This window comes from Phyllobates terribilis, unplaced genomic scaffold, assembly GCF_046119375.1.
Source record: "Phyllobates terribilis strain yellow unplaced genomic scaffold, ASM4611937v1 Scaffold_3__8_contigs__length_932513732, whole genome shotgun sequence".
Lineage (NCBI taxonomy): Eukaryota > Metazoa > Chordata > Amphibia > Anura > Dendrobatidae > Phyllobates > Phyllobates terribilis.
The window spans coordinates 10,235,985-10,308,073 of record NW_027362763.1 but is presented as its reverse complement, the minus strand read 5'-3'; the positions used below and the strand labels follow the sequence as shown (position 1 = coordinate 10,308,073).

Sequence of the window (72,089 nt, the reverse complement as noted above, 5' to 3'; positions counted from 1 at the left end):
TAGTTATATTCTTGTACATAGGGAGCAGTATTATAGTGTAGCTAGTTGTACATAGGGGCAGTATTATAGTAGTTATATTCTTGTACATAGGAGCAGTATTATAGTAGTTATATTCTTGTACATAGGAACAGTATTATAGTAGTTATATTCTTGTACATAGGGGCAGTATTATAGTAGTTATATTCTTGTACATAGGGGCAGTATTATAGTAGTTATATTCTTGTACATAGGAGCAGTATTATAGTAGTTATATTCTTGTACATAGAGGGCAGTATTATAGTAGTTATATTCTTGTACATAGGAGCAGTATTATAGTAGCTATATTCTTGTACATAGGGAGCAGTATTATAGTAGTTATATTATTGTACATAGGGGCAGTATTATAGTAGTTATATTCTTGTACATAGAGGGCAGTATTATAGTAGTTATATTCTTGTACATAGGAGCAGTATTATAGTAGTTATATTCTTGTACATAGAGGGCAGTATTATAGTAGTTATATTCTTGTACATAGGAGCAGTATTATAGTAGTTATATTCTTGTACATAGGAACAGTATTATAGTAGTTATATTCTTGTACATAGGGAGCAGTATTATAGTAGTTATATTCTTGTACATAGGGGCAGTATTATAGTAGTTATATTCTTGTACATAGTGAGCAGTATTATAGTGTAGCTAGTTGTACATAGGGGCAGTATTATAGTAGTTATATTCTTGTACATAGGAGCAGTATTATAGTAGTTATATTCTTGTACATAGGAACAGTATTATAGTAGTTATATTCTTGTACATAGGGAGCAGTATTATAGTAGTTATATTCTTGTACATAGGAACAGTATTATAGTAGTTATATTCTTGTACATAGGGAGCAGTATTATAGTGTAGCTAGTTGTACATAGGGGCAGTATTATAGTAGTTATATTCTTGTACATAGGAGCAGTATTATAGTAGTTATATTCTTGTACATAGGAACAGTATTATAGTAGTTATATTCTTGTACATAGGGGCAGTATTATAGTAGTTATATTCTTGTACATAGGGGCAGTATTATAGTAGTTATATTCTTGTACATAGGAGCAGTATTACAGTAGTTATATTCTTGTACATAGAGGGCAGTATTATAGTAGTTATATTCTTGTACATAGGAGCAGTATTATAGTAGCTATATTCTTGTACATAGGGAGCAGTATTATAGTAGTTATATTATTCTACATAGAGGGCAGTATTATAGTAGTTATATTCTTGTACATAGGGAGCAGTATTATAGTAGTTATATTCTTGTACATAGGAACAGTATTATAGTAGTTATATTCTTGTACATAGGGAGCAGTATTATAGTGTAGCTAGTTGTACATAGGGGCAGTATTATAGTAGTTATATTCTTGTACATAGGAGCAGTATTATAGTAGTTATATTCTTGTACATAGGAACAGTATTATAGTAGTTATATTCTTGTACATAGGGAGCAGTATTATAGTAGTTATATTCTTGTACATAGGAACAGTATTATAGTAGTTATATTCTTGTACATAGGGAGCAGTATTATAGTGTAGCTAGTTGTACATAGGGGCAGTATTATAGTAGTTATATTCTTGTACATAGGAGCAGTATTATAGTAGTTATATTCTTGTACATAGGAACAGTATTATAGTAGTTATATTCTTGTACATAGGGGCAGTATTATAGTAGTTATATTCTTGTACATAGGGGCAGTATTATAGTAGTTATATTCTTGTACATAGGAGCAGTATTATAGTAGTTATATTCTTGTACATAGAGGGCAGTATTATAGTAGTTATATTCTTGTACATAGGAGCAGTTTTATAGTAGCTATATCTTGTACATAGGGAGCAGTATTATAGTAGTTATATTATTGTACATAGGGGCAGTATTATAGTAGTTATATTCTTGTACATAGAGGGCAGTATTATAGTAGTTATATTCTTGTACATAGGAGCAGTATTATAGTAGTTATATTCTTGTACATAGAGGGCAGTATTATAGTAGTTATATTCTTGTACATAGGGAGCAGTATTATAGTAGTTATATTCTTGTACATAAGGAGCAGTATTATAGTAGTTATATTCTTGTACATAGAAACAGTATTATAGTAGTTATATTCTTGTACATAGGGAGCAGTATTATAGTGTAGCTAGTTGTACATAGGGGCAGTATTATAGTAGTTATATTCTTGTACATAGGAGCAGTATTATAGTAGTTATATTCTTGTACATAGGAACAGTATTATAGTAGTTATATTCTTGTACATAGGGAGCAGTATTATAGTAGTTATATTCTTGTACATAGGAACAGTATTATAGTAGTTATATTCTTGTACATAGGGAGCAGTATTATAGTAGTTATATTATTGTACATAGGGGCAGTATTATAGTAGTTATATTCTTGTACATAGAGGGCAGTATTATAGTAGTTATATTCTTGTACATAGGAGCAGTATTATAGTAGTTATATTCTTGTACATAGAGGGCAGTATTATAGTAGTTATATTCTTGTACATAGGGAGCAGTATTATAGTAGTTATATTCTTGTACATAGGGAGCAGTATTATAGTAGTTATATTCTTGTACATAGGAACAGTATTATAGTAGTTATATTCTTGTACATAGGGAGCAGTATTATAGTGTAGCTAGTTGTACATAGGGGCAGTATTATAGTAGTTATATTCTTGTACATAGGGGCAGTATTATAGTAGTTATATTCTTGTACATAGGAGCAGTATTATAGTAGTTATATTCTTGTACATAGAGGGCAGTATTATATTAGTTATATTCTTGTACATAGGGAGCAGTATTATAGTAGTTATATTCTTGTACATAGGAACAGTATTATAGTAGTTATATTCTTGTACATAGGGAGCAGTATTATAGTGTAGCTAGTTGTACATAGGGGCAGTATTATAGTAGTTATATTCTTGTATATAGGGGTAGTATTATAGTAGTTATATTCTTGTACATAGGGAGCAGTATTATAGTAGTTATATTCTTGTACATAGGAACAGTATTATAGTAGTTATATTCTTGTACATAGGGAGCAGTATTATAGTGTAGCTAGTTGTACATAGGGGCAGTATTATAGTAGTTATATTCTTGTACATAGGAGCAGTATTATAGTAGTTATATTCTTGTACATAGGAACAGTATTATAGTAGTTATATTCTTGTACATAGGGAGCAGTATTATAGTAGTTATATTCTTGTACATAGGGAGCAGTATTATAGTGTAGCTAGTTGTACATAGGGGCAGTATTATAGTAGTTATATTCTTGTACATAGGAGCAGTATTATAGTAGTTATATTCTTGTACATAGGAACAGTATTATAGTAGTTATATTCTTGTACATAGGGGCAGTATTATAGTAGTTATATTCTTGTACATAGGAGCAGTATTATAGTAGTTATATTCTTGTACATAGGGGCAGCATTATAGTAGTTATATTCTTGTACATAGGGGCAGTATTATAGTAGTTATATTCTTGTACATAGGAGCAGTATTATAGTAGTTATATTCTTGTACATAGAGGGCAGTATTATAGTAGTTATATTCTTGTACATAGGAGCAGTATTATAGTAGCTATATTCTTGTACATAGGGAGCAGTATTATAGTAGTTATATTATTGTACATAGGGAGCAGTATTATAGTAGTTATATTATTGTACATAGGGGCAGTATTATAGTAGTTATATTCTTGTACATAGAGGGCAGTATTATAGTAGTTATATTCTTGTACATAGGAGCAGTATTATAGTAGTTATATTCTTGTACATAGAGGGCAGTATTATAGTAGTTATATTCTTGTACATAGGGAGCAGTATTATAGTAGTTATATTCTTGTACATAGGAACAGTATTATAGTAGTTATATTCTTGTACATAGGGAGCAGTATTATAGTGTAGCTAGTTGTACATAGGCGCAGTATTATAGTAGTTATATTCTTGTACATAGGAGCAGTATTATAGTAGTTATATTCTTGTACATAGGAACAGTATTATAGTAGTTATATTCTTGTACATAGGGAGCAGTATTATAGTAGTTATATTCCTGTACATAGGGGCAGTATTATAGTAGTTATATTCTTGTACATAGGAGCAGTATTATAGTAGTTATATTCTTGTACATAGGAGCAGTATTATAGTAGTTATATTCTTGCACATAGGGGGCAGTATTATAGTAGTTATATTCTTGCACATAGGGGGCAGTATTATAGTAGTGATATTCTTGTACATAGGGGGCAGTATTATAGTAGTTATATTCTTGTACATAGGGAGCAGTATTATAGTAGTTATATTATTGTACATAGGGGCAGTATTATAGTAGTTATATTCTTGTACATAGAGGGCAGTATTATAGTAGTTATATTCTTGTACATAGGAGCAGTATTATAGTAGTTATATTCTTGTACATAGAGGGCAGTATTATAGTAGTTATATTCTTGTACATAGAGGGCAGTATTATAGTAGTTATATTCTTGTACATAGGGAGCAGTATTATAGTAGTTATATTCTTGTACATAGGAACAGTATTATAGTAGTTATATTCTTGTACATAGGGAGCAGTATTATAGTGTAGCTAGTTGTACATAGGGGCAGTATTATAGTAGTTATATTCTTGTACATAGCAGCAGTATTATAGTAGTTATATTCTTGTACATAGGAACAGTATTATAGTAGTTATATTCTTGTACATAGGGAGCAGTATTATATTAGTTATATTCTTGTATATAGGAACAGTATTATAGTAGTTATATTCTTGTACATAGGGAGGAGTATTATAGTGTAGCTAGTTGTACATAGGGGCAGTATTACAGTAGTTATATTCTTGTACATAGGAGCAGTATTATAGTAGTTATATTCTTGTACATAGGAACAGTATTATAGTAGTTATATTCTTGTACATAGGAGCAGTATTATAGTAGTTATTCTTGTACATAGGAACAGTATTATAGTAGTTATATTCTTGTACATAGGGAGCAGTATTATAGTAGTTATATTCTTGTACATAGGGGCAGTATTATAGTAGTTACATTCTTGTACATAGGGGGCAGTATTATAGTAGTTATATTCTTGTACATAGGAGCAGTATTATAGTATCTATATTCTTGTACATAGGGGCAGTATTATAGTAGTTATATTCTTGTATATAGGAGCAGTATTATAGTAGTTCTATTCTTGTACATAGGGGGCAGTATTATAGTAGTTATAGTCTTGTACATAGGGGCATTATTATAGTAGTTATATTCTTGTACATAGGAGCAGTATTATTGTAGTTATATTCTTGTACATAGGGAGCAGTATTATAGTAGTTATATTCTTGTACATAGGGGGCAGTATTATAGTAGTTATATTCTTGTACATAGGGGGCAGTATTATAGCAGTTATATTCTTGTACATAGGAGCAGTATTATAGTAGTTATATTCTTGTACATAGGAACAGTATTATAGTAGTTATATTCTTGTACATAGGGGCAGTATTATAGTAGTTATATTCTTGTACATAGAGGGCAGTATTATAGTAGTTATATTCTTGTACATAGGGAGCAGTATTATAGTAGTTATATTCTTGTACATAGGGAGCAGTATTATAGTAGTTATATTCTTGTACATAGGAACAGTATTATAGTAGTTATATTCTTGTACATAGGGGCAGTATTATAGTAGTTATATTCTTGTACATAGGAGCAGTATTATAGTAGTTATATTCTTGTACATAGAAGCAGTATTATAGTAGTTATATTCTTGTACATAGGGGCAGTATTATAGTAGTTATATTCTTGTACATAGGAGCAGTATTATAGTAGTTATATTCTTGTACATAGGGGGCAGTATTATAGTAGTTATATTCTTGTACATAGGGAGTAGTATTATAGTAGTTATATTCTTGTACATAGGAGCAGTATTATAGTAGTTATATTCTTGTACATAGGAACAGTATTATAGTAGTTATATTCTTGTACATAGGAGCAGTATTATAGTAGTTATATTCTTGTACATAGGGAGCAGTATTATAGTAGTTATATTCTTGTACATAGGAACAGTATTATAGTAGTTATATTCTTGTACATAGGGAGCAGTATTATAGTGTAGCTAGTTGTACATGTGATTAATAGGAGATGACACAAGATCCAGGAATCTTTATTGATAGCTGTATTTATACATTAGTTCTGTACAGGTCGTTGGGTTTTGAACTCTACACACAGTTTATAAGATGTCAGACAGTGAACATACAGACCTGTTACGTAACAATAGATGTCTGAGATTTGCCGTATTCTCTGTAATATCCAGTGATGTAACCTTGTCCTTGTATGGGGAATTTATGAATGTTGAAATGATTAGGAGAATTAGGGGTATCTATAAGAAACTCTATAGGATTCAAACAATAAGGGTCCGGGTCCCTGGAGCCAAACCTGACTTTATTCTGACGGGATGGATACCTGGGCTTATGGAAACAAAGAATCTGAGGGAGATTTCCAATAGCCACTCACTTTCACAGATTGTGCAGGTTGTTGCAGCCGCGCAGTTGTTTCTTTGTAATAATCTGCCATGTTTTTCTGACCCCCCGTACACCCGCTTTTATAGTCGCGGCTCATGGTCACTTTTATGTAGTGTTTCCTAGTCGGCGTGTACAGGCAAGTACCCACAGTCCATCCATGGGCATCACAGGTCCGACTCGCTCCCTAGAGAAGATTCTCTAACTCTCAGGTGTATCGCGGTCACATAGTGCACATACAATACTGCTACTATTATGCGGCCATGTTATTATTCTTACAGGACATGGCCGGTGAGCGACAGCCTCTGTACATCTTCCAAGAACAGCAATTTTCTTTTTATTAAAGGCTCAAAAGCCGATGGGTCTGGAGTAACGAGACAACAAGTGGTGGCGGGGGCTAATAACTTTGTGTCTCAGACCCCAATGTCCATGCAAAATGCCGTTCTGTCATGTAGGATGGCTATAAAGTCTGTGCGTGTGGGGTCAGAGACTCTTGCAGGGTTTGGAGGTTTTTTTAGGTGAGGAATTATATTTTTTACATTTTACTCCATTTTTTCCACTGTTATACACTAGCCCGATTCTTGAAAATGTTGGAGTCCCAGCGGACAGACCCCCCAACCATCCACTGTTATACTCTAGGTGGGCATGAGGCAGCACGACGCACATTATGCAATCTTTATTCAGACACACCAGATTGTGCCTTCGCTCTAAGTCTCCCACACAGGGAAGTACCGGGAAGCCTCTGACCATTGGCCACATCGCCTATCTCGCATCTCGCAGTACCAGGAAGCCTCTCACCATTGGCCACATCGCCTATCTCATATCTGGCAGTACCAGGAAGCCTCTCACCATTGGCCACATCGCCTATCTCGCATCTCGCAGTACCGGGAAGCCTCTCACCATTGGCCACATCGCCTATCTCGCATCTGGCAGTACCGGGAAGCCTCTGACCATTGGTCACATCGCCTCTCTCATATCTCGCAGTACCGGGAAGCCTCTCACCATTGGCCACATCGCCTATCTCGCAGTACCAGGAAGCCTCTCACTATTGGCCAGATCGCCTATCTCGCATCTCGCAGTACCGGGAAGCCTCTCACCATTGGCCACATCGCCTCTCTCGCATCTCGCAGTACCAGGAAGCCTCTCACCATTGGCCACATAGCGTGTCACACACCTCGCAGCACCGGGAAGCCTCTCATCATTGGCCACATCGCCTCTCTCGCATCTCGCAGTAACGGGAAGCCTCTCACCATTGGCCACATAGCGTGTCCCACACCTCGCAGTACCAGGAAGCCTCTCACCATTGGCCAGATCGCCTATCTCGCATCTCGCAGTACCAGGAAGCCTCTCACCATTGGCCACATAGCGTGTCACACACCTCGCAGTACCGGGAAGCCTCTCGTCATTGGCCACATCGCCTCTCTCGCATCTCGCAGTATCGGGAAGCCTCTCACCATTGGCCACATCGCCTCTCTCGCATCTCGCAGTATCGGGAAGCCTCTCACCATTGGCCACATAGCGTGTCCCACACCTCGCAGTACCAGGAAGCTTCTCATCATTGGCCACATCGCCTCTCACACATCTCGCAGTACTGAGAAGCCTCTGACCATTGGCCACATCGCCTCTCTCACATCTCGCAGTACTGAGAAGCCTCTCACCATTGGCCACATCGCCTCTCTCACATCTCGCAGTACCGAGAAGCCTCTCACCATTGGCCACATCGCCTCTCTCACATCTCGCAGTACCGAGAAGCCTCTGACCATTGGTCACATCGCCTCTCTCACATCTCGCAGTACTGAGAAGCCTCTGACCATTGGTCACATCGCCTCTCTCACATCTCGCAGTACTGAGAAGCCTCTGACCATTGGTTACATCGCCTCTCTCGCATCTCGCAGTACTGAGAAGCCTCTGTCCATTGGTCACATCGCCTCTCTCGCATCTCGCAGTACTGAGAAGCCTCTGACCATTGGTCACATCGCCTCTCTCGCATCTCGCAGTACTGAGAAGCCTCTGACCATTGGTCACATCGCCTCTCTCACATCTCGCAGTACTGAGAAGCCTCTGACCATTGGTCACATAGCCTCTCTCGCATCTCGCAGTACTGAGAAGCCTCTGACCATTGGTCACATCGCCTCTCTCACATCTCGCAGTACCAGGAAGCCTCTGACCATTGGCCACATCGCCTCTCTCACATCTCGCAGTACTGAGAAGCCTTTGACCATTGGCCACATCGCCTCTCTCACATCTCGCAGTACTGAGAAGCCTCTGACCATTGGCCACATCGCCTCTCTCACATCTCGCAGTACCGGGAAGCCTCTGACCATTGGTCACATCGCCTCTCTCACATCTCGCAGTACCAGAAAGCCTCTCACCATTGGCCACATCGCCTCTCTCACATCTCGCAGTACCGGGAAGCCTCTCACCATTGGCCACATCGCCTATCTCGCAGTACCAGGAAGCCTCTCACCATTGGCCAGATCGCCTATCTCGCATCTCTCTGTACCAGGAAGCCTCTCACCATTGGCCACATAGCGTGTCACACAACTCGCAGTACCGGGAAGCCTCTCACCATTGGCCACATCGCCTCTCTCGCATCTCGCAGTACCAGGAAGCCTCTCACCATTGGCCACATAGCGTGTCACACACCTCGCAGTACCGGGAAGCCTCTCATCATTGGCCACATCGCCTCTCTCGCATTTCGCAGTATCGGGAGGCCTCTCACCATTGGCCACATCGCCTCTCTCGCATCTCGCAGTATCGGGAAGCCTCTCACCATTGGCCACATAGCGTGTCCCACACCTCGCAGTACCAGGAAGCTTCTCATCATTGGCCACATCGCCTCTCTCGCATCTCGCAGTAACGGGAAGCCTCTCACCATTGGCCACATAGCGTGTCCCACACCTCGCAGTACCAGGAAGCCTCTCACCATTGGCCAGATCGCCTATCTCGCATCTCGCAGTACCAGGAAGCCTCTCACCATTGGCCACATAGCGTGTCACACACCTCGCAGTACCGGGAAGCCTCTCATCATTGGCTACATCGCCTCTCTCGCATCTCGCAGTATCGGGAAGCCTCTCACCATTGGCCACATCGCCTCTCTCGCATCTCGCAGTATCGGGAAGCCTCTCACCATTGGCCACATAGCGTGTCCCACACCTCGCAGTACCAGGAAGCTTCTCATCATTGGCCACATCGCCTCTCACACATCTCGCAGTACTGAGAAGCCTCTGACCATTGGCCACATCGCCTCTCTCACATCTCGCAGTACCGAGAAGCCTCTCACCATTGGCCACATCGCCTCTCTCACATCTCGCAGTACCGAGAAGCCTCTCACCATTGGCCACATCGCCTCTCTCACATCTCGCAGTACCGAGAAGCCTCTCACCATTGGCCACATCGCCTCTCTCACAGCTCGCAGTACCGAGAAGCCTCTGACCATTGGTCACATCGCCTCTCTCACATCTCTCAGTACTGAGAAGCCTCTGACCATTGGTCACATCGCCTCTCTCACATCTCGCAGTACTGAGAAGCCTCTGACCATTGGTCACATCGCCTCTCTCGCATCTCGCAGTACTGAGAAGCCTCTGTCCATTGGTCACATCGCCTCTCTCGCATCTCGCAGTACTGAGAAGCCTCTGACCATTGGTCACATCGCCTCTCTCGCATCTCGCAGTACTGAGAAGCCTCTGACCATTGGTCACATCGCCTCTCTCACATCTCGCAGTACTGAGAAGCCTCTGACCATTGGTCACATCGCCTCTCTCACATCTCGCAGTACCGAGAAGCCTCTGACCATTGGTCACATCGCCTCTCTCGCATCTCGCACTACTAGGAAGGCTCTCACCACTGGCCACATCATTTCAGCACAATTAAACTACCCACTATTCGTGGTGAATTTATTTGCCACTAATCAAATTTTTGGGAATTCGAATTTCAAAAGGTTTCATTTTGGTTTCAAAGAGCAGGTGGGTGAGGACGATCCGGCAAATGTGAAGATACCAAGATCACAACAGCAAAAGGTAAAAACTACAAAGGGGAGCTCCAATCCTAACCCCTCCGGATAGGTGGAAAAGCAAACTGAAAAGTGCATGAAAAAAAACGGAAACCATTAAAAAAACAAGAGAATAAGAAAAGCAAGAAACTGACAAAGATCTGAAATGCTTAACTGGAAGATTCATTAAAATCTGGAATCAAAAGAAACAAGCTGAGGGTATTCGAGAACTGAGAGTTATCTTTTATCCGTAGGTTGTGGGACACATCACTAATACTGCTGGGACTCTATCAATCCCGAGAATGGGGTTATGCAGAGTGCGGCCTCCGATGGATTGGCGGTGCGTTCGCTCAAAAAATGTTTAAGATAATTCGTTAATTCTGTGCACAATTTCAGCTGCCCTGGGCTTGTGAGACAAAAGATATTTTTTGAAAAATGTTTTTACTGATTGGGCAAATTTTTGTCAGACATTATATCAATTATCCAATAATCCCCAAAAATTATACTTAAAAATATCTCAATCGTACAAGTCCAGGACAACCTACTATTGGCTGGATATTAATGTATACATGGCTACCGCTTCTGAGTCTCCATACACTTGCACGCTCATTTCTGCTGAGCATGCATGTATTCTCATTGAGGATGATATAAGTGATATATCAGTAGGACACATCTGACAACAGTTCGGTCTGTAGTTAGTCGCTGTAGGACACATCTGACAAAACAGTTCATCACGGAACAACAGGATGAGGATTGAAAATTCAACATCCTCAATCCTTCCAACGCCAACGTCAGAGTCAGGATGGATGATGGTTAGTGAGTCATGCCAAAATCAATAATGTCATGTGTACGAGCCTTAAACTGGCAAACACACAATGTTCTGCAGCTGTCAGCCGACCAGCACATTCTTTTGTTCAGCCAAGAGGTCCCCATAACAAAAGATTGTTGATCAATCCCTTCAACATTTGTGGGTCTTCTCAACTTTTTTTCCACTCTAATAGTATTAATTTGCATGAGAGGAAGATCTTGGCGGGATCGGCCGACAATCTCATGTGTCCGGGGAAGTCCCGATTCTTTCTGATGGTTGAGGTCTGCAGAAAGAAGGATCGGGCTTGGGTTTCCAACTCTGATCATTAGAGGCCGCAACAAGAAAAGCTCCTTCTCCCCTCTACTACTAAGAACACATGAAAGCTTGGCCGAAATGGTGATATGGCAGAAGAAAACGTCAAGACACCTTCGTGAGAGTTCAGCCAGCAGCTATGGAAGGCTTTTCTTAATCAAAAACATGAGTTTAGAGATCTCGCTTGTACTCGTGTACAACAGATATAGAGGAGGTAGATCTGAGTCCACAGCTTATCTAAACTTACAATAGCTTTATCAGACTGCGATTTTTCAAGGGGTATTGGGGGCCCAGGAATTGCCACCGTAAAATGGGGTAATCCAACTATCCTCTGACAACCCATACAAACGTTACATACGACTCTTTCTGTGCACCAGGGGTTGTCGCAGACTGGAGACTGCCACCAATTTGTTTTCCGTGCATATCGAAGAAAGGTGACAACAATCTGTTCTGAAGGTTGTGGGAACAGATTTAGAGACAGAGTTCCCCAAGTCCCATGTAGCTTTGTAATATCACTTCCGCAAACTATTCTATGGCAGATTTCGCATGTCGTGCTGCAAATAAGCATAAAGTACAAAGTCACTGTAAATGATGGATCCACCCTCGCTCGGTGTTGGGTCAGATCGGCAGCCGGCTATCACGGGTTCTAGAGGATGATGGGTCACAGATCTGTCTAAGGAGGATGTAAAACACTAGACCTCGCACTGAACCATGGTACAGCCATGTTCATGAGCCCTACGTTTGATTATGCATCAGTCTACACAGGATATATGACAGTTAGGGCCAGCATGGACTAGTCTACAGACAGTTAGGGCCAGCATGGACTAGTCTACAGACAGTTAGGGCCAGCATGGGCTTGTCTACAGACAGAAGGGACCGTATGGACTAGTCTACAGACAGTGAGGGCCAGCATGGACTAGTCTACAGACAGTTAGGGCCAGCATGGGCTTGTCTACAGACAGTAGGGACCGTATGGACTAGTCTACAGACAGTGAGGGCCAGTATGGACTAGTCTACAGACAGTGAGGGCCAGTATGGACTAGTCTACAGACAGTGAGGGCCCGTATGGACTAGTCTACAGATAGTGAGGGCCAGTATGGACTAGTCTACAGACAGTGAGGGCCAGCATGGGCTTGTCTACAGACAGTGAGGGCCAGTATGGACTAGTCTACAGACAGTGAGGGCCCGTATGGACTAGTCTACAGACAGTGAGGGCCAGCATGGGCTTGTCTACAGACAGTGAGGGCCAGTATGGACTAGTCTACAGACAGTGAGGGCCATTGTCTACAGACAGTGAGGGCCCATATGGACTAGTCTACAGACAGTGAGGGCCAGTATGGACTAGTCTACAGACAGGGAGGGCAAGCATGGACTTGTCTACAGATAGTGAGGGCCAGTATGGACTAGTCTACAGACAGTGAGGGCCAGTATGGACTAGTCTACAGATAGTGAGGGCCAGCGTGGACTAGTCTACAGATAGTGAGGGCCAGTATGGACTAGTCTACAGACAGTGAGGGCCAGCATGGGCTTGTCTACAGATAGTGAGGGCCAGCGTGGACTAGTCTACAGATAGTGAGGGCCAGTATGGACTAGTCTACAGATAGTGAGGGCCAGTATGGACTAGTCTACAGATAGTGAGGGCCAGTATGGACTAGTCTACAGATAGTGAGGGCGAGCGTGGACTAGTCTACAGAGAGTGAGGGCCAGTATGGACTAGTCTACAGACAGTGAGGGCCAGTATGGACTAGTCTACAGACAGTGAGGGCAAGCATGGGCTTGTCTACAGATAGTGAGGGCCAGTATGGACTAGTCTACAGATAGTGAGGGCCAGCGTGGACTAGTCTACAGACAGTGAGGGCCCGTATGGACTAGTCTACAGACAGTGAGGGCCAGTATGGACTAGTCTACAGACAGTGAGGGCAAGCATGGGCTTGTCTACAGATAGTGAGGGCCAGTATGGACTAGTCTACAGATAGTGAGGGCCAGCGTGGACTAGTCTACAGACAGTGAGGGCCCGTATGGACTAGTCTACAGACAGTGAGGGCCAGTATGGACTAGTCTACAGACAGTGAGGGCAAGCATGGGCTTGTCTACAGATAGTGAGGGCCAGTATGGACTAGTCTACAGACAGTGAGGGCCAGTATGGACTAGTCTACAGACATTGAGGGCCATTGTCTACAGACAGTGAGGGCCCGTATGGACTAGTTTACAGATAGTGAGGGCCAGTATGGACTAGTCTACAGATAGTGAGGGCCAAAAAACCTGGGAGTCTGAACTGAAACGTAAATTGATGTGCATGCAAAATGTAAATGCATGTTCACATAAGGCCACTAGACAGAGAAAAACCAAAGACAAGCAAAATACCCAAAATAACTTGAAGTAAATGGGTAAATCGCACAGTGCAAAAATAATAATAAATAATAAAGGGTATTTAGTTAACATAATTTTGATCAAAATAATGTAAAAGCCATCCCACCACGTCACGGTAACCCTTATGGGACAGTCCTAACTCTAATATTAAAACCGTTACGTGGTGGGATGGCTTTTACATTATTTTGATCAAAATTATGTTAACTAAATACCCTTTATTATTTATTATTATTTTTGCACTATGCGATTTATCCATTTACTTCAAGTTATTTGGGTATTTTGCTTGTCTTTGGTTTTTCTCTAGATAGTGAGGGCCAGTATGGACTAGTCTACAGATAGTGAGGGCCAGTATGGACTAGTCTACAGATAGTGAGGGCCAGCGTGGACTAGTCTACAGATAGTGAGGGCCAGCATGGACTAGTCTACAGATAGTGAGGGCCAGCATGGACTAGTCTACAGATAGTGAGGGCCAGCATGGACTAGTCTACAGATAGTGAGGGCCAGCATGGACTAGTCTACAGATAGTGAGGGCCAGTATGGACTAGTCTACAGATAGTGAGGGCCAGCATGGACTAGTCTACACATAGTGAGGGCCAGTATGGACTAGTCTACAGATAGTGAGGGCCAGTATGGACTAGTCTACAGATAGTGAGGGCCAGTATGGACTAGTCTACAGATAGTGAGGGCCAGTATGGACTAGTCTACAGATAGTGAGGGCCAGTATGGACTAGTCTACAGATAGTGAGGGCCAGTATGGACTAGTCTACAGATAGTGAGGGCCAGTATGGACTAGTCTACAGATAGTGAGGGCCAGTATGGACTAGTCTACAGATAGTGAGGGCCAGCGTGGACTAGTCTACAGATAGTGAGGGCCAGTATGGACTAGTCTACAGATAGTGAGGGCCAGTATGGACTAGTCTACAGATAGTGAGGGCCAGTATGGACTAGTCTACAGATAGTGAGGGCGAGCGTGGACTAGTCTACAGATAGTGAGGGCCAGTATGGACTAGTCTACAGATAGTGAGGGCGAGCGTGGACTAGTCTACAGATAGTGAGGGCCAGTATGGACTAGTCTACAGATAGTGAGGGCCAGCGTGGACTAGTCTACATATAGTGAGGGCCAGTATGGACTAGTCTACAGATAGTGAGGGCCAGTATGGACTAGTCTACAGATAGTGAGGGCCAATATGGACTAGTCTACAGACAGTGAGGGCCAGTATGGACTAGTCTACAGATAGTGAGGGCCAGTATGGACTAGTCTACAGATAGTGAGGGCCAGCGTGGACTAGTCTACAGATTGTGAGGGCCAGTATGGACTAGTCTACAGACAGTGAGGGCCAGGATGGACTAGTCTACAGATAGTGAGGGCCAGCGTGGACTAGTCCACAGATAGTGAGGGCCAGTATGGACTAGTCTACAGACAGTGAGGGTCTGAGAGTCGGGATACATCCCAGTTAGTAGGAAATTGCCCAATTTCTTTCATTGTTGGCACCGTGGACCTAAACCACATTTAAGCTAATGTCTGGGCCCTTCCAAAGTCTCAGAACCCAATATGTGCCCACACTCATCTTAATATACCCTTATGTCCCGATTCATTATTGCGTTTGCGCCTTATTTTTGTCTAGTTTTTGTTGTTGTTTCTTTGTCTGTTTTTCATTTGCACCAAATTCTTCTTTTCATTTGCGTCTTATTTTTACGCCAATTTTGCTTTAGCCAGTTCTTTTATGTTCACCACACATGGTTGTTACTTTTCAGAAGCTTGCAGAAGATTTATCGATTGCAAAATTTTAAAAAAGTAGCAAAAGTATTGTGCAAAAAGGAAAAACATGCAACATTTTTTGTTATCAAAAAGTGCTGAACGGGGTTTACAGACAGAAATAAAGAGAATTTCAGATTTTTTTTTTAAAGCAAAATCCAAGAGTCATTTTGAAGAATTTGGCACAAAAAAAACATCAGTTATTACAAGATACAAAATGGTGACTTAAAACAATGAATCAAGGCCTTAATGTCTCTTTAACAAATAAAAAGATTGCAAATGATGAATCAAGGCCTTAATGTCTCTTTACACAGCCAATCGTGTCTTCCAACGGAAAACTCGTACCAATCACAGGCCAGTGTTCACATGCCGCTGATCAACAAAATGCTCGTTGGATGCTACGTGGATCGTTTATGCCGACTTATAAATAATTGGGAAAGTGCTGCCGATAATATGGATGCATTACGGGGATGGAAATGTTATATTAACCATCGTTCTGTCACCATGCAGTGCCGTAGATCAGCACCAAATGACTCGTTATATAGTCGATCCGCCATCCATGAGGGTAGAAACCGGCCCCTGTAAACGAGCTTTACCGATAAGGACAGACCAAAGCAAATCAGAAACTAGTTACAGAAATCCTCCATAATTCTGATTGTCCTTCACTGTAACAGGATGGTTCCCACACAGTAACAGCTCGTAATCTCCATGATACGTATTGCCGGAATTAACACCCCTCTACAATGCTTCATTTCAGGTGCCCACCGCCATGTAATAACTAAACGGGACCCCCCAACTTATAAGGTGGCAGCTGGAAATAATACATCAAATGCAGAAAAAAAAAATAAGGAATTTACAAGTTTTCATTCCCAAGATCTAATCATCTTTGGTCATCTACACGAGGTCACCAATGTAAAAATATGCGGGGTCTGGAGTTTTCTGCTGCTTTTTGTGAACCATTTTTGGAATTTTGTTATAAAAATTAGACTTTTTTTTTTCAGTAACACCATATCCCCATCTCCCCACATGCAAAGTATTAGTGTTCTTCCTAAGTATGGGATAAGAGCTTATGAAAAATGAAGTCGGAAGAAGATGCAAGCAAACCCCATCTGACCCTCAAAGTCTTGGGGTGTTTGACATCTCTCCCCAGAGCTGCAACTTTTTGACTCTTCCGATACCTCCGACTTGCTCAATGACTTCATCATTTAGTAACTGAGTTTATACAGTGTCTGTGACAACCCCGGCCTCACTTTTCTGGCCATAGAGTCTTCCATGTGAGCTTTCTACGCTCTACAAGCCTCTGGTGGGATTTCTGGTGGCCGAGAAGACTGGTTTTCTGTCGGAAGCTCTTTCCACATTCGAAGCAAACGAAGGGTTTCTCCCCAGTATGAGTTCTCTGGTGCACAGTGAGATGTGAGTTGACACTGAAGGTTTTGTGGCACTCGGGACACTGATAAGGTCTTTCTCCAGTGTGTGTCCTCAGGTGAACCTTAAGATGGTAAGACTTTGTAAACCTCTTACCGCAAACCTGACATCCGTACGGACGCTCTCCTGTGTGTGTCCTCTGATGGACTTTCAGGTGCGCGCTCTTGTGAAAGCGCTTTTCACAAACGAGGCACTTGTACGGCCTTTCCCCCGTGTGGATCCTCTGGTGAATTTTTAGTTTGTAGGAGTTAGAAAAGCCTTTACCGCAATCTCCACAAATATACGGCGCTGGCAAGCTTCTGATAACGGGTCTCGAAAGTGGCGGGATGATGTAGTCTTCTCCTTCGTCATCCGGTTGCTCGCAAGTCCAAGACGCATGGACCGTTTGATGTAAGAGAAGGGTCTCGCTTTCGGTGAAGCTCTGTTGACACTCGGAGCACTGGAATGGACGAGCCTGTGGAGGACTCGATGGGTCTATGAAGTCATAGGCACATTCGGATATGGGCTGACCGATCCGGAATATGGACTGGCACTTTCTGGGGCGTGGGAGCCGGATCGGCGATGGATCATCCCATTCTTCAGTAGATCCATTTTCTAACATCAGTTCATTATGCTGGAAATCCATCAAACATTCCTCAGCCGGGCTCGGGATGAAACCATTATCTGTGTAGGTAGAAATAAAGACTGATAGTGCTATTATACGAACGTGACACCAAAGCCAAGAGACCTCCAAATCACCTATCCTCCAAAATCAGGTGATCCTTCTTCTAGACAAATGATTGATCATCAAAACATTCATCAGGCCTAAATAACAAGGCTAAGAACTTGCTGCTAAGAGCCCAAAAAAAAAGAATACTCCTGTGTGCATAGTAACCTACAAAACAATGCCATGGAGTAAGTAGGCGTCCACTAAAGACCTACACGAATCCCGACGCCTGTTTAGTGTACCCCTGGAAAAAGCCTATGCGAAACATGCACTGGGGTTTGTGTGGAGGATCCAGCAGTATCACTTTATTATGTTTAAGCACCTTCTTCCCCCTCTCTTATAACATGGGGTCTAACTAACTAGTTTGTGCTGACATGCGCTGTCACATAGATTACTTTTCAGCTTTATATCTAGTCATACATATTATAGGTTCTCTTACTGGTGTATCCCTAATTATGATCCAGGGATCTGACCATTACTGTGCAACTTTGTGCCTATTGATCTTACGTACCTTGAATCTCCCTTTATATATTTTTTATATATCTTTAGTGGACTCTAGTTACTCCATGAAGGTCTTCTGTAGGTTGTCTCAACAGCTGATGTGTGGACTGACCTGCATGCTCTTGGCCGCTCAGAATCTCGTTGTGATCTGCTTCCTGCACATTCAGCCAGTAGGGCTCGGCATTCCCATCTATAGTGACCGATATGCCTGTTCCTATGGCTTCATCACCTGGTGGGTAGGAGACAGAAGAACAGTCTCAATGGTCCATAAAAGTTGGTCTCTTGTATAAAGTTGAACATTACCATGAGGCTTGGAAGAAAGTTGTCAAATTCAAAGCTGGAACTTCTCCATTTCATGACAATTCATTGAGGTGACAACTAATGTTGACCTACCAATTGTGCTCTCTGTAGTTGGTTAACCCTAACCTCCAACCAAAATACAGGGTCAAAACCCCGGAAAACATGCTTGTACCTGTGATGTAGGTCCCATCTCAAGGACAAATTACCTATATTGACTTATGACATGACAGAGAACAGGAAAAGATGGCATTACATCAGAATAACTCAAAATTACAGAAGGTAAAGACTATCATAAGTGCTAATCACCACTCACCTGACACTTTCTCTCCATCCTCTGGTTCGGTGTCAGGACAGGCCTCAAACATCAGCTCATCTGGCTTTATCCGCAGAAAAATATCCGGCTTCACAATGGGAACCTCTGAATGAAGACAGAACAGTAAACACTGTCCAGGGAAGAGGAACGTTACTTTGAGGACAGAGACCCCAACAGCTCAAGTCTCACCATGACTGTAGACGGCAATCCATGCTTGTAGGTTGTTTCCTACCCTCGAGAGTGTCCATGATTTGTAGAGTGTCTTCTTCCTTTAATTGTGTCTATGGTTGTAGATTGTTTCCTACCTTCGAATGTGTCCATGGTTATATATTCTCTCCTACCCTCCAAGGTGTCCATGGTTGTAGAAGAGGGTCTCCTTCCTTTGAGTGTGTTCCTGGTTCTAGAGTGTCTCCTTCCTTCAAGTGTATCTATGGTTGTATATTGTCTCCTACCTTCAAGTGTTTCCATGGTTATATATTCTCTCCTACCCTCGAGTGTGTCCATGGATGTGGAGTGTATCATTCCTTGGGGAGTGTCCATAGTTATATACTCTTTCCTACCCTCAAGTGTGTCAGCGGTTGAAGAATGTCTTCTTACTTCGAGTACGTCCATGGTTGTATACGCTCTTCTGCCCTCAAGTGTGTCCATGGTTACAGATTGTCTCCTACCCTCAGTTATGTCCCTAATTGTACATAGGTTCCCATACTCTGTTGACTCACTTTGTGTCTTCAGTACTCGTCTTTCTGGAGACTCTCCTGCCCGTGTTTCCTGTACTATGGCATCTTGCACAATATGAAGTTAATGTTTTCAGTTCATACAACAGTATCCACCAATGTTGTGGAGTCATAAACCTCCAGGTGATTCTAGCTCCCTACATTGTCTGCTGTCAAATGGTTGACACCATTTGAGGCTGGCTCTACAAGAAGCTAGCAGCACATGAGACTGGCTCTACGAGAGGATGAAACCATATGAGGCTCGCTCTACAAGAAGGTAGCAGCACATGAGACTGGCCCTACGAGAGGATGAAACCATATAAGGCTCGCTCTACAAGAAGCTAGCAGCACATGAGACTGGCTCTACGAGAGGATGAAACCATATGAGGCTCGCTCTACAAGAAGCTAGCAGCACATGAGACTGGCTCTACGAGAGGATGAAACCATATGAGGCTCGCTCTACAAGAAGCTAGCAGCACATGAGACTGGCTCTACGAGAGGATGAAACCATATGAGGCTCGCTCTACAAGAAGCTAGCAGCACATGAGACTGGCTCTAGGAGAGGATGAAACCATATGAGGCTCGCTCTACAAGAAGCTAGCACCACATGAGGCCAGCTCTACGAGAGCATGAAACCATATGAGGCTAATATGTCTTCTCTTGAGACACCGAGCCTCAGATCTCAGGGATATTTTGTGCACAAGAATTTGATCGTAGAGATTAATGAGGGGTGATTGTACCGCAGCCAACAGTCGTGTTTCCCTGTATGATAACAACCTCACCTGAGCTGGGAGCACTATTCCACACCACCGGCTGTCCCGGCTTCTGAGGAGCAGAAACGTCTTCCTCCACAACCTCCCGGATCCACAGAGCGATATCAGGGTTAAACACGGGAGCACCTGGTAGAGAAGTACCATCAGTCCTCCGCAGTTCGTTGTTACGGGAGTGCGTTTACAGCACATGAGCCGATTACTGATTTCCATACTGTACGCTTCCATTAACTCTTTACCTGCTGTGAGAGTATTTTTTGGCTCCTTTGTCTTATCCCCGGGTAGCACCGCCTCCTTTATTTCATCTACTCGCAGCAGTTGTTCTGGGTTCAGGATGGTGTATCCTATCAGAAAACATTAGCATATATGTGTAAAATGTAAATTAATAGTATAAACAGTACAGAAAACAGGATCGCCAGCTGTGGTCTCTCACTAGGAATTTGTGAAAAAGGAGGTTGGAATTTAGTGTCTGTGCCCGGATCAGTATTACAGGGCAGAGGTATGAAAATAATTAGATCCTGCATCCTGAGAGCCACCAGCAAAGCAGCAGAATAAGAAAAGTTGCCCTCAGTGCCGCTACATATAAGTCAGGAGGTGACTTCTTACCCATCGACAGCAGAGTCGTGTGGATCTCCCGCATCACATTCTTATAAAGCTCCTTCTGCCAGTCCTCCAGCACCCCCCACTCCTCAGCGGAAAAGCAGGCCGACACATCGTGGAATGTCACCAGGGCCTAGCAAAAAAGACCATAAAATGGTGATAACACCATTTGAGGCTGGCTCTACAAGAAGCTAGCAGCACATGAGACTGGCTCTACGAGAGGATGAAACCATATGAGGCTGGCTCTACAAGAGGCTGACACCACATGAAGCTGGCACAGTGGAAGACTGATTCCAGATGATGCTGGCACTGCAAGAGGCCAACACAACAGAAGGGTGGCTCTATGACAGGCTGACACCATTTGAGGCTCGCTCTACAAGAAGCTAGCAGCACATGAGACTGGCTCTACGAGAGGATGAAACCATATGAGGCTCGCTCTACAAGAAGCTAGCAGCACATGAGACTGGCTCTACGAGAGGATGACACCACATGAAGCTGGCACTGTGGAAGACTGATTCCAGATGATGCTGGCACTGCAAGAGGCAAACACAACAGAAGGGTGGCTCTATGAGAGGCTGACACCATTTGAGGCTGGCTCTACAAGAAGCTAGCAGCACATGAGACTGGCTCTACGAGAGGATGAAATCATATGAGGCTCGCTCTACAAGAGGCTAACACCACATGAGGCTGGCTCTACGAGAGGATGAAACCATATGAGGCTGGCTCAAAATAAGGCTGACACCACACTGGCTCTATGAGAGGATTAAACCATATGAGGCTAGCTCTACAAGAGGCTAACACTACATGAGGCTGCCTCTACAAGAGGCTAACACTACATGAGGCTGGCACTGTGGAACAACAGGAGGGTGGCTCTATGAGAGGCTGACCCCATATGAAGCTGGCACGGTGGGTGGCTGACACCAAATGGGGCTGGCTCTATGATAGGATGAGGCCACATGAGGCTGCCTATACGAGAGGCTGATGCCACATGATGCCAGCTCTACGAGAGGCTGACGCCACATGAAGCTGGCTCTATGAGAGGCTGACGCCACATGAGGCTGGCTCTACGAGAGGCTGATGCCACATGAGGCGGGCTCTATGACAGGCTAATGCCACATGAGGCTGGCTCTATGACAGGCTGACGCCACGTGAGGATGGCTCTATGCGAGGTGACACCAAATGAAGCTGGCTCTACGAGAGGCTGATGCCACATGAGGCTGGCTCTACGAGAGGGTGATGTCACATGAGACTTGCTCTACGAGAGGATGACGCCACATGAGGCTGGCTCTACGAGAGGCTGACTCCATATGAGGCTAGGTCTATGAGACGCTGACGCCACATGAAGCTGGATCTACGAGAGGCTGACGCTACATCAGGCTGGCTCTACGAGAGGCTGACGCCACATGAGGCTTGCTCTACGAGAGGATGACATCACATGAGGCTGGCTCTACGAGAGGATGACGCCACATGAGGCTGGCTCTACGAGAGGCTGACCCCACATGAGGCTGGCTCTACGAGAGGGTGATGCCACATGAATCTGGCTATACGAGAGGCTGACCCCACATGAGGCTTGCTCTACAAGAGGCTGACACCACATGAGTCTAGCTCAACAAGAAGCTGACACTACATGAGGCTAGCTCTACAAGAGGCTGACGCCACATGAGGGTGACTCTATAAGGGGCTGAAGCCACATGAGTCTAGCTCAACAAGAAGCTGACGCTACATGAGACTGGCTCTACAAGAGGCTGACACCACATGAGGCTGGCTCTACGAGAGGGTGATGCCACATGAGTCTAGCTCCACAAGAAGCTAACGCTACATGAGGCTGGCTCTACAAGAGGCTGACGCTACATGAGGCTGGCTCAACAAGAAGCTGACACTACATGAGGCTGGCTCTACAAGAGGCTGACGCCACATGAGGGTGGCTCTACAAGAGGCTGAAGCCACATGAGTCTAGCTCAACAAGAAGCTGACGCAACATGAGACTGGCTCTACAAGAGGCTGACGCCACATGAGGCTGGCTCTACGAGAGGGTGATGCCACATGAGTCTAGCTCCACAAGAAGCTGACGCTACATGAGGCTGGCTCTACAAGAGGCTGACGCTACATGAGGCTGGCAGTATGCGAGGCAAACACCAGATGAAGCTTTCAGAAGGGGCCAACAACACATGAGGCAGGATCTACAAGAAGCTGACACCATATGAGGCTGCCTCTACGAGAGGCTGACACCATGTAAGGCTGGCTCTATGACAGGCTGAGTAATATGAGGCTGGCACTGTGAGAAGCAGGCACCAGATGATGCTGACACAGCAAGGGACCGACAACACATGAGGCTGGCTCTACGAGAGGCTCATACCACATGAGGGTGGCTCTGAGAGGCTGACATCATAAAAGGTTGACAATGTGGGTGGCTGATACGAAATGAGACTGGCTCTACGAGAGGCTGATATCACATAACGCTGGCCTTACGACAGGCTGACACCACATGAGGCTGGCTCTACAAGAGGCTGATGACACATGAGGCTAGCACTACAAGAGATTGCACACAGGCAAACACTACTCAAGGTTTAAACAACAAAAGGTGGCCTCCATGAGAGGCTGACAGTATTAGAGGTTGGCGCCGAGAGTAGGTAACAATACAAATGGTTTCTATCACTTGAGGCTTCAACCATGGGAGTCTGACAACACATAAGGCTGACACCTCTAAATAATTAGCCGCTGAATACGTGATTTGCTTTCTTACCCGCACTGACAATTGATGGGGGAGGATGGCAGCATCCTTGGCACAAAAACCGGGATCAGCCGAGTCCGACATGTGCACTGCCGCTCTAAAGCAAAACATAGTGTACGAGAAATGAAACTTCAGGGAGATACATGTATAAATGTACTGATCAAAGAGACGCTGCAGCAGCCATGTCAGGAAGATATAAAAAGTCTACACACCCCTGGTAAAATGTCATGTAATATAATCCTTTCAAGAAGAATCATTTTAGAACTTCTTCCCCCCATTAATAATGTCGCCCATAACCTGTACAAATCCATTAAAAAAATAAACTGAAATCATTTTCAGGGGGAAAATAAAAATAACAAAACTACAATACTGTGGTTGCATAAGTGTGAACAACGACTTATAATTGGGGATGTGCTTGTGTTCAGAATCTGCCGATCACATTTACTTTCGTGTTTCACAGTCAGCGCTCGGCCACCGTCATCTACAGCGATTGTCATCAACCCCCGAGAAAGTGTCGCTGCTCTAGAAAAATTTTCCTGACATTTTCCGGTCCGTAAACAGCTGACAACACAGCAAAGGACCTCATTGGTGAAAGTCATCAGTCAGGTGGAGGTACAAAAACATTTTATTTTCCAGGCATTAGATCTACCATGGACACTGTGAATACATAATCAAGAAGGGGCTGAAACTTGGCACAGCAGTGAAATTACAGAGAACTGGACGTCCCTCAAAAATTGATGAAAAGACAAGAAAAAATTTGGTCTGGGAGGCTGCCAAGAGGCTGACAGCAACATTAAAGGAGCTGTAGAAATATCTGACCAGTCCTGGTTGTGTCCTACATGTGACAACAATCTCCCGTATTCTTCATATGTCCGACCCCGGGGGGGTCGGGAAGAAGAAGGAAGCCTTTTATTACAAAGAAAACATCCAAAATAATCCAATACTATAAGCCGGCCTACAATATCCAGCACTTCAAATAGCACATAAATTCAATAAAGAAAAGAAGCATGGCTGTTTCAACTACAAAACCAAAACATAACACCTTTATTTTATATATGTATAAAAAGGGTTAAAATCAGGAGAAGTAGCAAAGAAATCCCACACATACAGGTGGAAATGGAAGCTACGCTGAGACCACATGCTGCTTAATGCTGGTGAGTGTGCATATATAAAGGAACCCCTTTACTCTGCCCTATGTACTCCCCCCGAAGACGCTAACGCGAAACACGCGTTGGGGTATTCTTCTCACACTCTACCCAGGTTGTATAGACTTATATGTATTGACTTGTTGTGTGGCATGCCCTATGTGGCTTCATTACCTTGTGAGCATAACTTATAGTGAGATATTTCACTGGTTGTTACACCAGGCTCCTTAGGTGCGCTTTGTATACTTTATTTGTTCACCCTCTGCTTACAACTTTATTAATATTAGCTGTATGTGTGGGATTTCTTTGCTACTTCTCCTAATTGTAACCCTTTTTAAAGAAAACATCCAAGCTCGGATGTGTTTTACCAAAATCTCCATCACGTTGACCAGAAGCAGGAAACATGTGAAATGCCGACAGTACGCATAACCAGGAGATCACCATCCCCACAGTGAGGCATGGTGGGGTCAGCATTGTGCAGCTGTAATTGAGGCTTAGGTCAAAGAGGAGGGAATTATACACAGTTCCAAACATCAGTCAATTCTGCAACAAGATCTTCTGGCTTCTGCTAAATAGATGAAGATGAAAAGGAATATATGCAACCACATTATTTTACTTTTTTCCACTTGAAAAGATTTCGGTTTATTTTTCTATGCATTTGTACAGATTATGGGTGATATTAAAGGGGAAAAAGTCCTGAATCCTCAGATTTTATCTACTGTACATTTATATACACAGTGATCAGAGAGACGCATATGTTCAAGTAGCTGTTCGGTCATTTCTAAATGAAGACTTATGGGCGTTTAATGAATTGTAGTAAAATCTTATATTACTGTCTGGGCCTGATTTCTAAAAAATGTATTTGTTGCCCATAACAACCAATCACAGTGCAGATTCCATTTAATAAATTGCTCTGGTAGTATGAAAGATGAGCACTGATTGGTTGCTCTGGTAATATGAAAGCTGAGCACTGACCAGACAGTATAAATGGAGCTTATTGTGATACAGTTGTCATCTTTATGAAGAGTCGTCCTCACACAGATGGTGGGGCTGACACACTACACTACTGGACACCGGGGAGATGGGGCCAACACAGTACACTAACTGACACCGGGGAGATGGGGCCAACACACTACACTAACGGACACCGGGGAGATAGGCCAACACACTACACTAACGGACACCGGGGAGATGGGGCCAACACACTACACTAACGGACACCGGGGAGATGGGGCCAACACAGTAAACTATCGGACACCGGGGAGATGGGGCCAACACACTACACTAAAGGACACCGGGGAGATGGGGCCAACATACTACACTAATGGATACCAGGGAGATGGGGCCAACACAGTACACTAACGGACACCGGGGAGATGGGGCCAACACACTACACTAACGGACACCGGGGAGATGGGGCCAACATACTACACTAATGGATACCAGGGAGATGGGGCCAACACAGTAAACTATCGGACACCGGGGAGATGGGGCAAACACACTACACTAACGGATACCGGAGGGATGGGATTGTAGAAACTACCAGACAACGGAGAGAGGGGACTGTAGACACTAACGGACACCGGGGAGATGGGGTTGTAGACAATAATGGACACAGGAGAGATGGGGCTGTATACACTACTGGACACCGGAGAGATGGGGCTGTATACACTACTGGACACCGGAGAGATGGGGCTGTATACACTACTGGACACCGGAGAGATGGGGCTGTATACACTACTGGACACCAGAGAGATGGGGCTGTATACACTACTGGACACCAGAGAGATGGGGTTGTATACACTACTGGACACCGGAGAGATGGGGCTGTATACACTACTGGACACCAGAGAGATGGGGCTGTATACACTACTGGACACCGGAGAGATGGGGCTGTATACACTACTGGACAGCGGAGAGATGGGGCTGTATACACTACTGGACACCAGAGAGATGGGGCTGTATACACTACTGGAAACCGGAGAGATGGGGCTGTATATACTACTGGACACCACAGAGATGGGGCTGTATACACTACTGGACACCGGAGAGATGGGGCTGTATACACTACTGGACACTGGAGAGATGGGTCTGTATATACTACTGGACACCAGAGAGATGGGGCTGTATACACTACTGGACACCGGAGAGATGGGGCTGTATACACTACTGGACACTGGAGAGATGGGGCTGCATACACTAATGGACACCAGAGAGATGGGGCTGTATACACTACTGGACACTGGAGAGATGGGGCTGTATACACTGCTGGACACCGGAGAGATGGGGCTGTATACACTACTGGACACCGGAGAGATGGGGCTGTACACACTACTGGACACTGGAGAGATGGGGCTGTATACAATACTGGACACCGGAGAGATGGGGCTGTATACACTACTGGACACCGGAGAGATGAGGCTGTATACACTACTGGACAATGGAGAGATGGGGCTGTATACACTACTGGACACCAGAGAGATGGGGCTGTATAAACTAATGGACACCAGAGAGATGGGGCTGTATAAACTAATGGACAACGGGAGAGATGGGGCTGTATACACTAATGGACAACGGGAGAGATGGGGCTGTATACACTACTGGACACCGGAGAGAAGGGGCTGTATACACTACTGGACACCGGAGAGATGAGGCTGTATACACTACTGGACACCAGAGAGATGGGGCTGTATACACTAATGGACACCGGAGAGATGGGGCTGTATACACTACTGGACAACGGGAGAGATGGGGCTGCATACACTAATGGACACCGGAGAGATGGGGCTGTATACACTACTGGACACCAGAGAGATGGGGCTGTATACACTAATGGACAACGGGAGAGATGGGGCTGCATACACTAATGGACACCAGAGAGATGGGGCCGTATACACTACTGGACACTGGAGAGATGGGGCTGCATACACTACTGGACACCGGAGAGATGAGGCTGTATACACTACTGGACAATGGAGAGATGGGGCTGTATACACTAATGGACACCAGAGAGATGGGGCTGTATACACTAATGGACAACGGGAGAGATGGAGCTGTATACACTAATGGACAACGGGAGAGATGGGGCTGTATACACTACTGGACACCGGAGAGATGGGGCTGTATACACTACAGGACACCGGAGAGAAGGGGCTGTACACACTAACGAACAACGGAGAGATGGGGCTGTATACACTACTGGACATCGGAGAGAAGGGGCAGTACACACTAACGGACAACGGAGAGATGGAGCTGTATACACTACTGGACACCAGAGAGATGGAGCTGTATACACTACTGGACACCGGAGAGATGGGGCTGTATACACTACTGGACACCGGAGAGATGGGGCTGTATACACTACTGGACACTGGAGAGATGGGGCTGTATACACTACTGGACACCAGAGAGATGGGGCTGTATACACTACTGGACACCGGAGAGATGGGGCTGTATACACTACTGGACACTGGAGAGATAGGGCTGTATACACTACTGGACACTGGAGAGATGGGGCTGTATACACTACTGGACACTGGAGAGATGAGGCTGTATACACTACAGGACACTGGAGAGATGGAGCTGTATACACTACTGGACACTGGAGAGATGGGGCAGTATACACTACTGGACACCAGAGAGATGGGGCAGTATACACTACTGGACACCGGAGAGATGAGGCTGTATACACTACTGGACACCGGAGAGATGGGGCTGTATACACTACTGGACACCAGAGAGATGGGGCTGTATACAATACTGGACACAAGAGAGATGGGGCTGTATACACTACTGGACATCAGAGAGATGGGGCTGTATACACTACTGGACACCGGAGAGATGGGGCTGTATACACTACTGGACACCGGAGAGATGGGGCTGTATACACTACTGGACACTGGAGAGATGGGGCTGTATACACTACTGGATACCGGAGAGATGGAGCTGTATATACTACTGGACACCACAGAGATGGGGCTGTATACACTACTGGACACTGGAGAGATGGGTCTGTATATACTACTGGACACCAGAGAGATGGGGCTGTATACACTACTGGACACTGGAGAGATGGGGCTGTATACACTACTGGACACCGGAGAGATGGGGCTGTATACACTACTGGACACTGGAGAGATGGGGCTGTATACACTACTGGACACCGGAGAGATGGGGCTGTATACACTACTGGACACCGGAGAGATGGGGCTGTATACACTACTGGACACTGGAGAGATGGGGCTGCATACACTAATGGACACCAGAGATGGGGCTGTATACACTACTGGACACCGGAGAGATGAGGCTGTATACACTACTGGACACCGGAGAGATGGGGCAGTATACACTACTGGACACCAGAGAGATGGGGCAGTATACACTACTGGACACCGGAGAGATGAGGCTGTATACACTACTGGACACCGAAGAGATGGGGCTGTATACACTACTGGACACCAGAGAGATGGGGCTGTATACACTACTGGACACAAGAGAGATGGGGCTGTATACACTACTGGACATCAGAGAGATGGGGCTGTATACACTACTGGACACCGGAGAGATGGGGCTGTATACACTACTGGACACAGGAGAGATGGGGCTGTATACACTACTGGACACTGGAGAGATGGGGCTGTATACACTACTGGACACCGGAGAGATGGAGCTGTATACACTACTGGACACCGGAGAGATGGAGCTGTATACACTACTGGACACCGGAGAGATGAGGCTGTATACACTACTGGACACCAGAGAGATGAGGCTGTATACACTACTGGACACCGGAGAGATGGGGCTGTATACACTACTGGACACCGGAGAGATGGGGCTGTATATACTACTGGACACCAGAGAGATGGGGCTGTATACACTACTGGACACCGGAGAGATGGGGCTGTATACACTACTGGACACCGGAGAGATGGGACTGTATACACTACTGGACACTGGAGAGATGGGGCTGTATACACTACTGGACACCGGAGAGATGGAGCTGTATACACTACTGGACACCGGAGAGATGAGGCTGTATACACTACTGGACACCAGAGAGATGAGGCTGTATACACTACTGGACACCGGAGAGATGAGGCTGTATACACTACTGGACACCAGAGAGATGGGGCTGTATACACTACTGGACACCGGAGAGATGGGGTTGTATACACTACTGGACACCAGAGAGATGGGGCTGTATACACTACTGGACACCAGAGAGATGGGGCTGTATACACTACTGGACACCGGAGAGATGGGGCTGTATACACTACTGGACACCGGAGAGATGGGGCTGTATACACTACTGGACACCGGAGAGATGGGGCTGTATACACTACTGGACACCAGAGAGATGAAGCTGTATACACTACCGCACACCGGAGAGATGGGGCTGTATACACTACAGGACACCGGAGAGATGAGGCTGTATACACTACTGGACACCGGAGAGATGGGGCTGTATACACTACTGGACACCGGAGAGATGGGGCTGTATACACTACTGGACACCGGAGAGATGGGGCTGTATACACTACTGGACACAGGAGAGATGGGGCTGTATACACTACTGGACACCGGAGAGATGGGGCTGTATACACTACTGGACACTGGAGAGATGGGGCTGTATACACTACTGGACACTGGAGAGATGGGGCTGTATACACTACTGGACACTGGAGAGATGGGGCTGTATACACTACTGGACACCGGAGAGATGGGGCTGTATACACTACTGGACACTGGAGAGATGGGGCTGTATACACTACTGGACACCGGAGAGATGGAGCTGTATACACTACTGGACACCGGAGAGATGAGGCTGTATACACTACTGGACACCAGAGAGATGAGGCTGTATACACTACTGGACACCGGAGAGATGAGGCTGTATACACTACTGGACACTGGAGAGATGGGTCTGTATATACTACTGGACACCAGAGAGATGGGGCTGTATACACTACTGGACACCGGAGAGATGGGGCTGTATACACTACTGGACACCGGAGAGATGGGGCTGTATACACTACTGGACACTGGAGAGATGGGGCTGTATACACTACTGGACACTGGAGAGATGGGGCTGTATACACTACTGGACACTGAAGAGATGGGGCTGTATACACTACTGGACACCGGAGAGATGGGGCTGTATACACTACTGGACACCGGAGAGATGGGGCTGTATACACTACTGGACACCGGAGAGATGGGGCTATTTACACTACTGGACACTGGAGAGATGGGGCTGTATACACTACTGGACACCAGAGAGATGGGGTTGTATACACTACTGGACACTGGAGAGATGGGGCTGTATACACACTGGACACCGGAGAGATGGGGCTATTTACACTACTGGATACCGGAGAGATGGGGCTGTATACACTACTGGACACCGGAGAGATGGGGCTGTATACACTACTGGACACCGGAGAGATGGGGCTGTATACATTACTGGACACCAGAGAGATGGGGCTGTATACACTACTGGACACTGGAGAGATGGGGCTGTATACACTACTGGACACAAGAGAGATGGGGCTGGATACACTACTGGACACCGGAGAGATGGGGCTGTATACACTACTGGACACCGGAGAGATGGGGCTGTATACACTACTGGATACCAGAGAGATGGGGCTGTACACACTACTGGACACCGGAGAGATGGGGCTGTATACACTACTGGACACCGGAGAGATGGGGTTGTATACACTACTGGACACCAGAGAGATGGGGCTGTATACACTACTGGACACCAGAGAGATGGGGCTGTATACACTACTGGACACCGGAGAGATGGGGCTGTATACACTACTGGACACCGGAGAGATGGGGCTGTATACACTACTGGACACCGGAGAGATGGGGCTGTATACACTACTGGACACAGGAGAGATGGGGCTGTATACACTACTGGACACCGGAGAGATGGGGCTGTATACACTACTGGACACTGGAGAGATGGGGCTGTATACACTACTGGACACTGGAGAGATGGGGCTGTATACACTACTGGACACTGGAGAGATGGGGCTGTATACACTACTGGACACCGGAGAGATGGGGCTGTATACACTACTGGACACTGGAGAGATGGGGCTGTATACACTACTGGACACCGGAGAGATGGAGCTGTATACACTACTGGACACCGGAGAGATGAGGCTGTATACACTACTGGACACCAGAGAGATGAGGCTGTATACACTACTGGACACCGGAGAGATGAGGCTGTATACACTACTGGACACTGGAGAGATGGGTCTGTATATACTACTGGACACCAGAGAGATGGGGCTGTATACACTACTGGACACCGGAGAGATGGGGCTGTATACACTACTGGACACCGGAGAGATGGGGCTGTATACACTACTGGACACTGGAGAGATGGGGCTGTATACACTACTGGACACTGGAGAGATGGGGCTGTATACACTACTGGACACTGAAGAGATGGGGCTGTATACACTACTGGACACCGGAGAGATGGGGCTGTATACACTACTGGACACCGGAGAGATGGGGCTGTATACACTACTGGACACCGGAGAGATGGGGCTATTTACACTACTGGACACTGGAGAGATGGGGCTGTATACACTACTGGACACCAGAGAGATGGGGTTGTATACACTACTGGACACTGGAGAGATGGGGCTGTATACACACTGGACACCGGAGAGATGGGGCTATTTACACTACTGGATACCGGAGAGATGGGGCTGTATACACTACTGGACACCGGAGAGATGGGGCTGTATACACTACTGGACACCGGAGAGATGGGGCTGTATACATTACTGGACACCAGAGAGATGGGGCTGTATACACTACTGGACACTGGAGAGATGGGGCTGTATACACTACTGGACACAAGAGAGATGGGGCTGGATACACTACTGGACACCGGAGAGATGGGGCTGTATACACTACTGGACACCGGAGAGATGGGGCTGTATACACTACTGGATACCAGAGAGATGGGGCTGTACACACTACTGGACACCGGAGAGATGGGGCTGTATACACTACTGGACACCGGAGAGATGGGGTTGTATACACTACTGGACACCAGAGAGATGGGGCTGTATACACTACTGGACACCAGAGAGATGGGGCTGTATACACTACTGGACACCGGAGAGATGGGGCTGTATACACTACTGGACACCGGAGAGATGGGGCTGTATACACTACTGGACACCGGAGAGATGAAGCTGTATACACTACCGGACACCGGAGAGATGGGGCTGTATACACTACAGGACACCGGAGAGATGAGGCTGTATACACTACTGGACACCGGAGAGATGGGGCTGTATACACTACTGGACACCGGAGAGATGGGGCTGTATACACTACTGGACACCGGAGAGATGGGGCTGTATACACTACTGGACACCGGAGAGATGGGGCTGTATACACTATTGGACACCGGAGAGATGGGGCTGTATACACTACTGGACACCGGAGAGATGGGGCTGTATACACTACTGGACACCGGAGAGATGGGGCTGTATACACTACTGGACACCGGAGAGATGGGGCTGTATACACTACTGGACACCGGAGAGATGGGGCTGTATACACTACTGGACACCGGAGAGATGGGGCTGTATACACTACTGGACACCGGAGAGATGGGGCTGTATACACTACTGGACACCGGAGAGATGGGGCTGTATACACTACTGGACACCGGAGAGATGGGGCTGTATACACTACTGGACACCGGAGAGATGAGGCTGTATACACTACTGGACACTGGAGAGATGGGGCTGTATACACTACTGGACACTGGAGAGATGGGGCTGTATACACTACTGGACACAGGAGAGATGGGGCTGTATACACTACTGGACACCGGAGAGATGGGGCTGTATACACTACTGGACACCGGAGAGATGGGGCTATTTACACTACTGGACACCGGAGAGATGGAGCTGTATACACTACTGGACACCAGAGAGATGGGGTTGTATACACTACTGGACACCAGAGAGATGGGGCTGTATACGCTACTGGACACCGGAGAGATGAAGCTGTATACGCTACTGGACACCAGAGAGATGGGGCTGTATACACTACTGGACACCGGAGAGATGGGGCTGTATACACTACTGGACACCGGAGAGATGGGGTTGTATACACTACTGGACACCAGAGAGATGGGGCTGTATACACTACTGGACACCAGAGAGATGGGGCTGTATACACTACTGGACACCGGAGAGATGGGGCTGTATACACTACTGGACACCGGAGAGATGGGGCTGTATACACTACTGGACACCGGAGAGATGAAGCTGTATACACTACCGGACACCGGAGAGATGGGGCTGTATACACTACAGGACACCGGAGAGATGAGGCTGTATACACTACTGGACACCGGAGAGATGGGGCTGTATACACTACTGGACACGGGAGAGATGGGGCTGTATACACTACTGGACACCGGAGAGATGGGGCTGTATACACTACTGGACACCGGAGAGATGGGGCTGTATACAGTACTGGACACCAGAGAGATGGGGCTGTATACACTACTGGACACCGGAGAGATGGGGCTGTATACACTACTGGACACTGGAGAGATGGGGCTGTATACACTACTGGACACTGGAGAGATGGGGCTGTATACACTACTGGACACCGGAGAGATGGGGCTGTATACACTACTGGACACCGGAGAGATGGGGCTATTTACACTACTGGACACCGGAGAGATGGAGCTGTATACACTACTGGACACCAGAGAGATGGGGTTGTATACACTACTGGACACCAGAGAGATGAAGCTGTATACGCTACTGGACACCAGAGAGATGGGGTTGTATACACTACTGGACACCAGAGAGATGAAGCTGTATACACTACTGGACACCAGAGAGATGGGGCTGTATACGCTACTGGACACCGGAGAGATGAAGCTGTATACGCTACTGGACACCAGAGAGATGGGGCTGTATACACTACTGGACACCGGAGAGATGGGGCTGTATACACTACTGGACACCGGAGAGATGGGGCTGTATACACTACTGGACACTGGAGAGATGGGGCTGTATACACTACTGGACACTGGAGAGATGGGGCTGTATACACTACTGGACACCGGAGAGATGGGGCTGTAAACAATACTGGACACTGGAGAGATGGGGCTGTATACACTACTGGACACCGGAGAGATGGGGCTGTATACACTACTGGACACCGGAGAGATGGGGCTGTATACACTACTGGACACCGGAGAGATGGGGCTGTATACACTACTGGACACCAAAGAGATGGGGCTGTATACACTACTGGACACTGGAGAGATGGGTCTGTATATACTACTGGACACCAGAGAGATGGGGCTGTATACACTACTGGACACCGGAGAGATGGGGCTGTATACACTACTGGACACTGGAGAGATGGGGCTGCATACACTAATGGACACCGGAGAGATGGGGCTGTATACACTACTGGACACTGGAGAGATGGGGCTGTATACACTACTGGACACCGGAGAGATGAGGCTGTATACACTACTGGACAATGGAGAGATGGGGCTGTATACACTAATGGACAACGGGAGAGATGGGGCAGTATGCACTACTGGACACCAGAGAGATGGGGCTCTATACACTAATGGACAACGGGAGAGATGGGGCTGTATACACTAATGGACAACGGGAGAGATGGGGCTGTATACACTACTGGACACCGGAGAGAAGGGGCTGTATACACTACTGGACACCGGAGAGATGAGGCTGTATACACTACTGGACACCAGAGAGATGGGGCTGTATACACTAATGGACACTGGAGAGATGGGGCTGTATACACTACTGGACAACGGGAGAGATGGGGCTGCATACACTAATGGACACCGGAGAGATGGGGCTGTATACACTACTGGACACCAGAGAGATGGGGCTGTATACACTAATGGACAACGGGAGAGATGGGGCTGCATACACTAATGGACACCGGAGAGATGGGGCTGTATACACTACTGGACACTGGAGAGATGGGGCTGTATACACTACTGGACACCGGAGAGATGAGACTGTATACACTACTGGACAATGGAGAGATGGGGCTGTATACACTAATGGACACCAGAGAGATGGGACTGTATACACTAATGGACAACGGGAGAGATGGAGCTGTATACACTAATGGACAACGGGAGAGATGGGGCTGTATACACTACTGGACACCGGAGAGATGGGGCTGTATACACTACAGGACACCGGAGAGAAGGGGCTGTACACACTAACGAACAACGGAGAGATGGGGCTGTATACACTACTGGACACCGGAGAGAAGGGGCTGTACACACTAACGGACAACGGAGAGATGGAGCTGTATACACTACTGGACACCAGAGAGATGGAGCTGTATACACTACTGGACACCGGAGAGATGGGGCTGTATACACTACTGGACACCGGAGAGATGGGGCTGTATACACTACTGGACACTGGAGAGATGGGGCTGTATACACTACTGGACACCAGAGAGATGGGGCTGTATACACTACTGGACACCGGAGAGATGGGGCTGTATACACTACTGGACACTGGAGAGATGGGGCTGTATACACTACTGGACACTGGAGAGATGGGGCTGTATACACTACTGGACACTGGAGAGATGGGGCTGTATACACTACTGGACACAGGAGACATGAGGCTGTATACACTACAGGACACTGGAGAGATGGAGCTGTATACACTACTGGACACTGGAGAGATGGGGCAGTATACACTACTGGACACCGGAGAGATGGGGCAGTATACACTACTGGACACCGGGGAGATGAGGCTGTATACACTACTGGACACCGGAGAGATGGGGCTGTATACACTACTGGACACCAGAGAGATGGGGCTGTATACAATACTGGACACAAGAGAGATGGGGCTGTATACACTACTGGACATCAGAGAGATGGGGCTGTATACACTACTGGACACCGGAGAGATGGGGCTGTATACACTACTGGACACCGGAGAGATGGGGCTGTATACACTACTGGACACTGGAGAGATGGGGCTGTATACACTACTGGACACCGGAGAGATGGAGCTGTATATACTACTGGACACCACAGAGATGGGGCTGTATACACTACTGGACACTGGAGAGATGGGTCTGTATATAAGACTAGACACCAGAGAGATGGGGCTGTATACACTACTGGACACCGGAGAGATGGGGCTGTATACACTACTGGACACTGGAGAGATGGGGCTGCATACACTAATGGACACCAGAGAGATGGGGCTGTATACACTACTGGACACCGGAGAGATGAGGCTGTATACACTACTGGACACTGGAGAGATGGGGCAGTATACACTACTGGACACCAGAGAGATGGGGCAGTATACACTACTGGACACCGGAGAGATGAGGCTGTATACACTACTGGACACCGGAGAGATGGGGCTGTATACACTACTGGACACCAGAGAGATGGGGCTGTATACACTACTGGACACAAGAGAGATGGGGCTGTATACACTACTGGACATCAGAGAGATGGGGCTGTATACACTACTGGACACCGGAGAGATGGGGCTGTATACACTACTGGAGACCGGAGAGATGGGGCTGTATACACTACTGGACACTGGAGAGATGGGGCTGTATACACTACTGGACACCGGAGAGATGGAGCTGTATACACTACTGGACACCGGAGAGATGAGGCTGTATACACTACTGGACACCAGAGAGATGAGGCTGTATACACTACTGGACACCGGAGAGATGAGGCTGTATACACTACTGGACACCAGAGAGATGGGGCTGTATACACAACTGGACACCAGAGAGATGGGGCTGTATACACTACTGGACACCGGAGAGATGGGGCTGTATACACTACTGGACACTGGAGAGATGGGGCTGCATACACTACAGGACACCGGGGAGATGGGGCTCTATACACTACTGGACACCAGAGAGATGGGGCTGTATACAATACTGGACACTGGAGAGATGGGGCTGTATACACTACTGGACACCGGAGAGATGGGGCTGTATACACTACTGGACACCGGAGAGATGGGGCTGTATACACTACTGGACACCGGAGAGATGGGGCTGTATACACTACTGGACACTGGAGAGATGGGGCTGTATACACTACTGGACACTGGAGAGATGGGGCTGTATACACTACTGGACAATGGAGAGATGGGGCTGTATACACTACTGGACACCGGAGAGATGGGGCTGTATACACTACTGGACACCGGAGAGATGGGGCTGTATACACTACTGGACACCGGAGAGATGGGGCTGTATACACTACAGGACACCAGAGAGATGGGGCTGTATACACTACTGGACACAAGAGAGATGGTGCTGTATACACTACTGGACACCAGAGAGATGGGGCTGTATACACTACTGGACACAAGAGAGATGGTGATGTATACACTACTGGACACCAGAGAGATGGGGCTGTATACACTACTGGACACCAGAGAGATGGGGCTGTATACACTACTGGACACCGGAGAGATGGGGCTGTATACACAACTGGACACCAGAGAGATGGGGCTGTATACACTACTGGACACCGGAGAGATGGGGCTGTATACACTACTGGACACCGGAGAGATGGGGCTGTATACACTACTGGACACCGGAGAGATGGGACTGTATACACTACTGGACACCGGAGAGATGGGGCTGTATACACTACTGGACACTGGAGAGATGGGGCTGTATACACTACTGGACACCAGAGAGATGGGGCTGTATACACTACTGGACACCGGAGAGATGGGGCTGTATACACTACTGGACACTGGAGAGATGGGGCTGTATACACTACTGGACACTGGAGAGATGGGGCTGTATACACTACTGGACACTGGAGAGATGGGGCTGTATACACTACTGGACACAGGAGACATGAGGCTGTATACACTACAGGACACTGGAGAGATGGAGCTGTATACACTACTGGACACTGGAGAGATGGGGCAGTATACACTACTGGACACCGGAGAGATGGGGCAGTATACACTACTGGACACCGGGGAGATGAGGCTGTATACACTACTGGACACCGGAGAGATGGGGCTGTATACACTACTGGACACCAGAGAGATGGGGCTGTATACAATACTGGACACAAGAGAGATGGGGCTGTATACACTACTGGACATCAGAGAGATGGGGCTGTATACACTACTGGACACCGGAGAGATGGGGCTGTATACACTACTGGACACCGGAGAGATGGGGCTGTATACACTACTGGACACTGGAGAGATGGGGCTGTATACACTACTGGACACCGGAGAGATGGAGCTGTATATACTACTGGACACCACAGAGATGGGGCTGTATACACTACTGGACACTGGAGAGATGGGTCTGTATATAAGACTAGACACCAGAGAGATGGGGCTGTATACACTACTGGACACCGGAGAGATGGGGCTGTATACACTACTGGACACTGGAGAGATGGGGCTGCATACACTAATGGACACCAGAGAGATGGGGCTGTATACACTACTGGACACCGGAGAGATGAGGCTGTATACACTACTGGACACTGGAGAGATGGGGCAGTATACACTACTGGACACCAGAGAGATGGGGCTGTATACACTACTGGACACCGGAGAGATGAGGCTGTATACACTACTGGACACCGGAGAGATGAGGCTGTATACACTACTGGACACCGGAGAGATGGGGCTGTATACACTACTGGACACCAGAGAGATGGGGCTGTATACACTACTGGACACAAGAGAGATGGGGCTGTATACACTACTGGACATCAGAGAGATGGGGCTGTATACACTACTGGACACCGGAGAGATGGGGCTGTATACACTACTGGAGACCGGAGAGATGGGGCTGTATACACTACTGGACACTGGAGAGATGGGGCTGTATACACTACTGGACACCGGAGAGATGGAGCTGTATACACTACTGGACACCGGAGAGATGAGGCTGTATACACTACTGGACACCAGAGAGATGAGGCTGTATACACTACTGGACACCGGAGAGATGAGGCTGTATACACTACTGGACACCAGAGAGATGGGGCTGTATACACAACTGGACACCAGAGAGATGGGGCTGTATACACTACTGGACACCGGAGAGATGGGGCTGTATACACTACTGGACACTGGAGAGATGGGGCTGCATACACTACAGGACACCGGGGAGATGGGGCTCTATACACTACTGGACACCAGAGAGATGGGGCTGTATACAATACTGGACACTGGAGAGATGGGGCTGTATACACTACTGGACACCGGAGAGATGGGGCTGTATACACTACTGGACACCGGAGAGATGGGGCTGTATACACTACTGGACACCGGAGAGATGGGGCTGTATACACTACTGGACACTGGAGAGATGGGGCTGTATACACTACTGGACACTGGAGAGATGGGGCTGTATACACTACTGGACAATGGAGAGATGGGGCTGTATACACTACTGGACACCGGAGAGATGGGGCTGTATACACTACTGGACACCGGAGAGATGGGGCTGTATACACTACTGGACACCGGAGAGATGGGGCTGTATACACTACAGGACACCAGAGAGATGGGGCTGTATACACTACTGGACACAAGAGAGATGGTGCTGTATACACTACTGGACACCAGAGAGATGGGGCTGTATACACTACTGGACACAAGAGAGATGGTGATGTATACACTACTGGACACCAGAGAGATGGGGCTGTATACACTACTGGACACCAGAGAGATGGGGCTGTATACACTACTGGACACCGGAGAGATGGGGCTGTATACACAACTGGACACCAGAGAGATGGGGCTGTATACACTACTGGACACCGGAGAGATGGGGCTGTATACACTACTGGACACCGGAGAGATGGGGCTGTATACACTACTGGACACCGGAGAGATGGGACTGTATACACTACTGGACACCGGAGAGATGGGGCTGTATACACCACTGGACACCGGAGAGATGGGGCTGTATACACTACTGGACACCGGAGAGATGAGGCTGTATACACTACTGGACACTGGAGAGATGGGGCTGTATGCACTACTGGACACTGGAGAGATGGGGCTGTATACACTACTGGACACAGGAGAGATGGGGCTGTATACACTACTGGACACCGGAGAGATGGGGCTGTATACACTACTGGACACCGGAGAGATGGGGCTATTTACACTACTGGACACTGGAGATGGAGCTGTATACACTACTGGACACCAGAGAGATGGGGCTGTATACACTACTGGACACTGGAGAGATGGGGCTGTATACACTACTGGACACCGGAGAGATGGAGCTGTATATACTACTGGACACCACAGAGATGGGGCTGTATACACTACTGGACACCGGAGAGATGGGGCTGCATACACTACTGGACACCGGAGAGATGGGGCTGCATACACTAATGGACACCAGAGAGATGGGGCTGTATACACTACTGGACACCGGAGAGATGAGGCTGTATACACTACTGGACACTGGAGAGATGGGGCAGTATACACTACTGGACACCGGAGAGATGGGGCAGTATACACTACTGGACACCGGAGAGATGAGGCTGTATACACTACTGGACACCGGAGAGATGGGGCTGTATACACTACTGGACACCAGAGAGATGGGGCTGTATACACTACTGGACACAAGAGAGATGGGGCTGTATACACTACTGGACACTGGAGAGATGGGGCTGCATACACTACTGGACACCGGGGAGATGGGGCTCTATACAATACTGGACACTGGAGAGATGGGGCTGTATACAATACTGGACACCGGAGAGATGGGGCTGTATACACTACTGGACACCGTAGAGATGGGGCTGTATACAGTACTGGACACCAGAGAGATGGGGCTGTATACACTACTGGACACCGGAGAGATGGGGCTGTATACACTACTGGACACTGGAGAGATGGGGCTGTATACACTACTGGACACTGGAGAGATGGGGCTGTATACACTACTGGACACCGGAGAGATGGGGCTGTATACACTACTGGACACTGGAGAGATGGGGCTGTATACACTACTGGACACCAAAGAGATGGAGCTGTATGCACTACTGGACACCGGAGAGATGGGGCTGTATACACTACTGGACATCAAAGAGATGGGGCTGTATACACTACTGGACACCGGAGAGATGGGGCTGTATACACTACTGGACACCGGAGAGATGGGGCTATTTACACTACTGGATACCGGAGAGATGGGGCTGTATACACTACTGGACACCGGAGAGATGGGGCTCTATACACTACTGGACACCGGAGAGATGGGGCTGTATACACTACTGGACACCGGAGAGATGGGGCTGTATACACTACTGGACACCGGAGAGATGGGGCTGTATACACTACTGGACACCGGAGAGATGGGGCTGTATACACTACTGGACACCGGAGAGATAGGGCTGTATACACTACTGGAGACCGGAGAGATGGGGCTGTATACACTACTGGACACCGGAGAGATGGGGCTGTATACACTACTGGACACCGGAGAGATGGGGCTGTATACACTACTGGACACCGGAGAGATGGGGCTGTATACACTACTGGACACCGGAGAGATGGGGCTGTATACACTACTGGACACCGGAGAGATGGGACTGTATACACTACTGGACACCGGAGAGATGGGGCTGTATACACTACTGGACACCGGAGAGATGGGACTGTATACACTACTGGACACCGGAGAGATGAGGCTGTATACACTACTGGACACTGGAGAGATGGGGCTGTATACACTACTGGACACTGGAGAGATGGGGCTGTATACACTACTGGACACAGGAGAGATGGGGCTGTATACATTACTGGACACCGGAGAGATGGGGCTGTATACACTACTGGACACCGGAGAGATGGGGCTATTTACACTACTGGACACTGGAGAGATGGAGCTGTATACACTACTGGACACCAGAGAGATGGGGTTGTATACACTACTGGACACCAGAGAGATGGGGCTGTATACACTACTGGACACCGGAGAGATGAAGCTGTATACGCTACTGGACACCAGAGAGATGGGGCTGTATACACTACTGGACACCGGAGAGATGGGGCTGTATACACTACTTGACACCGGAGAGATGGGGCTGTATACACTACTGGACACTGGAGAGATGGGGCTGTATACACTACTGGACACTGGAGAGATGGGGCTGTATACACTACTGGACACCGGAGAGATGGGGCTGTAAACAATACTGGACACTGGAGAGATGGGGCTGTATACACTACTGGACACTGGAGAGATGGGGCTGTATACACTACTGGACACCGGAGAGATGGGGCTGTATACACTACTGGACACCAAAGAGATGGGGCTGTATACACTACTGGACACTGGAGAGATGGGTCTGTATATACTACTGGACACCAGAGAGATGGGGCTGTATACACTACTGGACACCGGAGAGATGGGGCTGTATACACTACTGGACACTGGAGAGATGGGGCTGCATACACTAATGGACACCGGAGAGATGGGGCTGTATACACTACTGGACACCGGAGAGATGAGGCTGTATACACTACTGGACAATGGAGAGATGGGGCTGTATACCCTAATGGACAACGGGAGAGATGGGGCAGTATGCACTACTGGACATCAGAGAGATGGGGCTCTATACACTAATGGACAACGGGAGAGATGGGGCTGTATACACTAATGGACAACGGGAGAGATGGGGCTGTATACACTACTGGACACCGGAGAGAAGGGGCTGTATATACTACTGGACACCGGAGAGATGAGGCTGTATACACTACTGGACACCAGAGAGATGGGGCTGTATACACTAATGGACACTGGAGAGATGGGGCTGTATACACTACTGGACAACGGGAGAGATGGGGCTGCATACACTAATGGACACCGGAGAGATGGGGCTGTATACACTACTGGACACCAGAGAGATGGGGCTGTATACACTAATGGACAACGGGAGAGATGGGGCTGCATACACTAATGGACACCGGAGAGATGGGGCTGTATACACTACTGGACACTGGAGAGATGGGGCTGTATACACTACTGGACACCGGAGAGATGAGGCTGTATACACTACTGGACAATGGAGAGATGGGGCTGTATACACTAATGGACACCAGAGAGATGGGACTGTATACACTAATGGACAACGGGAGAGATGGAGCTGTATACACTAATGGACAACGGGAGAGATGGGGCTGTATACACTACTGGACACCGGAGAGATGGGGCTGTATACACTACAGGACACCGGAGAGAAGGGGCTGTACACACTAACGAACAACGGAGAGATGGGGCTGTATACACTACTGGACACCGGAGAGAAGGGGCTGTACACACTAACGGACAACGGAGAGATGGAGCTGTATACACTACTGGACACCAGAGAGATGGAGCTGTATACACTACTGGACACCGGAGAGATGGGGCTGCATACACTACTGGACACCGGAGAGATGGGGCTGTATACACTACTGGACACTGGAGAGATGGGGCTGTATACACTACTGGACACCAGAGAGATGGGGCTGTATACACTACTGGACACCGGAGAGATGGGGCTGTATACACTACTGGACACTGGAGAGATGGGGCTGTATACACTACTGGACACTGGAGAGATGGGGCTGTATACACTACTGGACACAGGAGACATGAGGCTGTATACACTACAGGACACTGGAGAGATGGAGCTGTATACACTACTGGACACTGGAGAGATGGGGCAGTATACACTACTGGACACCGGAGAGATGGGGCAGTATACACTACTGGACACCGGAGAGATGAGGCTGTATACACTACTGGACACCGGAGAGATGGGGCTGTATACACTACTGGACACCAGAGAGATGGGGCTGTATACAATACTGGACACAAGAGAGATGGGGCTGTATACACTACTGGACATCAGAGAGATGGGGCTGTATACACTACTGGACACCGGAGAGATGGGGCTGTATACACTACTGGACACCGGAGAGATGGGGCTGTATACACTACTGGACACTGGAGAGATGGGGCTGTATACACTACTGGACACCGGAGAGATGGAGCTGTATATACTACTGGACACCACAGAGATGGGGCTGTATACACTACTGGACACTGGAGAGATGGGTCTGTATATACTACTGGACACCAGAGAGATGGGGCTGTATACACTACTGGACACCGGAGAGATGGGGCTGTATACACTACTGGACACTGGAGAGATGAGGCTGCATACACTAATGGACACCAGAGAGATGGGGCTGTATACACTACTGGACACCGGAGAGATGAGGCTGTATACACTACTGGACACTGGAGAGATGGGGCAGTATACACTACTGGACACCAGAGAGATGGGGCAGTATACACTACTGGACACCGGAGAGATGAGGCTGTATACACTACTGGACACCGGAGAGATGGGGCTGTATACACTACTGGACAACAGAGAGATGGGGCTGTATACACTACTGGACACAAGAGAGATGGGGCTGTATACACTACTGGACATCAGAGAGATGGGGCTGTATACACTACTGGACACCGGAGAGATGGGGCTGTATACACTACTGGACACCGGAGAGATGGGGCTGTATACACTACTGGACACTGGAGAGATGGGGCTGTATACACTACTGGACACCGGAGAGATGGAGCTGTATACACTACTGGACACCGGAGAGATGAGGCTGTATACACTACTGGACACCAGAGAGATGAGGCTGTATACACTACTGGACACCGGAGAGATGAGGCTGTATACACTACTGGACACCAGAGAGATGGGGCTGTATATACAACTGGACACCAGAGAGATGGGGCTGTATACACTACTGGACACCGGAGAGATGGGGCTGTATACACTACTGGACACTGGAGAGATGGGGCTGTATACACTACTGGACACCGGAGAGATGGGGATGTATACACTACTGGACACCGGAGAGATGGGGCTGTATACACTACTGGACACTGGAGAGATGGGGCTGCATACACTACAGGACACCGGGGAGATGGGGCTCTATACACTACTGGACACCAGAGAGATGGGACTGTATACAATACTGGACACTGGAGAGATGGGGCTGTATACACTACTGGACACCGGAGAGATGGGGCTGTATACACTACTGGACACCGGAGAGATGGGGCTGTATACACTACTGGACACCGGAGAGATGGGGCTGTATACACTACTGGACACTGGAGAGATGGGGCTGTATACACTACTGGACACTGGAGAGATGGGGCTGTATACACTACTGGACACTGGAGAGATGGGGCTGTATACACTACTGGACACCGGAGAGATGGGGCTGTATACACTACAGGACACCAGAGAGATGGGGCTGTATACACTACTGGACACAAGAGAGATGGTGCTGTATACACTACTGGACACCAGAGAGATGGGGCTGTATACACTACTGGACACAAGAGAGATGGTGCTGTATACACTACTGGACACCAGAGAGATGGGGCTGTATACACTACTGGACACCAGAGAGATGGGGCTGTATACACTACTGGACACCGGAGAGATGGGGCTGTATACACAACTGGACACCAGAGAGATGGGGCTGTATACACTACTGGACACCGGAGAGATGGGGCTGTATACACTACTGGACACCGGAGAGATGGGACTGTATACACTACTGGACACCGGAGAGATGGGGCTGTATACACCACTGGACACCGGAGAGATGGGGCTGTATACACTACTGGACACCGGAGAGATGAGGCTGTATACACTACTGGACACTGGAGAGATGGGGCTGTATGCACTACTGGACACTGGAGAGATGGGGCTGTATACACTACTGGACACAGGAGAGATGGGGCTGTATACACTACTGGACACCGGAGAGATGGGGCTGTATACACTACTGGACACTGGAGAGATGGGGCTGCATACACTACTGGACACCGGAGAGATGGGACTGTATACACTACTGGACACTGGAGAGATGGGGCCGTATACACTACTGGACACCGGAGAGATGGGGCTATTTACACTACTGGACACTGGAGAGATGGAGCTGTATACACTACTGGACACCAGAGAGATGGGGCTGTATACACTACTGGACACCAGAGAGATGGGGCTGTATACACTACTGGACACCGGAGAGATGGAGCTGTATATACTACTGGACACCACAGAGATGGGGCTGTATACACTACTGGACACCGGAGAGATGGGGCTGTATACACTACTGGACACTGGAGAGATGGGTCTGTATATACTACTGGACACCAGAGAGATGGGGCTGTATACACTACTGGACACCAGAGAGATGGGGCTGTATACACTACTGGACACCGGAGAGATGGGGCTGCATACACTACTGGACACCGGAGAGATGGGGCTGCATACACTAATGGACACCAGAGAGATGGGGCTGTATACACTACTGGACACCGGAGAGATGAGGCTGTATACACTACTGGACACTGGAGAGATGGGGCAGTATACACTACTGGACACCGGAGAGATGGGGCAGTATACACTACTGGACACCGGAGAGATGAGGCTGTATACACTACTGGACACCGGAGAGATGGGGCTGTATACACTACTGGACACCAGAGAGATGGGGCTGTATACACTACTGGACACAAGAGAGATGGGGCTGTATACACTACTGGACACTGGAGAGATGGAGCTGCATACACTACTGGACACCGGGGAGATGGGGCTCTATACAATACTGGACACTGGAGAGATGGGGCTGTATACAATACTGGACACCGGAGAGATGGGGCTGTATACACTACTGGACACCGGAGAGATGGGGCTGTATACACTACTGGACACTGGAGAGATGGGGCTGTATACACTACTGGACACCGGAGAGATGGGGCTGTATACACTACTGGACACCAGAGAGATGGGGCTGTATACACTACTGGACACTGGAGAGATGGGGCTGTATACACTACTGGACACCGGAGAGATGGGGCTGTATACACTACTGGACACCAAAGAGATGGAGCTGTATGCACTACTGGACACAGGAGAGATGGGGCTGTATACACTACTGGACACCGGAGAGATGGGGCTGTATACACTACTGGACACTGGAGAGATGGGGCTGTATACACTACTGGACACCAAAGAGATGGAGCTGTATGCACTACTGGACACAGGAGAGATGGGGCTGTATACACTACTGGACACCGGAGAGATGGGGCTATTTACACTACTGGATACCGGAGAGATGGGGCTGTATACACTACTGGACACCGGAGAGATGGGGCTGTATACACTACTGGACACCGGAGAGATGGGGCTGTATACACTACTGGACACCGGAGAGATGGGGCTGTATACACTACTGGACACCGGAGAGATGGGACTGTATACACTACTGGACACTGGAGAGATGGGGCTGTATACACCACTGGACACCGGAGAGATGGGGCTGTATACACTACTGGACACTGGAGAGATGGGGCTGTATACACTACTGGACACTGGAGAGATGGGGCTGTATACACTACTGGACACCGGAGAGATGGGGCTGTATATACTACTGGACACCAGAGAGATGGAGCTGTATACACTACTGGACACCGGAGAGATGGGGCTGTATACACTACTAGACACCAGAGAGATGGGGCTGTATACACTACTGGACACCGGAGAGATGGGGCTGTATATACTACTGGACACCAGAGAGATGGGGCTGTATACACTACTGGACACCGGAGAGATGGGGCTGTATATACTACTGGACACCAGAGAGATGGGGCTGTATACACTACTGGACACCGGAGAGATGGGGCTGTATATACTACTAGACACCAGAGAGATGGGGCTGTATACACTACTGGACACCGGAGAGATGGGGCTGTATATACTACTGGACACCAGAGAGATGGGGCTGTATACACTACTGGACACCGGAGAGATGGGGCTGTATATACTACTGGACACCAGAGAGATGGGGCTGTATACACTACTGGACACCGGAGAGATGGGGCTGTATATACTACTGGACACCAGAGAGATGGGGCTATATACACTACCACACACCGGAGAGAAGGGACTGTATAATAATCAGAGACAGTCTCTGCTCTCTAATCAGTGATAATTGATGACAGTCTCTGCACTCTAATGAGAGAGATAGTGACACTCTCTGCTCTCTGATCAGAGTAATAATTAGTGGCAGTTTCCACTCTCTAATGCTAGTAATAATTAGTGACAGTCTGTTCTCTAATGACAGTAAAAATTAGTGACAGTCTCTGCTTTCTAAAGAGAGTGATCATTAGTGTCAGTCTCTGCTCTCTAATGAGAGTCATAATTTGTGACAGTCTCTGTTCTCTAATCAGTGATTAACGACAGCCTCTGCTCTCTAATGAGAGTTATAATCTAGTCAGTCTCTGCTCTCTAATCAGAGTGATTATTAGTAACAGTCACTGCTCTCTAATGATAGTGATAATTAGTGACAGTCTGTACTCTCTAATGAGAGTAAGAATTAGTGACAGTCTCGGCTACTTAATCAGTGATAATTGGTGATAGTCTCTGTTCTCTAATGAGAGTGATAATTAGTGATAGTCTCTGATCTCTAATGAGTGATAATTAGTGACAGTCTCTGCTCTCTAATCAGAGTGATTATTAGTAACACTCTTTGCTCTAATTAGTGACAGTCTGTACTCTCTAATGAGAGTAAGAATTAGTGACAATCTCTGCTCTCTAATCAGTGATAATTATTGAGAGTCTCTGCTCTCTAATCAGAGTGATAATTGGTGATAGTCTCTGCTCTCTAATGAGTGACAATTAGTGACAGTCTCTACTCTCTAATGAGATTGATAATTAGCGACAGTCTCTGCTCTCTAATGAGAGTGATAATTAGAGATAGTCTTTGCTCTCTAATCAAAGTGATTAATGACAGCCTCTGCTCTCTAATGAGTAATAATCTAGTCAGTCTTGGCTCTCTAATGATAGTGATAATTAGTGAGTCTGCTCTCTAATGAGAGTGAAGATTAGTGTCAGTCTCTGCTCTTTAATCAGTAATAATTGATGACACTCTCTGCTCTATGATCAGAGTAATAATTAGTGACAGTCTGCTTTCTAAAGAGAGTAAAAATTAGTGACAGTCTCTGCTCTTTAATGAGAGTGATAATTAGTGACAGTCTCTGCTCTCTAATCAGAGTGATAATTAGTAAGTCTCTGCTCTCTAATGATAGTGATAATTAGTGAGTCTCTGCTCTCTAATGAGAGTGATAATTAGTGACAGTGTCTGCTCTCTAATGAGAGTGATAATTAGTGAGTCTCTGCTCTCTAATCAGAGTGATAATTAGTGACAGTCTATACTCTCTAATAAGAGTGATAATTAGTGACAGTCTCTGCTCTCGAATCAGAGTGATAATTAGTGACAGTCTCTGTTCTCGAATCAGAGTGATAATTAGTAACAGTTTGTGCTCTCTAATGAGAGTAATAATTTATGACAGTCTCTGATCTCTAATGAAAGTGATAATTAGTGACAGTCTCTTCTCTCTAATGAGTGTGATCATTGGTGACAGTCTCTACTCTCTAATGAGATTGATAATTAGCGACAGTCTCTGCACTCTAATGAGAATTATAATTAGAAATAGTCTTTGCTCTCTAATCAAAGTGATTAATGACAGACTCTGCTCTCTAATGAGAGTGATAATTAGTGACAGTCTCTGCTCGCTAATCAGAGTGATTACTGACAGTCTCTGCTCTCTAATGAGTTATAATCTAGTCAGTCTTGGCTCTCTAATGATAGTGATAATTAGTGACAGTCTGTACTCTCTAATGAGAGTGATAATTACTGAGTGTCTGCTCTCTAATGAGAGGGATAATTACTGAGTCTCTGCTCTGTAATGAGAGTAACAATTAGTGACAGCATCTGCTCTCTGAGTGATATTATGTGACAGTCTCTACTCTCTAATGAGAGTGATAATTGGTAATAGTCTCTGCTCTCTAATGAGTGATAATTATTGACAAACTCTGCTCTCTAATCAGAGTGATAATTGGTGATAGGCTCTGCTCTCTAATGAGACTAATAACTAGTGACAGTCTCTGCTCTCTAACCAGCAATAATTAGAGACAGTCTCGGCTCGCTAATGATAGTAATAATTAGTGACAGTCTGCTCTCTAATGAAAGTAATAACTAGTTACAGTCTCTGCTTTCTTAATCAGTGACAGCCTCTGTTCTCTAATCAGAGTGATAATTAGTGAGTCTCTGCTCTCTAATGAGAGAGATAATTAGTGACAGTCTCTGCTCTCTAATGAGTGATAATTAGTGACAGTCTCTGCTATCTAATGAGAGTGATATTGGTGACAGTCTCTGATCTCTGAGTGATATTAAGTGACAGTCTCTGCTCTCTAATGAGTGATAATTAGTGACAGTCTCTGCTCTCTAATGAGAGTGATATTGGTGACAGTCTCTGATCTCTGAGTGATATTAAGTGACAGTCTCTGCTCTCTAATGAGAGTGATAATTAGTGACAGTCTCTGCTCTCTAATGAGTGATAACTAGTTACAGTTTCTGCTCTCTAATGAGTGATAATTAGTGAGTTTCTGCTCTCTAATGAGTGATAATTAGTGACAGTCTCTGCTCTCTAATGAGAGTGATAATTAGTGACAGTGTCTGCTCTCTAATGAGAGTGATAATTAGTGACAGTCTCTGCTCTCTAATGAGAGTGATAATTAGTGACATTCTCTGCTCTCTAATGAGTGATAATTAGTGACAGTGTCTGCTCTCTAGTGAGTGATAATTAGTGACACTCTCTGCTCTCTAATAAGTGATAATTAATGAGTCTCTGCTCTCTAATGAGTGATAATTAGGGAATCTCTGCTCTCTAATGAGTGATAATTAGTGACAGTTTCTGCTCTCTAGTGAGTGATAATTAGTGACACTCTCTGCTCTCTAATAAGTGATAATTAATGAGTCTCTGCTCTCTAATGAGTGATAATTAGGGAATCTCTGCTCTCTAATGAGAGTGATAATTAGTGACAGTTTCTGCTCTCTAATGAGAGTGATAATTAGTGACAGTCTCTGCTCTCTAATGAGAGTGATAATTAGTGACAGTCTCTGCTCTCTAATGAGAGTGATAATTAGTGACAGTTTCTGCTCTCTAACGAGTGATATTAATGACAGTCTATGCTCTCTAATCAGAGTGATAATTAGTGACAGTCTCTGCTCTCTAATGAGAGTGATAATTAGTGACAGTTTCTGCTCTCTAACGAGTGATATTAATGACAGTCTATGCTCTCTAATCAGTGATAATTAGTGACAGTTTCTGCTCTCTAATGAGAGTGATAAGTGACAGTCTCTGCTCTCTAATGAGAGTGACAATTAGTGACAGTCTCTGCTCTCTAATGAGTGATAATTAGTGACAGTCTCTGCTCTCTAATGAGTGATAATTAGTGACAGTTTCTGCTCTCTAATGAGTGATAATTAGTGACAGTCTCTGCTCTCTAATCAAAGTGATAATTATTGACAGTCTCTGCTCTATAATGAGTGATAATTAGTCACAGTCTCTGCTATCTAATGAGAGTGATAATTAGTGACAGTCTCTGCTCTCTAATAAGAGTGATAATTAGTGACAGTCTCTGCTCTCTAATGGGAGTGATAATTAGTGACAGTCTCTGCTCTCTAATGGGAGTGATAATTAGTGACAGTCTCTGCTCTCTAATGAGAGTGATAATTAGTGACAGTCTCTGCTCTCTAATGAGAGTGATAATTAGTGACAGTCTCTGCTCTCTAATCAGTGATAATTAGTGACAGTCTCTGCTCTCTAATGAGAGTGATATTAGTGACAGTCTCTGCTCTCTAATGAGTGATAACTAGTGAGTCTCTGCTGTCTAATGAGAGCGATAATTAGTGACAGTCTCTGCTCTCTAATGAGTAATAATTAGCGACAGTCTCTGCTCTCTAATGAGAGTGATAATTAGTGACACTCTCGGCTCTCTAATGGGAGTGATAATTAGTGAGTCTCTGCTCTCTAATGGGAGTGATAATTAGTGACAGTCTCTGCTCTCTAATGGGAGTGATAATTAGTGACACTCTCTGCTCTTTAATGGGAGTGATAATTAGTGACAGTCTCTGCTCTCTGAGAGTGATAATTAGTGACAGTTTCTGCTCTCTAACGAGTGATATTAATGACAGACCATGCTCTCTAATCAGAGTGATAATTAGTGACAGTCTCTGCTCTCTAATGAGAGTGATAATTAGTGACAGTCTCTGCTCTCTAATGAGAGTGATAATTAGTGACAGTCTCTGCTCTCTAATGAGAGTGATAATTAGTGACAGTTTCTGCTCTCTAACGAGTGATATTAATGACAGTCTATGCTCTCTAATCAGAGTGATAATTAGTGACAGTCTCTGCTCTCTAATGAGAGTGATAATTAGTGACAGTTTCTGCTCTCTAATGAGTGATATTAATGACAGTCTATGCTCTCTAATCAGTGATAATTAGTGACAGTTTCTGCTCTCTAATGAGAGTGATAAGTGACAGTCTGCTCTCTACTGAGAGTGACAATTAGTGACAGTCTCTGCTCTCTAATGAGTGATAATTAGTGACAGTCTCTGCTCTCTAATGAGTGATAATTAGTGACAGTCTCTGCTCTCTAATGAGTGATAATTAGTGACAGTCTCTGCTCTCTAATCAAAGTGATAATTATTGACAGTCTCTGCTCTCTAATGAGTGATAATTAGTCACAGTCTCTGCTATCTAATGAGAGTGATAATTAGTGACAGTCTCTGCTCTCTAATAAGAGTGATAATTAGTGACAGTCTCTGCTCTCTAATGGGAGTGATAATTAGTGACAGTCTCTGCTCTCTAATGGGAGTGATAATTAGTGACAGTCTCTGCTCTCTAATGAGAGTGATAATTAGTGACAGTCTCTGCTCTCTAATGAGAGTGATAATTAGTGACAGTCTCTGCTCTTTAATCAGTGATAATTAGTGACAGTCTCTGCTCTCTAATGAGAGTGATATTAGTGACAGTCTCTGCTCTCTAATAAGTGATAACTAGTGAGTCTCTGCTGTCTAATGAGAGCGATAATTAGTGACAGTCTCTGCTCTCTAATGAGTAATAATTAGCGACAGTCTCTGCTCTCTAATGAGAATGACAATTAGTGACACTCTCGGCTCTCTAATGGGAGTGATAATTAGTGAGTCTCTGCTCTCTAATGGGAGTGATAATTAGTGACAGTCTCTGCTCTCTAATGGGAGTGATAATTAGTGACACTCTCTGCTCTTTAATGGGAGTGATAATTAGTGACAGTCTCTGCTCTCTAATGAGAGTGATAATTAGTGACAGTTTCTGCTCTCTAACGAGTGATATTAATGACAGACCATGCTCTCTAATCAGAGTGATAATTAGTGACAGTCTCTGCTCTCTAATGAGAGTGATAATTAGTGACAGTCTCTGCTCTCTAATGAGAGTGATAATTAGTGACAGTCTCTGCTCTCTAACGAGTGATATTAATGAGTCTCTGCTCTATGATCAGAGTGATAATTAGTGACAGTCTCTGCTCTCTAATCAGAGTGATAATTAGTGAGTATCTGCTCTCTAATGAGAGTGATAATTAGTGACAGTCTCTGCTCTCTAATGAGAGTGATAATTAGTGACAGTTTCTGCTCTCTAACGAGTGATATTAATGACAGTCTATGCTCTCTAATCAGAGTGATAATTAGTGACAGTCTCTGCTCTCTAATGAGAGTGATAATTAGTGACAGTTTCTGCTCTCTAACGAGTGATATTAATGACAGTCTATGCTCTCTAATCAGTGATAATTAGTGACAGTCTCTGCTCTCTAATGAGAGTGATAATAAGTGTCAGTCTCTGCTCTCTAATGAGAGTGACAATTAGTGACAGTCTCTGCTCTCTAATGAGTGATAATTAGTGAGTCTCTGCTCTCTAATGAGAGTGATAATTAGTGACAGTCTTTGCTCTCTAATGAGTGATAATTAGTGACAGTCTCTGCTCTCTAATCAGAGTGATAATTATTGACAGTCTCTGCTCTCTGAGTGATAATTAGTGACAGTCTCTGCTATCTAATGAGAGTGATAATTAGTGACAGTCTCTGCTCTCTAATGGGAGTGATAATTAGTGACAGTCTCTGCTCTCTAATGAGAGTGATAATTAGTGACAGTCTCTGCTCTCTAATGAGTGATAATTAGTGACAGTCTATGCTCTCTAATCAGTGATAACTAGTGACAGTCTCTGCTCTCTAATGAGAGTGATATTAGTGACAGTCTCTGCTCTCTAATGAGTGATAATTAGCGACAGTCTCTGCTCTCTAATGAGAGCGATAATTAGTGACAGTCTCTGCTCTCTAATGAGAGGGATAATTAGTGACAGTCTATGCTCTCTAATGAGAGTGATAATTAGTGACAGTCTCTGCTCTCTAATGAGTGATAATTAGTGACAGTCTCTGCTCTCTAATGAGAGGGATAATTAGTGACAGTCTCTGCTCTCTAATGAGAGTGATAATTAATGACAGTCTCTGCTCTCTAATGAGAGTGATAATTAGTGACAGTCTCTGCTCTCTAATGAGAGTGATAATTAATGACAGTCTCTGCTCTCTAATGAGAGTGATAATTAGTGACAGTCTCTGCTCTCTAATGAGGGATAATTAGTGACAGTCTCTGCTCTCTAATGAGAGTGATAATTAGTGAGTCTCTGCTCTCTAATGAGAGTGATAATTAGTGACAGTCTCTGCTCTCTAATGAGTGATAATTAGTGACAGTCTCTGCTCTCTAATCAGAGTGATAATTAGTGACAGTCTCTGCTCTCTAATGAGAGTGATAATTAGTGACAGTCTCTGCTCTCTAATGAGTGATAATTAGTGACAGTCTCTGCTCTCTAATCAGAGTGATAATTAGTGACAGTCTGCTCTCTAATCAGAGTGATAATTAGTGACAGTCTCCTCTGTAATGAGAGAGATAATTAGTGACAGTCTCTTCTATAATGAGTGGTAATTAGAGAGTTCAGTAATTAGTGAGTGCAGTGGGGGGCTGCCGGCCTCGGTCTCGGGGGCTGTCCTCTCGGGGTTTCTTCTTACCTTTCTTCTTCAGATGATTTTTCTTTCCACGATTTTATCTTGCAAAACAGAAAATTTAGGAAAAGCTCATCTCCACTGCGCATGCGCAGAATAAAGTGACTGAGGGCGCTGAGCGTGCGTAGAAGCTGAATTCTGTTTCTAAGGCGCAGGCGCAGTACCGGAGGCATCGCACACAGCCCGCATGCGCCCTGTAACAAACGGCTGCGCTTATTCCGGTCATGCGCACCAGTCATCGCAGCTCCTGCGCGGCCATGTTTGTTGTGGTGATAACGTCCCAAAATCCAAGTGTCTGTGATGCGAGAAGATCGCGCGCCCAGTCACGCTCCGTGTACAGAGCAAGTTCCGTGTATAGAGAACGTTCCGTGTATAGAGAAAGCTTCGTGTACAGAGAAAGCTCCGTGTACAGAGAACGCTCCGTGTACAGAGCAAGCTCCGTGTATAGAGAGCGCTCCGTGTATAGAGAAAGCTCCGTGTGTAGAGAACGTTCCGTGTGTAGAGAAAGCTCCGTGTGTAGAGAACGTTCCGTGTACAGAGCAAGCTCCGTGTATAGAGAGCGCTCCGTATATAGAGAAAGCTCCGTGTGTAGAGAATGCTCCGTATATAGAGAAAGCTCCGTGTGTAGAGAATGCTCCGTATATAGAGAAAGCTCCGTGTGTAGAGAACGCTCCGTATATAGAGAAAGCTCCGTGTGTAGAGAATGCTCTGTATATAGAGAAAGCTCCGTGTGTAGAGAACGCTCCGTATATAGAGAAAGCTCCGTGTGTAGAGAATGCTCCGTATATAGAGAAAGCTCCGTGTGTAGAGAATGCTCCGTATATAGAGAAAGCTCCGTGTATAGAGAATGCTCCGTATATAGAGCAAGCTCCGTGTATAGAGAATGCTCCGTATATAGAGAAAGCTCCGTGTGTAGAGAATGCTCCGTATATAGAGAAAGCTCCGTGTATAGAGAATGCTCCGTATATAGAGCAAGCTCCGTGTATAGAGAATGCTCCGTATATAGAGAAAGCTCCGTGTGTAGAGAACGCTCCGTATATAGAGAAAGCTCCGTGTGTAGAGAATGCTCCGTATATAGAGAAAGCTCCGTGTGTAGAGAATGCTCCGTGTGTAGAGAACGTTCCGTGTGTAGAGAAAGCTCCGTGTGTAGAGAACGTTCCGTGTACAGAGCAAGCTCCGTGTATAGAGAGCGCTCCGTATATAGAGAAAGCTCCGTGTGTAGAGAATGCTCCGTATATAGAGAAAGCTCCGTGTGTAGAGAATGCTCCGTATATAGAGAAAGCTCCGTGTGTAGAGAACGCTCCGTATATAGAGAAAGCTCCGTGTGTAGAGAATGCTCTGTATATAGAGAAAGCTCCGTGTGTAGAGAACGCTCCGTATATAGAGAAAGCTCCGTGTGTAGAGAATGCTCCGTATATAGAGAAAGCTCCGTGTGTAGAGAATGCTCCGTATATAGAGAAAGCTCCGTGTATAGAGAATGCTCCGTATATAGAGCAAGCTCCGTGTATAGAGAATGCTCCGTATATAGAGAAAGCTCCGTGTGTAGAGAATGCTCCGTATATAGAGAAAGCTCCGTGTATAGAGAATGCTCCGTATATAGAGCAAGCTCCGTGTATAGAGAATGCTCCGTATATAGAGAAAGCTCCGTGTGTAGAGAATGCTCCGTATATAGAGAAAGCTCCGTGTGTAGAGAACGCTCCGTATATAGAGAAAGCTCCGTGTGTAGAGAATGCTCCGTATATAGAGAAAGCTCCGTGTGTAGAGAATGCTCCGTGTGTAGCGAAAGCTCCGTGTATAGAGAACGTTCCGTGTACAGAGCAAGCTCCGTGTATAGAGAATGCTCCGTATATAGAGAAAGCTCCGTGTATAGAGAATGCTCCGTATATAGAGAAAGCTCCGTGTATAGAGAACGTTCCGTGTGTAGCGAAAGCTCCGTGTATAGAGAACGCTCCGTGTACAGAGCAAGCTCCGTGTATAGAGAATGCTCCGTATATAGAGAAAGCTCCGTGTATAGAGAATGCTCCGTATATAGAGAAAGCTCCGTGTATAGAGAACGTTCCGTGTGTAGCGAAAGCTCCGTGTATAGAGAACGCTCCGTGTACAGAGCAAGCTCCGTGTATAGAGAGCGCTCCGTGTATAGAGAATGCTCCGTTTATAGAGAATGCTCCGTATATAGAGAAAGCTCCGTGTGTAGAGAATGCTCCGTATATAGAGAAAGCTCCGTGTGTAGAGAACGTTCCGTGTGTAGCGAAAGCTCCGTGTATAGAGAACGTTCCGTGTACAGAGCAAGCTCCGTGTATAGAGAGCGCTCCGTGTATAGAGAATGCTCCGTGTATAGAGAAAGCTCCGTGTATAGAGAATGCTCCGTATATAGAGAAAGCTCCGTGTATAGAGAATGCTCCATATATAGAGAAAGCTCCGTGTATAGAGAACCCTCCGTGTACAGAGCAAGCTCCGTGTATAGAGAATGCTCCGTATATAGAGAAAGCTCCGTGTATAGAGAACCCTCCGTGTATAGAGAAAGCTCCGTGTATAGAGAACCCTCCGTGTACAGAGCAAGCTCCGTGTACAGAGAATGCTCCGTATATAGAGAAAGCTCCGTGTGTAGAGAACGTTCCGTGTGTAGCGAAAGCTCCGTGTATAGAGAACGTTCCGTGTGTAGCGAAAGCTCCGTGTATAGAGAACGTTCCGTGTACAGAGCAAGCTCCGTGTATAGAGAATGCTCCGTATATAGAGAAAGCTCCGTGTATAGAGAATGCTCCGTATATAGAGAAAGCTCCGTGTATAGAGAACCCTCCGTGTACAGAGCAAGCTCCGTGTATAGAGAATGCTCCGTATATAGAGAAAGCTCCGTGTATAGAGAACCCTCCGTGTATAGAGAAAGCTCCGTGTATAGAGAACCCTCCGTGTACAGAGCAAGCTCCGTGTACAGAGAATGCTCCGTATATAGAGAAAGCTCCGTGTGTAGAGAACGTTCCGTGTGTAGCGAAAGCTCCGTGTATAGAGAACGTTCCGTGTGTAGCGAAAGCTCCGTGTATAGAGAACGTTCCGTGTACAGAGCAAGCTCCGTGTATAGAGAATGCTCCGTATATAGAGAAAGCTCCGTGTATAGAGAATGCTCCGTATATAGAGAAAGCTCCGTGTATAGAGAACCCTCCGTGTACAGAGCAAGCTCCGTGTATAGAGAATGCTCCGTATATAGAGAAAGCTCCGTGTATAGAGAACCCTCCGTGTATAGAGAAAGCTCCGTGTATAGAGAACCCTCCGTGTACAGAGCAAGCTCCGTGTACAGAGAATGCTCCGTATATAGAGAAAGCTCCGTGTGTAGAGAACGTTCCGTGTGTAGCGAAAGCTCCGTGTATAGAGAACGTTCCGTGTGTAGCGAAAGCTCCGTGTATAGAGAACGTTCCGTGTACAGAGCAAGCTCCGTGTATAGAGAATGCTCCGTATATAGAGAAAGCTCCGTGTATAGAGAACCCTCCGTGTACAGAGCAAGCTCCGTGTATAGAGAGCGCTCCGTGTATAGAGAACGCTCCGTATACAGAGCAAGCTCCGTGTATAGAGAATGCTCCGTATATAGAGAAAGCTCCGTGTATAGAGAACGTTCCGTGTACAAAGCAAGCTCCGTGTATAGAGAATGCTCCGTATATAGAGAAAGCTCCGTGTATAGAGAACCCTCCGTGTACAGAGCAAGCTCCGTGTATAGAGAGCGCTCCGTGTATAGAGAACGCTCCGTATACAGAGCAAGCTCCGTGTATAGAGAATGCTCCGTATATAGAGAAAGCTCCGTGTATAGAGAACGTTCCGTGTGTAGAGAAAGCTCCGTGTATAGAGAACGTTCCGTGTACAGAGAACGCTCCATGTGTAGATAACGCTCCGTGTGTAGAGAACACTCCCTGTACAGAGAACGTTCCGTGTACAGAGAACGCTCCGTGTACAGAGACCGCTCCGTGTACAGAGAACGCTCCGTGTACAGAGAACGCTCCGTGTATAGAGAATGCTCCGTGTATAGAGAACGTTCCGTGTGTAGAGAAAGCTCCGTGTGTAGAGAACGCTCCGTGTACAGAGACCCCTCCGTGTACAGAGAACGCTCCGTGTATAGAGAACGCTCCGTGTATAGAGAAAGCTCCGTGTACAGAGCAAGCTCCGTGTATAGAGAACGTTCCGTGTGTAGAGAAAGCTCCGTGTATAGAGAACGTTCCGTGTGTAGAGAAAGCTCCGTGTGTAGAGAACGCTCCCTGTACAGAGAACGTTCCGTGTACAGAGAACGCTCCGTGTACAGAGACCGCTCCGTGTACAGAGAACGCTCCGTGTACAGAGAACGCTCCATGTGTAGATAACGCTCCGTGTGTAGAGAACGCTCCGTGTACAGAGCAATCTCCGTGTATAGAGAAAGCTCCGTGTACAGAGAACGCTCTGTATATAGAGAAAGCTCCGTGTACACAGAACATTCCGTGTGTAGATAACGCTCCGTGTATAGAGAACGCTCCGTGTGCAGAGAACGCTCCGTGTACAGAGAACGCTCCGTATATAGAGAAAGCTCCGTATATAGAGAACGCTCCGTGTATAGAGAAAGCTCCTTCTGCAGAGAACGCTCCGTGTATATAGAACGCTCCGTGTATAGAGACTGCTCCGTGTGCAGAGAACGCTCCGTGTGCAGAGAACTCTCCGTGTATAGAGAACGCTCCGTGTATAGAGAACGCTCCGTGTGCAGAGAAAGCTCCTTATATAGAGAACGCTCCGTGTGCAGAGAACGCTCCGTATGTAGAGAACGCTCCATGTGCAGAGAATGCTCCGTGTATAGAGAACGCTCCGTGTATAGAGAACGCTCCGTGTGCAGAGAACCCTCCGTGTATAGAGAACGCTCCGTGTACAGAGAACGCTCCGTGTATAGAGAACGCTCCGTGTATATAGAATGCTCCGTGTATAGAGAAGGCTCCGTGTATAAAGAACTGTCCGTGTATAGGGAACGCTCCGTGTATAGAGAACGTTCCTTGTGCAGAGAACGCTCCGTGTGCAGAGAAAGCTCCGTATATAGAGAACGCTCCGTGTATAGAGAACGCTCCGTGTATAGAGAATGCTCCGTGTACAGAGCAAGCTCTGTGTATAGAGAACGCTCCGTGTATAGAGAACTCTCCGTGTATAGAGAACGCTCCGTGTATAGAGAACGCTCCGTGTGCAGAGAACGCTCCGTGTTCAGAGAAAGCTCCGTGTATAGAGAAAGCTCCGTGTGCAGAGAACGCTCCGTGTTCAGAGAAAGCTCCGTGTATAGAGAAAGCTCCGTGTACAGAGAATGCTCCGTATATAGAGAAAGCTCCGTGTATAGAGAACGTTCCGTGTGTAGCGAAAGCTCCGTGTATAGAGAACGTTCCGTGTACAGAGCAAGCTCCGTGTATAGAGAATGCTCCGTATATAGAGAAAGCTCCGTGTATAGAGAACCCTCCGTGTACAGAGCAAGCTCCGTGTATAGAGAGCGCTCCGTGTATAGAGAACGCTCCGTATACAGAGCAAGCTCCGTGTATAGAGAATGCTCCGTATATAGAGAAAGCTCCGTGTATAGAGAACCCTCCGTGTATAGAGAAAGCTCCGTGTATAGAGAACCCTCCGTGTACAGAGCAAGCTCCGTGTACAGAGAATGCTCCGTATATAGAGAAAGCTCCGTGTGTAGAGAACGTTCCGTGTATAGCGAAAGCTCCGTGTATAGAGAACGTTCCGTGTGTAGCGAAAGCTCCGTGTATAGAGAACGTTCCGTGTACAGAGCAAGCTCCGTGTATAGAGAATGCTCCGTATATAGAGAAAGCTCCGTGTATAGAGAACCCTCCGTGTACAGAGCAAGCTCCGTGTATAGAGAGCGCTCCGTGTATAGAGAACGCTCCGTATGCATAGCAAGCTCCGTGTATAGAGAATGCTCCGTATATAGAGAAAGCTCCGTGTATAGAGAACGTTCCGTGTACAGAGCAAGCTCCGTGTATAGAGAATGCTCCGTATATAGAGAAAGCTCCGTGTATAGAGAACCCTCCGTGTACAGAGCAAGCTCCGTGTATAGAGAACGCTCCGTATACAGAGCAAGCTCCGTGTATAGAGAATGCTCCGTATATAGAGAAAGCTCCGTGTATAGAGAACGTTCCGTGTGTAGAGAAAGCTCCGTGTATAGAGAACGTTCCTTTTACAGAGAACGCTCCATGTGTAGATAACGCTCCGTGTGTAGAGAACGCTCCGTGTGTAGAGAACACTCCCTGTACAGAGAACGCTCCGTGTACAGAGACCGCTCCGTGTACAGAGAACGCTCCGTGTACAGAGAACGCTCCGTGTATAGAGAATGCTCCGTGTATAGAGAACGTTCCGTGTGTAGAGAAAGCTCCGTGTGTAGAGAACGCTCCGTGTACAGAGACCCCTCCGTGTACAGAGAACGCTCCGTGTATAGAGAACGCTCCGTGTATAGAGAAAGCTCCGTGTACAGAGCAAGCTCCGTGTATAGAGAACGTTCCGTGTGTAGAGAAAGCTCCGTGTATAGAGAACGTTCCGTGTGTAGAGAAAGCTCCGTGTGTAGAGAACGCTCCCTGTACAGAGAACGTTCCGTGTACAGAGAACGCTCCGTGTACAGAGACCGCTCCGTGTACAGAGAACGCTCCGTGTATAGAGAACGCTCCATGTGTAGATAACGCTCCGTGTGTAGAGAACGCTCCGTGTACAGAGCAATCTCCGTGTATAGAGAAAGCTCCGTGTACACAGAACATTCCGTGTGTAGATAACGCTCCGTGTATAGAGAACGCTCCGTGTGCAGAGAACACTCCGTGTACAGAGAACGCTCCGTATATAGGGAACGCTCCGTGTATAGAGAAAGCTCCTTCTGCAGAGAACGCTCCGTGTATATAGAACGCTCCGTGTATAGAGACTGCTCCGTGTGCAGAGAACGCTCCGTGTGCAGAGAACTCTCCGTGTATAGGGAACGCTCCGTGTATAGAGAACGCTCCGTGTATAGAGAACGCTCCGTGTGCAGAGAAAGCTCCTTATATAGAGAACGCTCCGTGTGCAGAGAACGCTCCGTATGTAGAGAACGCTCCATGTGCAGAGAATGCTCCGTGTATAGAGAACGCTCCGTGTATAGAGAACGCTCCGTGTACAGAGAACGCTCCGTGTGCAGAGAACCCTCCGTGTATAGAGAACGCTCCGTGTACAGAGAACGCTCCGTGTATAGAGAACGCTCCGTGTATATAGAATGCTCCGTGTATAGAGAACGCTCCGTGTATAGAGAAGGCTCCGTGTATAAAGAACTGTCCGTGTATAGGGAACGCTCCGTGTATAGAGAACGTTCCTTGTGCAGAGAACGCTCCGTGTGCAGAGAAAGCTCCGTATATAGAGAACGCTCCGTGTATAGAGAACGCTCCGTGTATAGAGAATGCTCCGTGTACAGAGCAAGCTCTGTGTATAGAGAACGCTCCGTGTATAGAGAACTCTCCGTGTATAGAGAACGCTCCGTGTATAGAGAACGCTCCGTGTGCAGAGAACGCTCCGTGTTCAGAGAAAGCTCCGTGTATAGAGAAAGCTCCGTGTGCAGAGAACACTCCGTGTGCAGAGAACGCTCCGTATATAGAGAACGCTCCATGCATAGAGAACGCTCCCTGTGTAGAGAACGCTCCGTGTGCAGAGAACGCTCCGTGTATAGAGAACGCTCTGTATATAGAGAACGCTCCGTGTTCAGAGAAAGCTCCGTGTATAGAGAAAGCTCCGTGTGCAGAGAACGCTCCGTGTTCAGAGAAAGCTCCGTGTATAGAGAAAGCTCCGTGTGCAGAAAAACCTCCGTGTGCAGAGAACGCTCCGTATATAGAGAACGCTCCATGCATAGAGAACGCTCCCTGTATAGAGAACGCTCCGTGTGTAGAGAACGCTCCGTGTGTAGAGAACGCTCCGTGTATAGAGAGCGCTCCGTGTATAGAGAACGCTCTGTATATAGAGAACGATCCGTGTATAGAGAACGCTCTGTATATAGAGAACGCTCCAGGTATAGAGAACGCTCCGTGTATAGAGAATGCTCCGTGTTCACAGAACACTCCATGTGCAGAGAACGCACCATGTATAAAGAACGCTCCGTGTGCAGAGGAGGCTCCGTGTATATAGAATGTTCTGTGTGCAGAGAATGCTCCGTGTGCAGAGATCGCTCTGTGTACAGAGAACGTTCCGTGTATAGAGAATGCTCCGTGTACAGAGAACGCTCCGTGTACAGAGAACCCTCCGTGTATAGAGAACGCTTCGTGTACAGAGAACCCTTCGTGTGCAGAGAAAGCTCCGTGTATATAGAAGGCTCCGTGTATAGAGAACGCTCCATGTGCAGAGAATCCTCCGTGTACAGAGAGCGCTCCGTGTGAAGAGAAATCTCCGTGTATAGAGAACGCTCCATGTATAGTGAACGCTCCGTGTACAGAGAAAGCTCCTTGTGCAGAGAACGCTCCGTGTATAGAGAAAGCGCCGTGTGCAGAGAACGCTCCGTGTATAGGGAACGCTCCATGCGCAGAGAACGCTACGTGTGCAGAGAACATTCCGTGTATATAGAACGCTCCGTGTGCAGAGGACGCTCTGTGTATAGAGAACGCTCCGTGTACAGAGGACGCTCCGTGTATATAGAACGCTCTGTGTGCAGAGAACGCTCCGTGTACAGAGAACGCTCCGTGTATAGAGAACGCTTCGTGTACAGAGAATGCTCCGTGTGCAGAGAACGCTCTGTGTGCAGAGAACGCTCCGTGTACAGAGAACGCTCCGTGTATAGAGAATGCTCCGTGTGCAGAGAACGCTCCGTATATAGAGAACGCTCCTTGTGCAGAGAACGCTCCCTGTGCAAAAAACGCTGCATGTGCAGAGAACTCTCCATGTATAGAGAACGGTCCGTGTGTAGAGAACGCTCCATGTATAGAGAACGCTCCCTGTAAAGAGATCGCTCCATGTATAGAGAACGCTCCGTGTATAGAGAACGTTCCGTGTATAGAGAACGCTTCGTGTATAGAGAACTCTCCCTGTATAGAGAACGCTCCCTGTAAAGAGATCGCTCCGTGTATAGAGAACGCTCCGTGTGTAGAGAACACTCCCTGTAAAGAGATCGCTCCGTGTATAGAGAACGCTCCGTGTGTAGAGAGCGCTCCCTGTATAGAGAACTGTCAGAAAATATTAAGAATTTCTCTCTCCCTCTGAAATCGCTCTTTCCTCCTCCCCTGTTTACCATTTGTCAGAGTAGAAGAGCTGACACTCTGGCCAGTTGCTTCTATGCAAATTAGCAGTGTGCAGGAGAGGTGGCAAGCTCAATTGTCCATTCTAATTAACATACGAATGTAGCTCCTAGTAGCACAGGCCTGTGATAAGTATACACCTGGGTGAGGAGGATGTAGCTCATAAGCTTCAAAGGAGTCCTACCTGGCACCAAGACATCCCCATTTGCATATGTGTTCAATCTGCCGGCTTGCAGGCACCGACACGAAATATGGAATATCAGAAGTTCTATACTTCTGATAATAATGGGACACATATTTTTAGCATCAGGGTCAGCTAAAGAATAATACGCATATTTTTCCTGATCTGTACTCCGATCTGTGAGCTGTAATGCAAAAGTACAAAAATAACAGACCGCAGCTATGCTATATGTAGTCTCTAAAGAAAGGTAAATTCGTAATAAAAAATATGGTATCACTTGCAAGCTTCTGCGATCAACCAGCGACGAGTTATCGGAGAAGTTAGAGTTTTTAATAAAAACATGAACGGTGGAGCCCTGCCCACATGAGGTCATCGCAGGGGAATGTGTGGGCAGGTCCCACTGCGGCATAAAATACCCAGTTGAAGATGGGTCCATACTCATGCCGGAAGTTACATATTTTGTAGCACAGGTCCCATTCGATAACAGTCCATTGGAGCGCCTTCCCTCCAGCTAAACTGAATCGTCTCTGCGATTGGTATAGTAAGTCCTTCTTTAATCCCATTTTATTTTGTGTAACTGCATATGTATTGTTTTGTCCCCTTTGTAAAATCTTTGTATATTTTTCATAAACACTGCCTCCCTTTTGGAATAAATATAAAATTTAATAGCTCTGTTTCTTTTGCTTTGAAATCGTTCCCTCCCCCGAAGCCATACGCTAGCAGAAAGCAGGCGTCTGATCAGGCCTGTATTATTTTTTAAAACTGATCTGTGGTGGCAACGAATAATCGTAATTGGGCTATCGTGATGCTGGCAGTGATCGTATGGGGGCGTATACACATATTCCATGCGTTGGAATCCGGAGGTGTGTACGCCATACGCTCTGCTCACTTGCCAATAGCTATGTAGTGTATAATCGGGATCGTTTGTGCGCGAATCCTTGACAATTCTGACAAGAACTCTCTGTGTGCAGAGAACGCTCCGTGTGCAGAAAACGCGCCGTGTGCAGAGAATGCTCCGTGTATAGAGAACGCTAAGTGTATAGAGAACGTTCCGTGTATAGAGAACGCTCTGTGTATAGAGAATGTTCCGTGTATAGAGAACGCTCCATGTGCAAACAACACTTCGTGTATAGAGAACGCTCTTTGTGCAGAGAACGCTCCCTGTATAGTGAGCGCTCCGTGTGCCGAGAACGCACCCTGTATAGAGAAGGCTCCGTGTGTAGTGCTAGAATCCGTAGCCTATACAATGTATAATACATGTACAAGTCATCATCCTATGTTTAATACGGGAGATGTGGATTATTATTATTATAGCTCCATTTATTCAGTGGGAAAGGGGTATACATAGCAAAAACAATTACAATAATCTTGAACAAAATGTCACGGTGACTGGTACAAGAGGAGTGAGGACCTTGCCCGCGAGGGCTTACAGTCTACAAGGGATGGGTGAGGATACAGTCGGTGAGGGTAGAGCTGGTCGTGCAGCGGTATGGTGGAGCGATGGTTACTGCAGGTTGTAGGCTTGTCGGAAGATGTGGGTCTTCAGGTTCCTTTTTAAGGTTTCCACGGTAGGCGAGAGTCTGTTATGTTGGGGTAGAGTTCCAGAGTAGGGGGGATGCATGGGAGAAATCTTGTATGTGATTGTGGGAAGAGGAGATAAGAGAGGAGTAGAGAAGGAGATCTTGTGAGGATCGGAGGCTGCGTGCAGGTATGTAGCGGGAGACTAGGTCACAAATATATGGAGGAGACAGGTTGTGGATGGCTTTGTATGCCATAGTTAGGGTTTTGAACTGGAGTCTCTGGGCAATGGGGAGCCAGTGAAGGGATTGACAGAGAGGAGAGGCCAGGGGAATAGTGGGAAGACAGGTGGATTAATCGGGCAGTAGAGTTTAGGATAGATTGGAGGGGTGCGAGAGTGTTGGAAGGGAGGCCACAGAGCAGGAGGTTGTAGTAGTCGAGGTGGGAGATGAGGAGGCGTGCACTAGTGTTTTTGCAGATTCGTGGTTGAGGAATGTACGGATCTGGGAGATATTTTTGAGTCAGAGTCAGCAGGAAGTGGAAAGGGCTTGGATATGTGGTTTGAAGGAGAGATTAGAGTCCAGGTTTACCCCAAGGCAGTGAGTTTGCAGGACTGGGGCGAGTGGACAGCCATTGATGTTGATAGATAGGTCTGATGGGGGGTTGAATGAGATGGTGGAAAGATGATGAATTCTGTTTTATGCATGTTAAGTTTTAGAAATCTAGCAGTGAAGAAGGATGAAATAGTGGACAAACATTGTGGGATTTTGGTTAGTAGGGAGGAGATATCGGGCCAGAGAGATAGATCTGTGTGTCATCAGCATAAAGGTGATACTGAAAGCCGTGAAACTCTATAATCTGTCCCAAGTCGAAGGTGTCGATGGAGAAGAGCAGGGGTCCTAGAATTGAACCTTGGGGACACCGACAGATAGGGGGCGAGATGAGGTGGTGGTGTGTGAGTGGGAGACACTGAATGTCCTGTCTGTTAGGTATGAGGAGATCCAAGACAGGGCCAAGTCTGTGATGCCGAGAGATGAGAGTCAGTAATAAGAGGGAATGGTCCACTGTGTCGAAGGCAGATGACAGGTCCAGGAGGAGGAGGACAGAGCAGTGCCGCTTGGGTTTGACGGTTAGTAGGTCGTTGGTGACTTTAGTCAGGGTAGTTTCAGTGGAATGGTGCAGTCGGAAGCCAGATTGTAGAGATTGTAGGCTGTCAAAGAGGGAGCAGGAGGAGAAGTGGTAGGACAGTTCAAAATGGACATGTTGTTCCAGTAGTTTTGAGGTATAGGGGAGAAGTGATATGGGGCGATAGCTAGTCAGAGAGGATGGGCCAAGGGAAAGCTTTTTAAGGATGGGTGTGATTGAGGCATGTTTAAAGCATGAGAGGAAGACACCAGTTAGTGAGAGGTTGAAAAGGTGGGTTAGGGTTAGGATGAAGATAGTGGTAAGGTTGGGGATGAGGTGGGACGGGATTAGGTCAAGTTCACAGGTGGGGAGGTGTGACTTGGAGAGTAAAGAGAAAAGTTGATCTTCCGTAACGGTGGAGAAGCTGGTTTTGGATTAGGAGGTTTGAGTAGATGTGAGGAGGGGCTGTGGGGACTTTAGGCAAAAGCTTTGTCTGATGGTGTCAATCTTCTGTTTGAAGAATGAGGACAAACTCTTCAGCTGAAATGAGAGGAGAGGGAGGAGGTCCTGGGGGACAGAGGAGAAGAGAACTGAAGGTGTTGAATAGCTGTTTAGGGTTGTGAGATAGGCAAGATATGAGAGATGTTTGTTTTGCTGCAATGAATGTGGACTTGAAGGTAGTGAGGGACTGTTTGAATGCGATGAAGTGCTCATTGGAGTCGGACCTTTTCCATCTACGCTCAGCAACCCTGGAGGCACGTCGCAGTTCTTTAGTTAGGCTGGTGTGCCAGGGTTGCCTGTTGATTGTACAAGCTTTGTGTTAGAACCTTGCTCTTAGGTTTTTTCTATTTGCTGGTCACATGACCTTGTTGGCCTATTTAGTCCTGCTCCGCCCTTCTGGCTTTGCTGGACTTCATTGTATTACTACTCTTTAGCTAGCCTGTGCTCTGTATCTAACTCTGTTAGTTTGCTTGGTCTTCGGACCTCTGTGTTCTATATATTTTGTTTGTTCGTCTGTCTGCTACTATTTCTGTTAGGAGGTGTCCATTTTGCTCCCAGTCCCTAGTACTTGTAGGGATTCCTTCCCCACATCTATAGGTCTCCGTACAGACTAGCTGAGGACTTTAGCAGGTCTGATCGCAGGATCAGGTTCCCTGTTACATCGTAGGGATCAATCTGAGTTCTATCGTAGGGACAGATCTCCTCTCTTTCCTTAGCTCTGGTAGCAGAACATAACACTTTGGTATGTGTGAGGGGGGCGACCGAATTTAGAGCTGCAGCTGTTTTGGTGTTGTATAAAGCGGCAGCAACATCTGTATCATGTAAGGAACTAATGTCTGTAAGAAGGAGAAGGAATTCAGAGAGTGAGTGTAGGTTGAGGTGTTTGCGATTTCTGCGAGGGTATGCAAGTTTGTGGAGTGGGGATTGTGGCCCTGGAGAGGAAAGGGTAGAGAATGTAAGTAGGTTGTGGTCGGAAAGAGGGAGAGGTGATTTAGAGAGGTTAGATATTGAACAGAGGCAGGTGAAGATGAGGTCCAGAGTGTGGCCACCTTTGTGAGTGGCTGCGTAAGACCATTGAGTAAGGCCGAAGGAGGACGTTGTAAGAAAGTCCTTACTAAGAGCTGGAAGAGCCTGGAAAACAGTGTAGATAATTCTTCAAAGCAGAGAATGAAGTTTATTCAGAGGTACACGGCAGAACAGTTCAGAATGCAGGCAGGGAAAATACACTTGACACTCGCAGGTGTCTAGATAAGCCAAACAGCATTGAGATATCTGGCGATGGTCTGGCCATGGTGTGGCTTCGGTCTGGCGAAGGTGTGGCCTTGGCGATGGACTGCCTGTAGACTGGCGATAGAATGGCCCCGAACAACAGTATCAAAGCCTTTTTATGCATAGCTTAAACAAAGGAACTACATATTGCGGCAAAAGGCGTATACATGATAACATCATACTGCAGAGAGGACGTGCATTTTAGAACAACAATGTAATAATGCAACATGACAATATTTATGAGTATTTTTGCCAAACTCCATTAAATCCACACGGCGTGGTGTGAGGACGGAGCTGTATGAGGACGGCGCAGTATGATGCTGCTGTATGGGAACGGTGCGGTATCATGGTGCTGTTTGAGGACGGCGCGGTGTGAGGACGGTTTGGAATAATGGTGCTGTAAGAGGCGGCGTGGTGTGAGGACGGTGCTGTAGGAGGATGGCTTGGTATGATGGTGCTGTATGAGGACGGCGCGGTGTGAGGATGGTTTGGTATGATGGTGCTGTATGAGGACTGCGCGTTGTGAGGACGGTGCTGTATGAGGATGGCGCAGTATGAGGACGGTGCTGTATGATGGTGCTGTTTGAAGACTGCGCCGTGTGAGGACTGCACTGTATGAGGATGGTTTGGTATGATGATGCTGTATGAGGACTGCGCGGTGTGAGAACGGTGCTGTAGGAGAACGGTTTGGTATGATGGTGTTGTGTGAGGAAGGGGCAGTGTGAGGATGGTTTGGTATGATGGTGCTGTATGAGGATGACACGGTGTGAGGACGGAGCTGTATGAGGACGGTGCTGTTTGAGGACTGTTTGGTATGATGGTGCTGTATGAGGATGGCACGGTATGAGGACGGTGCTGTATGAGAACGGTTTGGTATGATGGTGCTGTATGAGGATGGCGCGGTGTGAGGACCGAGCTGTGTGAGGACGGTGCAGAATGAGGACTGTTTGGTATGATGGTGCTGTATGAGGATGGCGCAGTGTGAGGACGGTGCTGTATGAGGACTGTTTAGTATGATGGTGATGTATGAGGACAGCGGGGTGTGAGGAAGGCGTGGTGTGAGGACGGAGGTGTATGAGGACGGTTTGGCATGATGATGCTGTATGATGACGGCGCGGTGTGAAGATGGTGCTGTAGGACGATTTGGTATGATGGTGCTGTATGAGGATGGTTCAGTATGAGGACGGTGCAGTACGAGGAGAGTGCGGTATGAGGACGGTGCGGTATAAGGATGGTGCTGTATGAGGACTGAACGGTGTGAGGAAGGCTCGGTGTGAGGATGGTTTGGTATGAAGGTGCTGTATGAGGACGGCGCGTTGTGAGGACGGTGCTGTATGAGGACGGTGCTATATGAGGACTGTTTGGTATGATGGTGCTGTATGAGGACGGCGCAGTATGAGGACGGTGCTGTATGAGGATGGTTTGGTATGATGGTGCTGTATCAGGATGGCACGGTGTGAGGACGGTGCTGTATGAGGAAGGTTTGGTATGATGGTACTGTATGAGGATGGCGCGGTGTGAGGACGGTGCTGTACGAGGACTGTTTGGTATGATGATGCTGTATGAGGAATGCGCGGTGTGAGGACAGTTTGGTATAATGGTGCTGTATGAGGACAGCACAATGTGAGGACTGTGCTGTATGAGGACGGTTTGGTATGATGATGCTGTATGAAGACTGCGCGGTGTGAGGACTGCACTGTATGAAGATGGTTTGGTATGATAGTGCTGTATGAGGACTTCGCGGTTTGAGGACTGCACTGTATGAAGATGGTTTGGTATGATAGTGCTGTATGAGGACGGCGCGGTTTGAGGATGGTCCTGTAGGAGGACGGCTTGGTATAATGGTGCGGTATGAGGACTTGGCTGTATGATGACTGTTTTGTATGATGGTGCTGTATGAGGAAGGCGCGGTGTGAGAACGGTTTGGTATGATGGTGCTGTATGAGGACGGCGCTGTATGAGGACTGTTTGATATGATGGTGCTGTATGAGGACGGCGCGGTATGAGGACGGTGCTGTATGAGGATGGTTTGGTATGGTGGTGCTGTATGAGGACGGCGCGGTGTGAGGAAGGCGTGGTGTGAGGACGGTTTGGTATGATGGTTCTGTATGAGAAAGGCACGGTGTGAGGACGGAGCTGTATGAAGACGGTTTGGTATGATGGTGCTGTATGAGGACGGCGCATTGTGAGGACGGTGCTGTATGAGGACGGTGCTATATGAGGACTGT

At 46.7% G+C, this 72,089-nt stretch overlaps 1 protein-coding gene across 2 annotated transcripts; it reads right to left on the bottom strand.

Annotated features, from left to right (window-relative positions):
* Positions 1 to 15,219: 15,219 nt before the first annotated feature.
* On the bottom strand, positions 15,220 to 56,207 carry LOC141258669 (zinc finger protein 212-like). 2 transcript variants are annotated; one of them, XM_073673644.1, is made up of 8 exons: positions 56,056 to 56,207; positions 23,812 to 23,896; positions 21,075 to 21,201; positions 20,708 to 20,812; positions 20,481 to 20,597; positions 18,986 to 19,090; positions 18,485 to 18,601; positions 15,220 to 17,828 (listed from the first exon to the last, which is right to left on the bottom strand). In XM_073673644.1, exons 1-8 carry the CDS (start codon positions 56,136 to 56,138, stop codon positions 16,987 to 16,989), a joined length of 1,581 nt encoding a protein of 526 aa, XP_073529745.1. In that variant the 5' UTR covers positions 56,139 to 56,207; the 3' UTR covers positions 15,220 to 16,986. The 2 variants fall into 2 exon arrangements, with proteins under 2 accessions (XP_073529745.1, XP_073529747.1); XM_073673646.1 differs by lacking the exon at positions 23,812 to 23,896 and having other exon boundaries at positions 56,056 to 56,182.
* Positions 56,208 to 72,089: the final 15,882 nt, after the last annotated feature.

Coding starts and splice junctions, on each gene's coding strand:
- LOC141258669 (XM_073673644.1), bottom strand. CDS start 56,138: ATGCGCAGTGGAGATGAGCTTTTCCTAAATTTTCTGTTTTGCAAGATA. Junction 23,897..56,055: donor AAATCATCTGAAGAAGAAAG/GTAAGAAGAAAC, acceptor GTTTTGCTTTAG/AGCGGCAGTGCACATGTCGG. Junction 20,813..21,074: donor CACGACTCTGCTGTCGATGG/GTAAGAAGTCAC, acceptor GTTTTCTGATAG/GATACACCATCCTGAACCCA.